The sequence below is a fragment of the Oryza sativa genome, chromosome 10, assembly GCF_034140825.1.
Source record: "Oryza sativa Japonica Group chromosome 10, ASM3414082v1".
NCBI classification, from domain to species: Eukaryota; Viridiplantae; Streptophyta; class Magnoliopsida; order Poales; family Poaceae; genus Oryza; species Oryza sativa.
In genome coordinates, this window is record NC_089044.1 from 7,258,977 (window position 1) to 7,330,137 (window position 71,161).

Consider the following 71,161-nt stretch of genomic DNA (forward strand, 5'->3'; position numbering starts at 1 on the left):
TCGAATCGGGAGACCTAGAAGCCAATGTTGTCGACACAGCCCTTGACCTCTATGCCTGGACAGCAGAGCTTCGACACGGAGGAGGATGTTGGGGCAAGGGACGAGTAAGAGGGCTGTGGCTTAGCTATGGTAAGAAGGCGTTTTGGCTTAGCTACGGTAAGAGGAGGAGAGGAGGTGAGATAGCGATGGACAGAGGATAAGGATGAAATATTTTGAAGTGTTGAGAGGGAAAAAAAGGAGGTAAGTCAGACTTCTAGGTGGATCCTTAAGACGCCCGCCTGTGAAAATATTGTTTTGCATGCGGCCCCTTAAAATAGACTTATTTTTGTGTGCGGGTATGTTGAGAGTTCTGCATGCAAAAATCGATTTTTTGCATGCGGACCCTTTAAGGAGACGTATGAGAAAATGCAGGTCAATTTTTGCAGACACGACCAATTATGGTCCGTCTGCAGCCTAAAGTAGGTATTGTCTAGAAAATCGTTTTTCAGTAGTGAGTTTTTGCAATTTTGCAAGCAGTATACATATATATGTTTAGCTTTCTTTTTCTCTCAAATCGATAGTAGTTGGTTTCTTCTCTAAAATCGACAGCACTCAGTAGAATATATGTTTAGCTTTCTTTTGCCATTTTGTAAACAAATATCCTAGGACAAAATCTATATAAATGTTCAGCTATCACATGCTCTCTGAAAACTGACAGTGCAGCAAATTGACATCACTAAGTTCTGTGAAATCCCTTTTGCCATACTGAATTGGTACAATTACAATCTTCACATTCTCAAATTGACACAGTAATGTAAATTGACAAAGACATATAATCATCAAATTCAGTACTGAGTTACAATCTCAATTCACATCAATTAAAAATCCTGGCTTCTCAACCTGCTGTTGTCGGGCGGAGGTGGTGTTGTATGCACCTTCATCCTGCGGTGGTGTGGACTTTGCCGCAGCGGTCGCTCCCCCTCCTGTGGCGGTGTGGTCGGTGATGGTGACATCGAATCAAGAGACGTGGAAGCCGATGTCCTCGACGCAACCCTTGACCTCTATGCCAGGGCAGCAGAGCTTCCACGTGGAGCAGCATGTTTGGGCAGCGTCGGAGCCGGTGAAGGCAACGAGCGGCGGTCGGCGCTAGAGGCGGTGGCGTTGGGGTTTCTGGAGTGGCTGCTCCCTGTTCCTTCTTGCAAAGTCGCAGCTTTATTTTCCCCTCCGCTTCCTTTGTAAATGGGCCAAACCGAGCAACTGCGTGTTTGGGCCTTACGGTTTGGGCTGAAAGAGACGGATGGAAATGATCTGCCATTGGATGCAAAATAAGTGGCTCCGCCACATCGTTTGTCCCTTTGACAAAATTTTCTCCACATCAGAGGAGCCTCGTCCGTGTATAGACGGGAGTGTGATCTCTGCAGCAAACTCGTAGTAAAAACAATATGCTCCATCTGTTTGAAATTTAGATTTATCCTAAGTAAAACAAATTTAATGTTTAACTATTAATAAATTAAAAGATTTATAATTTTTAAATTCACCATGAGAAATACTTTCATGTGTTGTTAGACAATATGGATTTTTCAAAAAAGAGTGGTCAAAGGTCATCATTTTTACCTTAGAATAATACTAAAATGATAAAGTAATTTGAAACTAAGGGAGTATGTGAAATGGGAAGAAATGCCATCTTAGTTTAATTTCTAGTTCACCAAGTACAGCCTAATTACAGCTCAAACTTAAGTTTCTGTGTTAATTATTTTCTCGATAAAAAGGAAACATAAAATTTATAATTGTTAGAATAGGTATTGAATGTACTTGGATTTGGACTTGGAGTTATAATAGGTGGTGGGCGTGGAATTAGAGTCAGACTACGTAACCCGACAATCCTTTCAAATAGAGACGGGGGACACCATAATGTAATAATGATGACTACAGTGTAGCGTAGACGCGCTCGGAGATGGTGGCGGCGAGGCCATGGGCTCGTAGCGGCTAGGTACTATGTTGGTTGGGGAGGACTGCCATAATATGAGCCTCAGGCATTATGCCTTAGCTGAACCTCGTTAACCAATATTGTGTGTTCCTGTCTCATCATCTGGCATGTCTTGTGTGATCAATAACTAAAACAATCAGGAAGGTTAGTCGTCATTCCGCTATATCGACTAACTTTTATTACAAGTGGTATAAAAACCGAAGGTTTCAACATTGGGTCAAAAAGACATATGAAGGAGGAAACACGAAGTGGGGGTGCGTCGTCGGCAGATGGGACCTAGCTAGGGTTTCGAATTTTGATTTTTTTGGGATTTTTTTGGTTTTTTATTTGTGCGTGAGTATGACTTAAGCACCCGCATGTGAAAATTCAATTTCCTCGTCGAAGTGCGCCACCCGGATGGAAAAATAGCGATTTTCGTAAACACTTTCTGACAGACGGTTGGTTAAATAAGTAGTGTCTCTTAACATTTGGTCATTCCATTTTTTCTAAGCCCATGAATAGACATCCAAACTAGGGCAAACGAATATTTGGGTTAAAACAGCAAAGGTAAAACACACAAACCGTAAAAAAGAAGTGTAAAATCACAACAAGTAGAAATAGGAGAAGAACACAACTGTCCTTTCTTATTTATGTTGGTAGTAAAACAAACAATTATCTCTAGCCTCTACGTTACTTTCAACATATATGTCCCAGAGAAGAGAATGATACTCCTTTTTTTTTACATTAGTCTTGACAAAACTGCATATTGATTAGTACGAAAATTTTGTGCTCCAATCAGGACAGAGATATTGGGTGGTCACCACTCACACTCACCATTAAGGTCCCCAAACGTTGCAACATGTACTAGACTCATCTGGTGAGTGCTGAGAGCTGCATCTACACTCTGCTTGCTGCTGCCATTTCAAGTACAGAAACCTAATCCGTCCTTAGGAAAAAAACTGCTCCACATGGTACCTGTACTTTGGCACTGTTTCACTGCCTACCACACAGCTCAGTACCGCTGTGGGCTCAACCAACAACCCGGCCGACGCATTCTGTCCTGCCCCCGGACAAAGTTTCGGTCATTTAGAATAAGGGCCTATTATTTATCACGAATTATCAACTTAATTATAGAAATAAATAAATATTTTTATAAAATAATAAATATATTTAAACATGTAGTTTAAGTAATATACTAGTAGAATTTATTTATTTTAGAAAATATATTTTTTGAAGCGTGTAAATAATCCACTGAATAAACTGAATAGAATAAGGCCTTAGTTTAGACTTGAAAAGCAATTAAGCACCAACCACGAACAGTTAACAGAGCCCTACAAACTTAGGCTTTAGGCCCTGTTTAGATGGGACTAAAACTTTTAAGTCCCTATCACATCGGATGTTTGAAAATTAATTATAAATATTAAACATAGACTATTAATAAAACCCATCCATAATCTTGGACTAATTTGCGAGACGAATCTAATGAGCCTAATTAATCCATGATTAGCCTATGTGATGCTACAGTAAACATTCTCTAATTATAGATTAATTAGGCTTAAAAAATTTGTCTCGTGAATTAGCTTTTATTTATGTAATTAGTTTTGTAAGTAGTCTATATTTAATACTCTAAATTAGTGTCTAAAAACAGGGACTAAAGTTAAGTCCCTGGATCTAAACACCACCTTAGCTATTGCTTCCAACTGACGAAAGAATCGGCTGACATATGTACGGCGACTAAGCGCCTTGATTAATCCCCATCATGTAACTAATCAGGGTGCTCTTGATTTGTTAGATCAAAAGACTGATGGGATTGGCTTGGTTTATTTCAATCATTTCATGCATATGTGAACTCTAAATAAGTGGAGTATAATGCGTGAGAGCAATAACTGTTCCTTTTAAAAGTCGGTGGCACAAGGTTCAAAAGGCTAATGGATGGAGCAAAAGTATATTTTGTAGAACTGGCAAGAGAACAATCCAAGAAGATTCATTTCAACGAAAAGTACAGGAGGAAGTGTTCTGAAGGTAGGTACCGTAGCTTTTTCGAATGTCCTCATCATTATAAATAAGACATATATGTAATGTCTTTTACATAATTTCAAAACAGGAAATTTTCATGAAAACTTAGTTTGGCCTACTTTTTTTGGGTGATCAATTTTCCAACTTATATATATAATATACCATTCTTTGGAAAGGTTCAGGGAGAGTAGGAAAGCAGGACACAAGAAAGCACAAGTCAAAAGCCGAAAGGGATTAATTTGCTGCTGAGTTTTTAGCTTAGGAAGCAGCCATCGGTTGGACAATTGCTTCACGTGAAAACTACCAAGAGTGTTATCGTTAATTTGTCCCAATCTCATCTGTCAAATGCTGACACCATAACCTCAGGAAATTAGTATTGACGTGGCAATATATATGTGATTCTTTTTTCTAAAGGAAAGCTTAAAGCAGAGTAAAGTAGTATACCAAATTCTAACCTAGTACAGAGCTTTAGTTCTAGGTTCCCCTTTACTAAGATAAAGGATTGCTATCCAAGTGGCAAATTGAAAAATTGCTAACGTACATCTCAGGAGTTTTTTCAATTGAATATACACTAATTTACGCACATAATAACATGCTCCGTAGCTTATATAGACAGTCATAAAAAATCTCCAGAGTTTTGCGGAATACGTTAGAAATGCAAATCTCCACAGCATATATGCAGTGTTAAATCTCTTTTCCTTGTTATACACACAAAACCTGAATTAATGGGTTATTATGCATTTATGCTTTACAATTTCCTGTGAATCAAAGAAAGAAACAACTCGATCCAAAAAACGAAAAAAGAAAAGAAATTAATGATCAAACCACATTACTGTGGCAGCTGACGCTTGGTTTCCACTGCACCTGCCTCGTCTCCATCCAAGCCAAGAACTTGTACACCTTACCAAAAATGCACAGGAACACCAGGCCGGCCACGAGAGCGTACGCCGCGACGCTCGCCGCGGCGCCCTCCGCGAACGCCCACCCGGCGAGGTACACGGCGTCGCCGGCGACGAACACCCAGCTCGCGGCCTCCAGCGCCGACCGCGTCCACGCGCTGACCCGCTCCTCGCCGTAGATCCGGCACACCATCCGGGAGCAGAGCGCGAAGATGATGGCGAGAGCCGTCTTGGACAGGCCCCGGTAGAGCACCGTCCGGCCGCCGACGACGAGCGGGTCCATCCGGCAGAGGCATGTGGCGCACTCGCCGGAGAACCGCGACCACCGGAGCGCGTCGGTGCCGGTGTAGTACGGCAGAACGACGGCGTCGAGGTAGAGGCTGGCGTGAAGGATCCCGGACACGGTGGACGCCTCCAGCACCGCGTACCGGAGGTCGCCGTCGGCCTCGTTCCGGAAAGCCAGCGCCGACGCCTGCAGCGTCAGCAGCAATGCCGGGCCGAGCTGCGCGAGCGGGAACACGGCGTTGATCCGCTGCCCCTTGGCGAGCGCCAGGAGCACCACCGGCAGCAAGAATGGGCCCGACGGCACCATGTACTTCCGCCTATTCCTCCCGCCGCCGCCGCCGGCCCTGCCGATGTCCAGTACGGCGAATGCGGCGGCGGAAACGAGGCAGTACGCGGCGAAGGCGGCGACGAGCGCGCCGACGGCGGGGGAGTAGTCGCCGGGGTAGGCGCTGTCGCAGTAGTAGTGGTAGGGGCATGTGATGAAGTCCGTGGTCTCCTCCAGCTGCCACCTCGTGCACTTGAGGATTTGCCGCGTGATGTTGCTGCTGCCATGGCCCCTCCACACGGCTGCTTCTGCTGTCGACATGGCCGGATTCTAATCACGACACGATGATGACGATGGCTTTCCTCTTCTTCTTCTTCTTCTCCTCTGTTTTCTTGTCTCCCCTGGCCGGCAGCAGCTGATGCTGCTAAGCATGTGCATGCTGCATTTGGTGCCTAATGATGGCTTCTTTCCGTCGGCAGCTGCTCACTGCTCACTCATCATCATCTCTCTCTTAATGATCCATTCCATTCCCTTTGCTCTGTTCTGCTCTCTTCTGTTCTTCTCTGTTTCTTGGATGCTGCTGGTGGTGAATGTGAGCCGAGGTTGCTTAATTGGAGGGAGGAGATGTGGAAGGTTTAACAGACAGGCTCAGGTGGAATGACAGTTTTGCCCATGACAGCGGATAAATTGCGCATGCTTTTAGGTATAGTACGAGGTAATATGCTAGCGTTGGGCGCAGCACAGGTCGAAGGGAACATGGTATTGCAAGGATGTCTCGCACTAGTTTATTTGCTAGAATGCTACAAATATCTATATTTTTTGGATGGACGTATACTTCATGTGAGCTCACAATGCTGAATACACATCTATTGTGACTCACCCAAGGGTCAGCCAGAATGTAGGTGGAAACAAAATCCCCGTTTTCTTGTTTCCGCAAAACCAAGGAAGTCACAAGCCCTTCACGTTTTTCTCAATGAGAATGAAATAACACTTTAACATTAAATATATTTTTTCCATAGATATAAGATGTATCATACCTCTAATATATTTGTGCTAGTATCTGGTAATATCTAGCAGTTAATATTTACATATTGATATTGAGAGATACATAATTTAGAACCAAATATTCTACTCCACCCATAGAAAATTGTATAAGGTATTATATTATGAAAAAAAAAATCAAACTCTATATATTTTGGCCCACAAAATTACTCAAATTACTAATATATTTTGTGTATAAGAGTTAAATGGATGGCTGTGTACATCCGTCTCAGGAAGGAGAGGCCGGCTATCCCATTACCTAAAAAAATAAGAGTTAAACTGATAAATTCATTCTTCAAAAGAGCTTTCTTAACATGTTGGTTCCATATATATTAAGAATATATTGTATGAGGAATCAGGAGGTTTCGTCCTAAAGACTTTTGAAAAATATGATACGCCCTGTATTCTTCTACATAGATTTACTAATTTGCGGCATGTGTCGATGAAGTGTAAGCTATTCTGTTATTAGTGCTTCTCCCAAAAACAATAAAATGGAGTCATTCACCACCCAATTAATTAAGTTCCATTGCATAAAGAATTTTTATGAAAGAATACTATGTTTTCAAACTATGCATCTAATTCTAAAACATTTCACTACTACATATTCAATTTTTCCATGTGGCCAAAATCGATTTGCATGCGGGTGGGTGGCCCGCTTGCACCCAGGTGTCTACGAAATCACAATTTTTGCATGCGGCCAACACAACCACCTTTTCCAACCACAAACAAAAATAATTTCGGTGAAAGAAAGAAAGAAAATTAAAATCCCAAAAACTATGAAACCCTAGCCCGTTGCCGGTTGCCACCACAGCCATTGTCGTGGCCGTCACCACCACCGTCATCGTCATCGTGGTTCTCAACGGAGTTCGCTCCTGAGGGTGGCACCGTCGGATCTGCCGCTCGCCCTCTCTATCACCACCCGCTGTCGCTCTCGAGGGCGGCGGATCTGCCCATCCCGAGGGTGGCTCTGCCGGATCCGCCACCCTCATTGTCGTCACGCGCATGCCACCGTCGCTGCCCTCCATCGTTGTTGCCGTTGTCACCGCCGTCATCGCACGCGCCCGGCCACTCCCGAGCCTAACACCGCCGCTCCCGCCCGCCGTCGCTCACGAGATGAAGGAGATCGAGGAGAGGAGAGGATAAGGAGAGAAAATGAGGGAGGTGTGGAGGTGGAGAGGAGTGGATAAGAACGAGTGGGTAGGTAGATTTTTTAAGGTGGAGGTAGGCCAATTGGTAGATTATCGCAAACATGCCTTTATTTTCACATGCAGTGCAGGTAAGAGGTCCATGCGGTCTTTGAACTGTCAATTAGAGGAGCGATCTTTGCAGGCGAGACCAATTATGGTATGCCTGCAACTTATAGGTGCTATCATAAAAAATAATCAATTATGTACTAGATTTCGCTAATTCATAGAGTTAGACTGTCAATATGTAATTATATTGAGAGGATGCCAGACACAATAGAGGAGGGGTATTTTGGACATTGGGGGAATGTTTTGCTATCATGGTAGTTCAGCTGGGAGAAAGGTAGCATAGCCTTTTGACTTCATTTGCAAGGGATTGGTATAGGTCAGAGAGAATGGGAGAGAGAGAGAGGGGGAGGGAGAGAGAGAGAGAATTGCATTTGTTTAACCGGTTGTTAAAGTTTGTTGAGGGATTTGGTAGCAACGGGGTCATCATGTTGCACTTTTTCTATATCAATATCTGCACATGATCAAACCTGCATGATTTGTAGAAAGTGCTAAATTTTATAGTGAGTATAATAAGTGTTACAAGCGAGCTCTAAAATGTTATATCAATTTTATGCTTAAGTGGAGAGAGAGGAGAGGAGAGAAGGAAAGTGGGCCAGCCGCAGGACGAGTTACAGGATGCAATGTATACATGAGAGAATGGACGATTATTAATGGTGTAGTATATATATTTAATATGTAACTACTTTATGGATATAGTATGGATATACTAGTTCAAATTAATTTTTGGAGCTAAGTAGTTGGTTGCTATTAAACTTGCTCTTACAACGCTATCCCAAGATGTCAACAATTTTTTTTTCATATACTCGAACTATGCATACTACATGCATGCCCCACTGTATTCCTATTCTGAAAAAAGTTTTAGAAAAAAGTTCTGCTATAATGTCCTAAGAAGGTATGCAAATTCTAACTTGATTTGGAGCAGAGGCCAATAACGTTGACTGATATAGGATGTCTTTAGATCTACCTTTCCAAACTTTTAATGTGAGAAAATGAACACTTACGATCATCAATTGCAGAACAGATTATAGAGATATTCGTTGTTTGATAGTAGGGGCACTGATTTGACCTAGGGTTCTTGCATTCACTAAGAAAAGGTGTTCTGGATATGCTGTTCTGAATATGATCTTTTTCTGTACAAAATTCATTTTGTGAGTAAACAGTTATGCTGAAATTCAGATATAGGATTCAGTTATGCTAAGTTTCATCGCAAATAAATCATTCAGATTCTATAGAACAGACTGTTTTCCATTTTAGTTCAAGGTTCAAATCATCAGGATGTGTACGTGGAATCATAACTTAGGACCTGTCCAAAGAGAAGTTATTGGTTGGTGGCACCCTCCTTATAGCTATGTAGTCCAAAGGAGTAGTTGTATCTTAGAAAAATCTGATGTTTGTATTCTCCATGTCTTTCTAATTTAAAGTTTGGTGTATGCTGAGAGTACAAAAAAATGGTTGTTGAAGACCATAAATAAACAAAACAAATCTACCCAGCTTTTGGTGTACTTGTTTTGTAATACTTACATAAACAAATTAACTTCCATAACTGCTCAACAAGATATAGTTGTTGAATGAGGGTGTACATGCAACATGTGGAAGGTATACCTTGTTTTATCGCTGATACTCTATACTGAATTGTTCGTCTGTCTCTATTCATTCAGGTAATTGTTAGTTATTACTCTTCTCAAGTTTTTCCTTTTCGGCGATACTATATCCTTGTTCTTGATTTATTTTTTGGGTACCGGAAGGCATACTGTACTGTAAACTGACATACAGAGACATATAGGTAATAGTGGCCCTTATTGTGATGGTTTGCTTAATCTTTACCTTGAAATACGCTGGTGCTTAAAGCAACTGTTCACTTTTGCGAGCAAGCAGTCATTTTCAGGTACTTAACATGTCTCTCTTCTTGTCTTAGAAGACTGCAACAAATGTATGACAGATTTGCATGGAAGGTACATGGAGATGGACAGATGGAACTCTCTAGGGGAGAAAAAGGAGTTTCTGAATATGACAGCAGACCAAAGAAATCATACAATGTGAAATGAGAAAAAAAATATTAACATTTTGAATATGTATTTTGCCACAACTGCAGCTAATCATACTGCAGCAATATTTTTTGCACTACGTGTCTTTGAAGCTGTAACTGTATTAGGTAGCCATCACAATTCAAAATCTGCTCCTTGATTTTGACCACATCAAGTGTGGAAGCTGTTAATACGTTCTGCTTTGGTGCACACTCTGATGTTTGTCTTGCCAACAACCGTAGGTTGTTGGTACATTTGGTGATTTGTCCCTGTAGCTTTTCAGACACGGGTTGCGTGTGTTGAGACAGTATATATGTAGCAAGTAATAGCATTTATAAGGTGTCTTCCTCTCAAAACTTGTCTCCTTGATGACTACAAATCAAACCCAGATTTATTCAACGCCTTATTTTGTTGTTCTGTGTATATCTGGAGCAAATGGAGGCATGAGCTAATTAAGTGCTGATTGATTCGTCCTGAAGATAATGCGTCAGAAGAACATAAACTGACCATTTCCTCTCGCAAACTCATAGTACTGTCCTACTGTACAGTATACAAGATACTCGAGCGAGTGTTGCGTTGTGTTATTGTGATGCCCATAGCGGGGTAAGGTTCCAAGAAAACGCGACATTATTGGTCAAATTACATCTGTGCAATACGCAATAATTTTCTTATATAAAATGTGTTCACTCCGTGAATTGGACAATTTTTTAACAAATATACATTTTTTCCTCCATGATTTTCTGCGAATATCTTTTTTATTTTTCTAAATTGCAAAACAGTGTCACCAATCGGATGGCTCATGAAGGGCGCTGCATGTATGCACCTCTGCCCTCCTTATCCTAAGCTAGTGTACACCCTCTCAATACACAATGCAGCCTAAAGGCATATTCCCAGGCAAAATCTCACTATGTACACCCTCTCAATACACAATGCAGCCTAAAGGCAGATTCCCAGGCAAAATCTCACTAGGCCCAGATGGGTGGTAGGTGCATAGGAGACCCATCCTATTGTAAAGCATCACTGGTTATATTCAATATGAAAGCTATCTGGTCCCCGAAAAAGAATACTTGTACACTATCGGGAAAAATCACTAATGACCAGAAAAAAAAGAAAAGAATACTTGTACACTATCGGGAAAAATCACTAATGACCAGAAAAAAGCAAGGGCACTTGACATCCATAGGCTACCTAGTCAGCTTTGGCACGACCTCTTCTCTTATGAGCAACTATTAGGGCTAGTGATATTGCCATTCCAATCAAATGCCCAGCGACTGAGCCATAAGTAACAGAGATTGGCCATTCCTACGAAAAATCATGACAGAGCATTAGCAAGTGGCAAAACGGAGGTGCAGGCGACGATAGAAGCAATGTGTAAGGCTCAGCAAGGGAATTATCAGCCTTGTGCACTACATAATCCACTGAAAGCAAGATGCACGACGAGAAATGCAAGACTATTTCAGATAAAAGAGAAGATAATAATGAGTAGTCCCAAAAGCAACAGAAAACAGAAGTGCAGAATATAAGGCAAGCTACAGAAATTCATGTCAGCTCCAAAAAGTTAGTTCATGCTAATGCTGTTTAAGCTGGAACCTTAGGTAGTGAACATGCAGGAAATTTTCAGATACAGCATGCATAAACATTCAAAAATCACTTAAATAGATGCCGACGAGTAATGTGAAATTAATTCAGATAAAGGAGGTGATAATATGGAGTAGTTCTTTTAAATGACCGATATAACTGTAGAACATCAAACAAACTACTATAATCTATGTTAACCCAACTAAATTAGTTAATGAGGTACTGCTTAAGCAGTTATGTACTTATAGCGGCTAGTGAACATGCATGAACATTTCCATTTATAATTCTGACTTCCCAAGCCTAGGCAGATGACAGCAGACAGTTAAGATTCACAGTGGTATTTTTACCTGCCAAGGTCTTTCCCAGTCGAGAGGCATAGGCCAAGCACCAAGCCATGCTCCTATTACAGCTCCATGAGCAGGTGCAGATATCATGTAGTCCACTGCATCAGTTGATCCGCAATAACTGATGCAGAAGCACAAACCAAACCACAATGTCAGGTAGTTGCTGGACAGTACATTTAGAAGGAAGATATTCATTAAATGAACCCCTAGCATTCTATTTTCATTTAACAGTAAGCTATGTACATGGAATGAGAGAGCACAGCCTGCCAATTCACTTTGGATGCTCCAAATACGCATGCTGCAGGAACAATCTGCAAAATCATGGATTTAGCTTCATATGACTTGATATGTAACAATTATATAAATATAAAGGCACAGTACTGGCACAAGAGAGAAAAAAGTAACAGTTGTCCGGTTGCCAATATTGTTAATCTCAGATGTGATATTTTTACATACTTGCTGCTCCAAAAATGGCAGTCCAGATGGCACTCACATTTAGTACCACCTGCCAGTGATACAGCATTTCCAGGAATGCCACCTTTTGGAGTGGTGAAAATCTAGCTGAATCTAACTTGCAGTGACACATAAGTAAATCAGGGGAAATGACACTTACTGTGAACAAGGACATGAGAAGTGACCAATAAGTTGTTGCTGCCCAGTACCTACAGATATGCAACCCCGTGAAAGGACCATTGATATGTATTATCCCATGAAAGAAATATCCCGGTGCATTCTGGTAAAATCAGATAAAAAAAAATATAGGAAGCAGTCTATATGACAGTACTAGACATCTATTTAGCATTGACATAAAGGTTAACAACAACAATTGACGTCCTTGTTGATCTACACTCACTTGATTCCAATGGGTGCACCAAGAACAATTGCTCCAAATGCATTTAGGAACGCACCACCTATCAGAAAACATTGTGTACAATAATAAAAAAAAAGGTAAGCAGGTCCTAAATAATTCAATAGTTCAACTATTATTGTGTCACAAGAATGAACTAAGGCCGTGAGTACTGAACAATATATCCTGTGTCCAGCCATTTTGGTTGTAGTAACGAAGCTAAGTTATTCTCACGAAACTAGAAGCTAATATGAATGTTAAAACACAGAAGAGAGAGAACTAACCAATGGGGAGGCCAAGCAATCCGCGCGCAGCTGCCTTAAGAAACTGAAATTATGGAACCCAATTATCCTATCATTGAACATAACATTGGCATAGAAATCAGAAGAAGCAATTGACCGAACAGGTCACAAGCGCACGCCATACCGAGCGGTGCTTGGGATTTCGCCGGAGCAAACTGAACACTGCGATGACAAGAGGCGCTTCGAAGACCTAGAAAAAGTCTTACTTCGAATCAGAAGACGTGAGAGGATGTTAGAATTTCAATGGTTACTCTCATTGAGAAGAGGATGGCACTTGAGATGAGGCAATTTTCTGGTTTTCTTCATTCACAAAACACAAAGCCATATCCTCCCAAAGAGAATTGGATACATATTTATAGCTGCTTGTAGCAGCCATGCTAGGGCAAGAGGGTGCTGTCCTAGAGCATCCCAACAAACTGTCCTAGAGCATCCCAACAAACTGTCCTAAAGCATCTCAACAAACTGCTGTCCTAGCTGTCCTAGAGCATCCAAATTAAAAGTAGATATGCTGTCCTAGAAAGCTAAAAAGCAAGAAAAAGCACCACAAGACCAAGATCAACCAGCCAAGACTTATTCCTACACTCTCCCCCTAAGTCTTGTGCGCTGTCTTGTGGGAAAGTTGAGCCATCCCGATCCGGGAGCAAAGCTCAACGAACTTGATCCTCCCAAGGGGCTTGGTGAGCAAATCCGCAAGCTGGTCCTTGGTGTTGATGTAGCTCGCCTTGATGCTCCATTCCTACAAGTAGCTTCGGATGAAGTGGTACCTCACCCGGATGTGCTTGCTCCGTTCGTGAAAAACGGGGTTCTTTGCCAGGGCCAGAGCGGACTTGCTATCCACCCTGAGCTCCACCGCTCCAGTATCTCTGCCGAGGAGATCACTAAGCAGTCGAGCAAGCCAGAGCGCCTGGGTCGAAGCGGCGGAGGTCGCCATGTACTCGGCCTCGCAGCTGGACAGGGCCACCACCTGCTGCTTGACTGACTGCCAGCTAACGAGGCACTCGCTGAGGAAGAAGAGAATCCCGCTCGTGCTCTTGCTGTTGTCGATGTCGCCGGCGTGGTCGCTGTCGCTGTACCCGACGAAGTGTACCTTGCCAGGACACCTCGGGTAGTAGAGACCGTGGTCGAGAGTCCCCGCAACGTAGTGGATGATCCTCTTCACAGCCTGCTGGTGCTCCGTTATCGGTCGCTGCATGAACCGACTGACGTAGCCGACGGAGAAGGCCAAGTCCGGCCGTGTGTGGGTGAGGTAGCGAAGGCTCCCCACAAGACGCCGGTACTGTGTAGCATCCACTTCCTCCGTCGTGCTATGGTGGCTCAGCTTCAGTCTCTCCTCCATCGGAGTGAGAGCTGGGTTGCAATCGGTGAGCCCAGCCAGCTCAACGATGCGCTTGGCATAGGCGGTCTGTCGAAGCGTGATCCCAGAGTCGTCCTGGTGCACCTCGATCCCCAGGTAGAAGGAGAGAGGCCCCAGATCACTCATCTGGAAGGTGGCCTTCATCTCCTCCTTGAACGTCACGACCTCCGCATCCTTGGTGCCGGTGATCACTAGGTCGTCGACGTAGACACCCACCAGCAAGGCATTTCCTCCATTGCCCCGCCGGTAGATGGCCGCCTCGTGCGGGCTTTGCTCGAAGCCCATCCCCTTGAGCGTGGAATCAAACTTGTCATTCCATGCCCTCGGTGCCTGCCGCAAGCCGTAGAGGGCCTTGTGCAGGCGTAGCACCTTGCCCTCCTTGCCGGGGATCACAAATCCCGACGGCTGGTGCATGTAGACCTCCTCCTTCAAGTCGCCGTTCAGAAATGCTGACTTGACGTCCATCTGATGGACGCCCCAGCCTTCCTGAGCAGCCAGCGCAAGGAGTCGCACGGACTCCATCCGTGCCACGGGAGCGAAGGCATCGTCGTAGTCGATCCCCTCCTGCTGCACGAAACAACGTGCCACCAAGCGAGCCTTGTGCTTGACGATGGCTCCGGCTTCATCCCTCTTCAGCTTGAACACCCACTTAAGGGTGATCGCGCGGTGACCACGAGGGAGGTCAGCAAGCTCCCAGGTGCGGTTCTCCTGAACCGCGTCCATCTCCGACTGCATCGCGGCACGCCATGCCGCGTGTTTCTCGGCCTCAGCGAAAGACCGATGCTCACCGTCATCGCACGCAAGGTGCAACTGCGCCTCCAAGTCGGGAGGCACCAGTCCCGGCATCGGCTGGTTGCCGAGAAGATCCTCCATCGTACGGTACCGTAGCTGCTCGCCATCATGGTACGCATCGATGCGCTCCTCGTCGTGGGAGAGTGGAGTAGCGAACTCCACTGGGCTGTGCTCAACACGAGCTGGCGTCGCAATAGACGTGCCCGGAGGGGTGGCTGTTGGTGCTGCAGCATGTGGGGTCACCGGCTGGGGTGGTGTCGGCGAAGAGCTCGTTGTAGTCGAAGTCGTGGCCCGAGGGTGTGTTGGTGTTGGAGTCGGTGGAGGCTCGGGGACTGGGGTAGACACGCTTGGTGAGGTAGAACTGCCTACTCCCCCAGCTCCCTCGAAGTGGACGTACTCGACGGTGAAGTCGTCGTACGTCGGAGTCGAACCAGCGTCCACCGCCTTGTCCCATACCCACCCTCGCCCTTCGTCGAACACTACGTCGCGCACTGTGCGCACACGCTGTGTCTCCGGGTCGAGGATGCGGTAGGCCTTCGAGCCCTCCGTGTAGCTTGGGGTGCTCTTGTCGTCGAGCTTGCCGATGTGGCCAAGCTCCTTGGCGAACGCGAGGCAGCCGAAGACCCGCAGGTGGGAGACCGCCGGCTTGCGCCCATGCCAAGCCTCGTACGGTGTCCTGCCATCGAGGGCCTTGGTAGGCGAGCGATTGTGGATGTAGACGGCCGTCACCACCGCCTCCCCCCAGAAGATGGCCGGCATCCCCCTCTACTTGAGGAGAGCCCGAGCCATCCCCACAACCGTCTGGTTGCGCCGCTCGACGACGCCGTTCTGCTGCGGGCTGTACGGGGCGGTGTAGTGGCGCTGAATGCCCTCATCAGCGCAGTACGACACGAATTCAGCCGCTGTGAATTCGCCGCAGTTGTCGGTGCGCAGCACGCGCAGCTTGCGGCCGCATTCCGCCTCTGCAGCAGCCTGCGCGCGCCTAACGGCGTTCGCAGCCTCTCCCTTGCTGCCGAGGACCATCACCCACATGTAGCGGGAGAAGTCGTCGACGAGCAGCAGGAAGTAACATCGTCCTCCTGGTGTGGCTGGTGTCACTAGGCCACACAAGTCCCCGTGCACGAGCTCGAGCCGCTCCTTGGCTCAGAAGCTCGTCTGCTTGGGAAAGGGGAGCCGCCGCTGCTTCGTTACCACGCAGACGTCGCAGAGCTACTCCACGTGGTCAAGGCATGGCATGCCTCGCACCATCTCCTTGGCACTATGCCGCTTCAGGGCCTCGAAGTGGAGGTGCCCGAAGCGCTCGTGCCACTGCCACGCCTCGTCGTCCCAACGAGCGGCGAGGCAAACTGGTTGTGCGACTTGCGCGCTGAGGATGTAGAGTCGATTAGTGCCTCTGATTACCTTGGCAAGAAGGTGATGACGGCGATCCCAAATCCTCATGAGTCCATCCTCGACCAACAAGCGTGAGCCGTTCTCATCTAGCTGTCCCACGCTGAAGATAGAGTTCCTCAATGCGGGGATGTAGTAGACTCCGGTGAGCAGCCTGTGCTCACCGGACTTGGCGGTGAAGGTGACGGAGCCAACGCCCTTGATCTCCACGCCGGAGGCGACCTGTCACGACCGGAATTAACCCAACGGGCGTTCCTAACGTGCGTGCATTAATCCTTGTCCCAGGAGGCAAGGTACACCAAAAGTTGATACAATTCAGAGTTTAACAAGCGGAAGCGTAAATAGTTAACTTATTACATGGGCAGCGAAGGCCCAGCACACACAAAGACAAACGAGAAACAGCGGAAGACTAGGGCGACGACCACAGGCGCTTGACGGCAGGCACGAGCTAGACACCAAAGCCTTCATCTTCAAGGAGCTCCTCTTCTGGGTTTGGGGAAAATTGAGCAAGACTGAGTACAACCACCGTACTCAACAAGACACACCCACAAATGCAGAATAAATGCAAGGGAGTACAAGGGAATTATACTATAAAGGGTTAGGGTTGCAGTAAACAGCATTTAAAGACATTTAGTTGCTCAGAGCTATTTTGTAAACACGATTCTAGAACTATACAATGTTATTTAATCAAGGCCGTGAACCCACACGAACCTGCCTTAACCCAAGGCCTATGATGATTCAGACCGAACTGGCAACCCGACCCTGGGTCCCAGCTCGTCCCAAGCCAACCCAGGCCAACCATTCCACATTTTAGTTGTTAAGCAGGTTTTAAGAATTAAAACACTAACTTGGGTACATTGCTCGGCTTGCCCATAACCGAGGGCGCGGCTATTCGAATAGATTATACTCTGATCAGAGGTGTACATCTTTACCCACAAGACACATCTTCCTCACGTGCAACCACGTGCCACATACCACCACGGTATACAGACGGAAGACGTGACATAGTTTCCAACCCATCCTAGCCATAGACGAGAGTACCGACCCAATCCCGCCTACGGCCGGAACCTCCGGGACAGGCAAGCAGGACTGAGCCCCTAGCAGCAGGACACCGGCCCTGTGCCATGACATCTCGACTACCGGGCCGCAGCTCGTGTAGCCTTCATTTGCCCTGGAGAATGTCCATCGACCCCCGACTTCATCCATCTCCATCCGTGTACTTTTGTTTATAACCAGACTGAGCCACAAACTAAGCCTTACCCACTAGACATGTGGAAGTACGGTAGTGCTTTGCAACAGAGGCCCGAAGACCGGTCCTTATATGGCCGAGGTGCTACTATCAAAACTATGCACCTCGAGCCCAGCCTAAAACCATTTTGGGGATTTTGAATAGAAGGAGCGGTGTGAAGCCAATTCCACAATAATCCAACCATTCCAAAGTATCCAGGTGATATGAATATTCCCAAAGTCTAAAGTTGTAAAACCACCTAATGTTACCTAATTAAATAGCGAAGCATCTACCTAAAATTAAACTAGTGGTGCCTTGAGTAGGGTGTCCACTAGTTGAGATTTTGTTTATTCTAGGGTGAACAAGGTAATAATAACAATAACAATAATAATAAGGTCATAACAAAGGTAAATAGGCATGGCTAAATAAAACAGTGATAACGCGGGAATTTAAATAAAGCGGTAATGCAATAATTTAAATCAACATAATTTTACAAACTGGGATTCAATATGTTCAAAGATGATGTGACTTGCCTTGCTCGCTTTCCCAAACGTCGGCTTGAACTTCCACGAAGAGCGGATCTTCCGAAGCTGCAGCGTCTACACGACCAACGGAAAAGAAAAGGCTTTTACTCTAATAAACTCCATATAACAGCAGAAACAAAGCATAAAAATGGGTTCTTGGCTTCTTAAGGAAAAATTAGAGACTTGAACGGTCCAATTCCGAGTTCAAATGGCCAAGTTATGGCCATTTGAAGTTTATATGCTCTTTAAATGGATATTTGCGAATTTCTTCATTTAAATTTTAATTAAAAATCGGATTTATTGCGTCAGCCGGGAGAGAGGGCGCGCGGACCGGGTCCACGGGAGTGAGGCCCACGCGTCAGCCTCACGGTCCACGGTGGACCGGGCGCACGCGGCTGACGCCGGCCGGCGCCGTGGGTCCCACGCGTCAGCCGCACCCGCGGGCGCGGGTGGCTGACGGCCGGGCCCCACCTGGCAGCCGCGGGGCGCGCCCGAAGGCGGCCTCGCCGGCACGGCCGACGGGAGGCGGCGCGCCCGCGCCCCTATGGTCGCCGGCGGCGGCCATAGGCACGGCGGAGCGGCGGCCGAGAGAGGGGAGGGAAGGGGGAAACGAAATGGCGGTCCTCGGCTCACCCCGGGTCAACGGCGACGACGGGAACGGCGACCGAAGCGGAGAGAGGCGGCGGCGCGGCTCGGGTCGACGAGGACGGCGGTGCTCCGGCGGTCGGCGGGCGAAACGGAGGAGCGGACGAGGTCGACGAGAACGCGGCGAAGCCGAAGGAGGCGATGCCGAAGCGGGAGGAGGTCCGGGGCGACGACGGCGGCGAACCGGAGCTCGGCGGCGACGGCGGAGAGAGAGGACAACGGCGCGAGCTCGAATCCGACGGGGAGAGAGTGCGGCGAGTGGCGGAAACGGAGGAGAGATGCACGGGGAACGTTTAAATAGCGTCGGGAGTGAGAGAGGGCGGCCGGAGGGGAAGGAATCGGCCGCGGAAATCTCGGGCTCCATCAATGGCGCCGGCGAGGTTTGCGGGAGCAAATCCGAACGAATCCGAGGGAGAGAGAGAGGGGAAAGCGGGGGAAAAGAGGGAGGGAATCACGGGGAGTGATTTCCCCCTCTTTATGGCGCGCGGGGACGGCGGGATGCGGCGGATTCGGCGGCGGCGGCGGCGCTAGGGCACGGGCGGGCGGCGGGTGCGGCGCGAGGTAGGGGATGACGGGTGGGCCCCACCCGTCAGCGAGGGTGGCGGGGGGGCCCGCCCGTCAGCGGCGCGCGCGCGGGGGAAGGCCGATGGGCCGCGGGGGAGAGGAGAGAGAGGGAGGGGGCTGGGCCGAGCCGGCCCAAGAGGGGGAAGGCGGGGGGGGAAAAGGACTTCTTTTAGGGTTTTTCTTTTTATAAAACCTTTTTAACTTTGTTTATTTCTTCTCAATTATTATTTGTGCTCTGAAAATTCCACTAAAATTTATTTACGCATTTTAGGCTTCTAGGAAATATACAAAAATCCTCCAAGCCTTATTTGACTTTTAAATTTGCACATTTTAATTGTTGGAGGCTTTCACATGAATTTTAATTATTCTCGGCACAATTTTGAGGATGTATTTTAGAGTCGTTTTGGGACGCGACAAACCTACCCCCCTTAAACGGAATCTCGACCCCGAGATTCGGAAGAACTGGCGAAGAGATCGGGATGGGCTGCCTTCAGCTCGTCTTCACGCTCCCAAGTAGCTTCTTCTTCGGCATGGTTGCTCCACTGGACCTTGCAAAAACGGATTACCCGGTTCCTGGTCCTGCGCTCCATGGTGTCCAGGATTTTCACTGGCCTCTCCACGTAGGTCAAATCTTCGCGAACTTCAATTTGCTCTGAGTCGGCCTGCTCGGATGGCACTCGAAGGCATTTCTTGAGTTGCGACACATGAAACACATCATGCACGTTGCCCAAGGAGGCGGGCAGCTCCAACTGGTAAGCGACTTCTCCGCGCCGAGCAATGATACGGAAAGGACCCACATACCGAGGTGCGAGCTTCCCTTTGGTCTGAAACCTATGTACACCTCGCAATGGCGTGACCCGAAGGTATACAAAATCACCCACTGCGAATTCCAGGTCACGGCGACGGTTATCTGCATAACTTTTTTGCCGGGACTGTGCCACCTTTAGATTATCCCGAATGATTCTGACTTTAGCTTCAGCTTCTCTCAGGATATCAGTCCCGAACACTTGGCTTTCTCCAACTTGATCCCATAATAGTGGTGTCCGGCATTTGCGCCCGTACAACGCTTCATAAGGTGCCATTTGTATGCTGGCTTGATAACTGTTATTGTAGGAGAACTCGGCATAGGGGAGACTCTTATCCCAGGTCTTCCCGAAATCTAGGACACATGCGCGAAGCATATCTTCTAGGATCTGATTTAGACGCTCGGTCTGTCCATCTGTCTGCGGGTGATACGCGGTGCTGAAATTCAATCGAGTACCCAGCTCTTCTTGGAGCTTCTTCCAAAAGTGAGAGGTGAATTGGCTTCCCCTATCAGATACGATTTTCTTGGGAACGCCATGGAGACTCACGATCCTAGCGAAGTAGAGCTCGGCTAGCTTGTTCCCTCCATAGGTGGTCTTCACAGGAATAAATCGAGCTACCTTGGTTAATCGATCCACAACTACCCATATAGAATCATATCCACCTTGGGTTTTTGGAAGTCCGGTGATGAAATCCATCCCAATTTCATCCCATTTCCATTCTGGTACTTGGAGAGGTTGGAGAAGTCCGGCCGGTCGTTGGTGCTCTGCCTTGACACGCTGGCACACATCACATAGGGCCACAAACTCTGCAATTTCCTGCTTCATGCTAACCCACCAGTATTTCTCCTTCAAGTCTAAGTACATCTTTGTACTGCCAGGGTGGATGGAATAAGGGCTCTCGTGAGCTTCCTGAAGTATCAGCTGTTTAAGTTCTCTGTTATCTGGAACGCATACCTGCTTTCCGTTCCATAGGGTTCCGTGTTCATCCTCTGTGAAACCAGCGGCTTTACCCTGTTTCATATTCTTGAGGAGTCCATGCATGTCCGGATCATTCTTCTGAGCCTCGCGGATTTGATCGAGCAAGGTAGGCTTGGCTTCTAACGCAGCCAAGAATCCGCGACTAACTATGCTTAGGTTCAGGGCTTCCATCTGTTGATTAAGTTCGGGTGGAATGCCACGGACGTTAAGAATGTTGCAATGGCTCTTTCGACTTAGAGCGTCGGCAACCACGTTGGCCTTACCAGGATGATAGTGAATTCCCACATCATAATCCTTGATGAGTTCTAACCATCTCCTTTGCCGAAGATTCAGATCCGACTGGGTGAAGATGTATTTCAAACTCTTATGATCCGTATATATTTCACAGCGATTCCCAATGAGATAGTGCCGCCAGATTTTTAGAGCATGAACCACCGCGGCTAACTCCAAGTCATGTGTAGGGTAGTTGCCTTCATGAGGTCGTAGCTGACGTGAGGCATAGGCTACCACATGACCGTCCTGCATGAGCACGCACCCCAATCCTTGGCGCGAAGCGTCACAATACACCATGAAGTCCTTGCGAGTATCCGGCAAGATTAACACCGGCGAGGAAACCAGCTTTTCCTTGAGAGTTTGAAACGCCTTCTCGCATTGCGGGCTCCACACAAATTTCTCTTCTTTCTTCAACAACTGTGTCATGGGTCGAGCGATTTTGGAGAAGTTCTCGATGAATCTCCGGTAGTATCCTGCCAAACCTAAGAAACTGCGGACTTGAGTAACTGTCTTGGGTTGCTTCCAATCGGTGACGGCGGTCACTGTTTCGGGGTCCACAGCAACTCCTTTAGCAGATATCACGTGCCCTAAGAATTTGACTTTGGACAACCAGAACTCACACTTGCTAAGCTTGGCATACAATTGATGTTCCCGCAACTTTCCCAACAACAGACGGAGATGGTGCTGATGGTCTTCCTCTGATTGTGAGTATATCAGAATGTCATCAATGAAAACCACAACAAACTTATCCAAGTATTCCATGAACACTTTGTTCATTAAGTTCATGAAGAAGGCAGGTGCATTGGTTAGACCGAATGACATCACCGTGAATTCATACAGCCCGTATCGCGTGGTGAATGCGGTCTTCGGAATATCTTCTTCACGAATACGTAATTGGTGATACCCGGAACGGAGATCAATCTTGGAGAATACAGTGGCACCTTTAAGCTGATCGAACAGATCATCGATCCGGGGAAGAGGGTACTTGTTTTTGATGGTGACTTCATTGAGAGCTCTGTAGTCGACGCACATCCTCTTCGTCTTGTCTTTCTTCTCTACAAAAATCACAGGAGCACCCCATGGGGAAGTACTCGGACGTATATACCCCTTTTCTTTCAACTCTTCCAACTGTTTCTTTACTTCGGCCAGTTCATTTGCTGCCATACGGTAGGGTCGCTTGTGCAGAGGAGTGGTTCCTGGAGCAAGATCTATCCGGAACTCAATCTCTCGCTTGGGCGGCATACCGGGTAGTTCTTCCGGAAACACATCTCCGAACTCCCTGACGATGGGGATTTCTGACAGTCCTATCTGATGCAGTTCTGAACTTCTGACAGAGGTTGGGGGTGCAAAGAAAACAACCGGTTGTTCCGGCCCTCGGTACAGAGTGACAGTGCGCCTCGCGCAATCCACTACTCCTTGGAATTGAGCCAACCAATTCATCCCAAGAATCACATCCAAATTCTTGGTGTCTAGCAGAATCAGATCCGAGGGAAAAGGAATCCCCTGAATTTCTATAGGGACGGCAGGGCTATAATACTTTGCTGTCATAACCCCTCCAGGGGTGGTGATGAGCAGAGGGTTCCTAAGCCTTTCTACCCCCAACTGATTTCTCCCCACGAATGGCACAGATATAAACGAGTGGGAAGCTCCAGAGTCGAACAAAATGGTAGCAGGGATGGAATGAACGAGGAACGTACCAACGATGACGTCTGGAGTTGTCAGCAAGTCCTCGGCCGTCACGTGATTCACACGACCCCAAATGACATCCTTCCCACCGTTGTTGGAGCGGGGAGGCGCTTGGCCTTGCTGACGCCTTGGCTTCGGGCATTTATCCGCAAAGTGCCCGGGCTCGAAGCAGTTGAAGCACAGACGCTGCTGACCTTGAGCGTCCCTGCGGCCTTGACCAGGCTGCACAGTTGGCGTAGGAGGACGGGGCGCACGAGTCCCTTGCTGACCTTGCTGTTGCTGCGGCTGTGGGACGCGCACCACGAATTGAGGTCGGGGCGCGGAGCGAGGTTGCTGCTGCTGTTGTTGCTGCTGCAAGGAGGATCCCCCTGGGTAGGGATTGGTGTAGCGGACCCTTTGGTTAGCACCCTGTTGATTGCGAAAATTCGCCAAGCGGCGCTTGTGCGACTCCAGTTCCTTGTGCTTGGCTTCCAAGCGGATGCTCTTGTCCACCAGACGTTGAAAATCCGGATAGTCCCCAGAGACTAGACGGACGGACAGCTCGGGGTCCATTCCTGCCAAGAACTTCTCTTGCTTCTCCTCATCTTCCCGCACATCCTCCGGGGCGTAACGGGCCAGGTTGTTGAACTCATGCAAATACTCCATCACGGAGCGGTTGCCTTGCTTTAACTCTCGGAATTCCCTTTTCTTAAGGGCCACGACTCCGGCGGGCACATGGGTTCTCCGGAAAGCGGCGGTGAAGCGGGCCCAAGTAATAGGCTGTCCCTCTGGCTGCGTAGCCTGGAAATGGTCCCACCAGAGAGATGCGGGCCCCTGCAGCTGGTGGGCGGCGAAGATGACTTTCTCCTCATCGCTGTACTGCACCGTGTCTAGCTTTTTCCCCACGGCATGCAACCAATCCAACGCATCCACGGGGTTGTTGGAGCTAGAGAAGGTAGGTGGACGGATGCGGAGGAACTCAGCGAGTTTAGAGTGTTGTGGGGGTGGTGGTGGAGCATTCTGTTGTGGCGGATTTTGGAGGTGGTGGAGGAAAGCAGTCATCATGTTGGCCTGCTGGGCGAGGATTTGGGTGAGAATGGCGTTGGTGTCTGGTGGTGGTGGTGGAGGCGGAGGAGGAGGTGGAGGTGGGTTGCCCTGGTGGTTGTGGTTACTGCCTTCGGGTTGGTTGCCATCACCGGTATTAGCATTTCTCCTGGTCGTCACCATCTGAAAACCCCACACAGAACCAGCAAGCAGAGAAAGAGCTAACAATTAACGCTAACCACGACTACCATAATTCTTGAATTTATTACTGCTATTAAATTGGTTCCTTAATGTTCAAGTTGCTTAAGCAAATAAAATAAGACAGGCTCCGACACAGTTATGCCACACACCGGCATAACCATGCCCCACACGACCCAACAAGAAGACAAACGAGGAAGAACACACGCGCAAGCCTACTAACTGCTCGTCTACCGCTGCGACGGGCCAGGGCGGAAGGTGAGCAACAGCGCATCCTCCGTGCTACCAACGCCGGAGGCTTCCCCCTCCTGGGGAACCACGGGCGCGGGCTCGGCACGAGGGGTCTCGACGAAGCAAGTCCACGCCAGGGACTGACGAACAAGCTCGGGCCTGGAGGTGCTCTTGCGGGCGGTGATCTTCTGGCTGCGGCAGACGCGGCGACGCTTGGGGCGGTAGACCTCTCCCTGGGCGATCTTGAGCTGATGCAGCTGCGCCTCCACCGCGTCTAGGTCCTTCTTGAGCTGCAGGTTCTCCTGACGCAGCTCCAGGATCTTCATGTTGTTCTCGACCATCCCGCGACGCACCATCTGGTGGAAGTCGATACGAGCCGCGTCGTACGCCTCCACCATGCGCGCCAGGTGCACGATGGTAGCGTCATCCTCCGAGCTAGCATCCCGGAAGGTGGCGTAGTCGCGGGCTCCTCCGCGACGAGGGTGGTAGCGGTAGGGCGAGTGCTGCAACTCGTCCGGGTAGCGCTGGTGAAGAGTGCCGATGGCGAGAAGAGCGGCGTTCTGGCAAGCGGCGGGGAAGGAATCTCCACCCGCGGTGACTGCCAGCGAAGTCCGCTCGGGAGAGCCAGAGAGGATCACTGCAGTGACCTCCCAACCAGCGTGGGGCTCTGCGTCGTCACCCTCCTGCTCCGGGAGCGGCCTGGCCTGGTAGTCCACTCCATGTGGATACCCCAGGACAACGCACATGCCCCGCAGCTCCAAGACGAAGCCAGTCATGTTCAAACCACGACGGGTGACGCTGCCGGCCATCTACAAAAAAAAAAACAAAAAGAAAAACAACATTTTAAAGGTCAGATTTTGACGGTAAATGAAGCAGCAAGACAGAGAGAGACTAGAGGGTTTTCACAAATAACAAAGGATTTTTATTTCGAAAATACTGCTAAGGCTTGGGATCTACGGCTCGTCCTAGGGTCAAGGGTGGCTCTGATACCAACTTGTCACGACCGGAATTAACCCAACGGGCGTTCCTTACGTGCGTGCATTAATCCTTGTCCCAGGAGGCAAGGTACACCAAAAGTTGATACAATTCAGAGTTTAACAAGCGGAAGCGTAAATAGTTAACTTATTACATGGGCAGCGAAGGCCCAGCACACACAAAGACAAACGAGAAACAGCGGAAGACTAGGGCGACGACCACAGGCGCTTGACGGCAGGCACGAGCTAGACACCAAAGCCTTCATCTTCAAGGAGCTCCTCTTCTGGGTTTGGGGAAAATTGAGCAAGACTGAGTACAACCACCGTACTCAACAAGACACACCCACAAATGCAGAATAAATGCAAGGGAGTACAAGGGAATTATACTATAAAGGGTTAGGGTTGCAGTAAACAGCATTTAAAGACATTTAGTTGCTCAGAGCTATTTTGTAAACACGATTCTAGAACTATACAATGTTATTTAATCAAGGCCGTGAACCCACACGAACCTGCCTTAACCCAAGGCCTATGATGATTCAGACCGAACTGGCAACCCGACCCTGGGTCCCAGCTCGTCCCAAGCCAACCCAGGCCAACCATTCCACATTTTAGTTGTTAAGCAGGTTTTAAGAATTAAAACACTAACTTGGGTACATTGCTCGGCTTGCCCATAACCGAGGGCGCGGCTATTCGAATAAATTATACTCTGATCAGAGGTGTACATCTTTACCCACAAGACACATCTTCCTCACGTGCAACCACGTGCCACATACCACCACGGTATACAGACGGAAGACGTGACATAGTTTCCAACCCATCCTAGCCATAGACGAGAGTACCGACCCAATCCCGCCTACGGCCGGAACCTCCGGGACAGGCAAGCAGGACTGAGCCCCTAGCAGCAGGACACCGGCCCTGTGCCATGACATCTCGACTACCGGGCCGCAGCTCGTGTAGCCTTCATTTGCCCTGGAGAATGTCCATCGACCCCCGACTTCATCCATCTCCATCCGTGTACTTTTGTTTATAACCAGACTGAGCCACAAACTAAGCCTTACCCACTAGACATGTGGAAGTACGGTAGTGCTTTGCAACAGAGGCCCGAAGACCGGTCCTTATATGGCCGAGGTGCTACTATCAAAACTATGCACCTCGAGCCCAGCCTAAAACCATTTTGGGGATTTTGAATAGAAGGAGCGGTGTGAAGCCAATTCCACAATAATCCAACCATTCCAAAGTATCCAGGTGATATGAATATTCCCAAAGTCTAAAGTTGTAAAACCACCTAATGTTACCTAATTAAATAGCGAAGCATCTACCTAAAATTAAACTAGTGGTGCCTTGAGTAGGGTGTCCACTAGTTGAGGTTTTGTTTATTCTAGGGTGAACAAGGTAATAATAACAATAACAATAATAATAAGGTCATAACAAAGGTAAATAGGCATGGCTAAATAAAACAGTGATAACGCGGGAATTTAAATAAAGCGGTAATGCAATAATTTAAATCAACATAATTTTACTAACTGGGATTCAATATGTTCAAAAATGATGTGACTTGCCTTGCTCGCTTTCCCAAACGTCGGCTTCAACTTCCACGAAGAGCGGATCTTCCGAAGCTGCAGCGTCTACACGACCAACGGAAAAGAAAAGGCTTTTACTCTAATAAACTCCATATAACAGCAGAAACAAAGCATAAAAATGGGTTCTTGGCTTCTTAAGGAAAAATTAGAGACTTGAACGGTCCAATTCCGAGTTCAAATGGCCAAGTTATGGCCATTTGAAGTTTATATGCTCTTTAAATGGATATTTGCGAATTTCTTCATTTAAATTTTAATTAAAAATCGGATTTATTGCGTCAGCCGGGAGAGAGGGCGCGCGGACCGGGTCCACGGGAGTGGGGCCCACGCGTCAGCCTCACGGTCCACGGTGGACCGGGCGCACGCGGCTGACGCCGGCCGGCGCCGTGGGTCCCACACGTCAGCCGCACCCGCGGGCGCGGGCGGCTGACGGCCGGGCCCCACCTGGCAGCCGCGGGGCGCGCCCGAAGGCGGCCTCGCCGGCACGGCCGACGGGAGGCGGCGCGCCCGCGCCCCTATGGTCGCCGGCGGCGGCCATAGGCACGGCGGAGCGGCGGCCGAGAGAGGGGAGGGAAGGGGGAAACGAAATGGCGGTCCTCGGCTCACCCCGGGTCAACGGCGACGACGGGAACGGCGACCGAAGCGGAGAGAGGCGGCGGCGCGGCTCGGGTCGACGAGGACGGCGGTGCTCCGGCGGTCGGCGGGCGAAACGGAGGAGCGGACGAGGTCGACGAGAACGCGGCGAAGCCGAAGGAGGCGATGCCGAAGCGGGAGGAGGTCCGGGGCGACGACGGCGGCGAACCGGAGCTCGGCGGCGACGGCGGAGAGAGAGGACAACGGCGCGAGCTCGAATCCGACGGGGAGAGAGTACGGCGAGTGGCGGAAACGGAGGAGAGATGCACGGGGAACGTTTAAATAGCGTCGGGAGTGAGAGAGGGCGGCCGGAGGGGAAGGAATCGGCCGCGGAAATCTCGGGCTCCATCAATGGCGCCGGCGAGGTTTGCGGGAGCAAATCCGAACGAATCCGAGGGAGAGAGAGAGGGGAAAGCGGGGGAAAAGAGGGAGGGAATCACGGGGAGTGATTTCCCCCTCTTTATGGCGCGCGGGGACGGCGGGATGCGGCGGATTCGGCGGCGGCGGCGGCGCTAGGGCACGGGCGGGCGGCGGGTGCGGCGCGAGGTAGGGGATGACGGGTGGGCCCCACCCGTCAGCGAGGGTGGCGGGCGGGCCCGCCCGTCAGCGGCGCGCGCGCGGGGGAAGGCCGATGGGCCGCGGGGGAGAGGAGAGAGAGGGAGGGGGCTGGGCCGAGCCGGCCCAAGGGGGGGAAGGCGGGGGGGGAAAAGGACTTCTTTTAGGGTTTTTCTTTTTATAAAACCTTTTTAACTTTGTTTATTTCTTCTCAATTATTATTTGTGCTCTGAAAATTCCACTAAAATTTATTTACGCATTTTAGGCTTCTAGGAAATATACAAAAATCCTCCAAGCCTTATTTGACTTTTAAATTTGCACATTTTAATTGTTGGAGGCTTTCACATGAATTTTAATTATTCTCGGCACAATTTTGAGGATGTATTTTAGAGTCGTTTTGGGACGCGACACGACCCCAAACTTAATGGAGCCTCGGACGCTGGAGTCAAACTCGGTGAAGAACTCCCATCGGCCGGTCATGTGATGGGTGGCGCCGGTGTCGAGGTACCACCCATCAGCCTTGTCATTGCTGGAGCCGATGTAGAGGGAGAGACAAGTACTTTCGGCTCATCAAGGTGGAGGCAAGCCGCTACGGCTGGTGCCGCTGGAGGAAGCTCGATGCTTGCGTGAGCCAGGAGTAGGGCTGGCTCTTCCTCCTCCACCCGTGCGACGTGGGCCTGGCCGCGTCGTGGCTGTCGACAGTCTTTGGCCCAATGGCCAAGCTTGCCAAAGTTGCGGCAGGCGTCGTCTCGTGCCGGCTTGTGGTTGCCGGTGGCGCCACCCTGGGCGCCTCTGCGGGCGCCACCCTTCGCACGTCTTCGCGCCCATCATAGCTGGACACCTCCCCGCGCCTTGCGCGACTTACGGCCGCTTGTCGGGGAAGATGACTCCCCCTTCCTCCTGTCACCCTGAGAGGCCTCCCACTGCTCCCGAGTGAGATGGAGCTTCCCGCCAATGGTGATAGGCCTCGAGAGAGGCTATGGCTCATCACCATCGACGACCTTAAGGCGACCTAACGCCTCCTCGATCGACATCGTGGAGAGGTCCAGCAGAGACTCAATCGAGCGAGCGATCTGCCTTTACTTCTCTGGGACGCAGCGAAAGAGCTTCTCGACAGCTCTCTCCATGTCGTAGGTGTCGTCGCCGTACTGCACCATTTTCTGCAAGAGAGTGTTGAGACGGAGGGCAAAGTCATCAACATCCTCACCTGGTTTGAAGGCCAGGTTCTCCTACTCCTTGCGGAGTGCCTGCGGTGTGGACTTGCGGACGCGGTCGCTGCCGATGCATGCCGCAGCGATGGCGTCCCAGGCCTCCTTGGCAGTCGGATTCTGGGAAAGCGAGAACTTCATCTCGGGCGGGACTGCAGCGATGAGGGCATCCAGTGCCCGCCGATCGTCACCATAGTCGACGTCGCCATACCGAACTGCCTCCCACATGTGCCGCACCTGGAGCCTCACCCTCATCACCGCGGCCCACTCGATGTAGCTGGTTTTGGTGAGGGTAGGCCACCCACCGCCGGGACCAAAGTCCCTGACCACCGTCTGGACGCTGTGGTGACCATGGCGTCGGTCAGGGGAGGGAGAGCCGCGCTGCCTGCGAGGGCCGCGCGCGGGCTCCGGGCTGCCGCCGGCACGCCCGCGCCCATCTGGGTTCCCGTCGGCGGGTGCGCGGTCCCTTGGGCCGCCGCCACCGCCGTGGAGGTGGGCTGCTGCCCACCGCTCTGCTCGCTCTCGTGCCCTTCCTCTTGCCAGCTCCTCAAGCTCATTGTCGGTGGTGATGTCGCCGGCGATGGAGCCGTTGATGCTGCTGCGCAAGGTCTCAATCTCTACCTCCGCTGCACGTGCCTCATCTTCCACCGCCTCCGCCTCCGCCCTGGCTGCTGCCAACTCCGCTGCCGCCAGTCTGGCCGCCCTCGCTACTGCTGCAGCGGTATGAGCCGTTGCTCGCCTGCGCTCTTCTGCTGCGGCGAGCTTGGCATCCTGCTGACGCCGAGTGCTCGAGGCGACCGAACGCCGAGACCGAACGTCGGACATGGCGCGCCTTCGGGGGGCTGCTGTGTGGAGAGGGGTAAGGGAAAGGGGAAGGAGGAGCAGCTGGTGCTGCTGCTGCGGCTGGCTGAGAGCTCAACCGAGCTTGGGAAGGGGTGGAACAAGAGATGTTTAGCCTACAGGAAAGTGTGGTTCTGATACCAGATGTTAGAATTTCAATGGTTACTCTCATTGAGAAGAGGATGGCACTCGAGATGGGGCAATTTTCTGGTTTTCTTCATTCACAAAACACAAAGCCATATCCTCCCAAAGAGGATTGGATACATATTTATAGCTGCTTGTAGCAGCCATTCTAGGGCAAGAGGGTGTTGTCCTAGAGCATCCCAACAAACTGTCCAAGAGCATCTCAACCAACAAACTGTTGTCCTAGCTGTCCTAGAGCATCCAAACTAAAAGTAGAGATGTTGTCCTAGAAAGCTAAAAAGTAAGAAAAAGCACCACAAGACCAAGACCAACTAGCTAAGACTTATTCGTACAGAGAATAGGGGAGCACAAGATACGTCGGACAAGGTGACGAGGTGAGGGGATGGAAGCATACCACGAGGAGGCGGAGGGGGTGGGCAGGATTGGAGACGAGCGCACCGCGGCCAGACAAATGATGGGCTGCCATGATCCCGGTGAAGCACAGAGCATGGACCGCTACCGCGCGTGAGGCGCTGACCTGCGTGGCCTCGTCGCCCATGACAAGGCCACCGTGGGGGAGTCAATAGGTGGCGGTGGAGCCAACACCTGCCAAGTCGGTAGGTCAATTCCCAGGGTGCGGTTCATCGATCCCTCGCAGTGGCATAATCCTATTTCGGAAGTTCACATTACATACTAATTTTTTAGGATATTTGCTATACTTGTGTCATCTTTTTAACTAATTTGTAGTTGTATATGGAATTTGCGGTGTTCAAAAATTTTACTAAGTAGTACATTACATACTAAAATTTTTGAACACCACAAATTCCATATACAACTACAAATTAGTTAAAAAGATGATACAAATATAGCAAATATCTTATAAAATTCAATAACAACTAATTTAACAAGCAAGTTTAGAATGTACAGAAAATCTTATGTCACGTCCTGATAAATTCATCCCGAATTAAAAATCATTCGCTAAAAGGAATAATAGAATTAATTAAAATTCGAAAAGAAATTGGCAAACACTAAAATACGTACAAGAAAAATTCAAATGTGGCTCGGAGAATTTTTGTTAAATTCTCCTTGGTCTAAAAGGAGCCCTCAAATTTTACTTGAATTTTCAGAGCGCCGGAAATATTTATTAAGCAACAAAAACAATTATCAAAGTTTATTAAAAAGAAAAACCTAAAAAAATAAATCCTCTTCCTCCTTTGGGCCAAGCCCAGCCCAAAGTCTCCCTCTCCTCCCTCTCTTTCTCTCCCTCTCCTTCTCTTCCTCCTTCTCTTGGGCCTTCCCTCCCCCTCCCGGCCCCAGCTCCCTCCTCCTCCTTCCTCCCGGCCTGCCTTGGCCCAGCAGCCCGGCCCAAGCCAGGCCGAGCCGAGCCAGTCGCGTGCACGCGCGCCGCGCGTGCGCTGACTGCGCGCGCTGACCGCGTGGGACCCACGCGCCGGTCGTCTTCCTCCTCCCGCACGGCCTCCTCTCTCTCCCGTGAAAACCCTAGTTCGTTCCTCCCTCGAATCCGCGCGATTTAAGCGTTGGATTCCAAAATTAATTGGGGGGAATTAATCCCCTTTCCTTCCTCTCCCTTTTCCCCCTAATCTCCCCTTTAATCGTGCACTATTTTGACCGGAACGGCTGCGCCATTCATGGCCGCCTTCCATGGCCGCCGGGCGCCTTTTCCGCCACCGTTCCCCGCTCCTCCCGTGGCCGGCTCCCTCCCCACGCCTATAAAATGGAATCCCCATCCTTCGTTCTATCGTTTTAGCCCCTTCCCGAGCCTCCCCGTGGTCGTATCACCTCTCCCCGCCTTCTCCTTCTCTCTCTCCGACGCCGGCCGGCCTCCAGCCGCCTCTCCCTCCTCGCCCGAGCGCCGTCCGGTCGCGCCATCGCCGCCCTCGGCCTCGCAGCCGCCTCCTCTCCCCCGGTCAGCCCTCCGTTTCGCGGGGAAATCACCGGAGACGTGTCCTCGCCGGCAAAACAGTGGCGTTGCCGCCACTGTACTGCCTCCAGCCGCCCCTGCCGCGCCGCTCAGGTGCGGGCCGGCTGCGCCGTCTCCTCTCTCGGCGTCGCCGCGTCGACCTCCACCCCGGCCTGCTCTCGGTTTCACCGGAACGCCGTCGTCCGCGTCGGTCTCGCCCTCCGCCTCGCCGGAGTTCCTCCGGCAGCCCCGTCTGCCGTGCCTGTGCGCCGGCCGACGTCGCCATCTCCACCCCCGGCATTGCAGCGGCAAGGTCGCCCTCGCCCTCGCCCTCGCCCTCGCCTCCCCTCCACCCGAACGCCGCCGGTGTCCGTCATCGTCTTCACCGTTCATCCTCGCCGGCTCGTCGTCTCGCGGCACCGCCTCCGTCGTCGGCATCGCAGCGGCGTGTTCCTCGCCATCCTCGCCTCCGTGCAGCCGCTGCCGGCTGCCCTCGTCGTCTCCTCGCCGGCCCCGGTCGTCGTCGTCGTCGTCCTCCCGTCGTTCCCGGTCGTCGTGGCGTTCGTCCCTCCGTCAAGCCGTTCTCGTCCGTCGTCCGCGTTCGTCAAGTGTGCCGCTGCAGCCCCGTCGTCGTCTTCGTCCTCGGCTCCGCGTCGTCAAGCCTCGTGCCGGCCGCGTCTCGCCTTCATCCAAGGATCGCCGCCGAAGTCGTCCCCTCGCCGTTCGTCCCCGTAGTTCCCGGCCGCCTCCGCCGCGCCCGTTCGTCGTTGTCGTTCCCACGCCTCGTCGCGTGGTGGTAAGGATCCCTCTCCCTCGCTGCCCCGTCCTCGTCCTTTCGGTGTCGCCCGTGCCTGTTATGCGGTTGTCGACCCCGGTACCCGTGTACCGGTGTCGGTAGTCGTTCGCTTGCGCGTGTGGTGACCGTGTTAGTGTGCCCGCTCGGTAGCCGCGTGGTTTCCACGTGTGCAGCCCGCGTGGTGTCTAGTGGAGTCCGTTTGTCGGCCACTCGCCTCGGTTGACACACGGGGTCCGCTTCCGTCGACCCGTGGACCGTCTCTGTGTACTCGGTCTACCGCGGTCCTTTTTGTTGACATGTGGGGTCCGCATGTCAACGGCGCAGCCTTCCTGTCTTTTCCAGGCTAGCGCTTACACCTGTTTTATAGTTGCAAAGCTTAATTATAATAATCCGCAAATCTCCATATAACAGCATTAAACTTCGGATGATCATATCTTGGTCATACGAGCTCTGAATCGACCCGTTCAAGTCTCCTAATGTTTGTTATAACCTAAAGAACCGTGTGCTTTCTTTTTATGTATTGTTATTGCTTCTTTATAGGCTTGTAGCTTTGCTTGTGTGCTTCGCGTAGCTTCTGTCGTTCCGGAGGTTCCCGAAGCGTGGTTCGCGGTCGTCGCCGAAGGTTCGGAAGGCCGTTATCTCTGAGCAAGGCAAGTCACATCATCCTTGAACATATTGAATCCCAGTTTATAAAATTATTTTGATTTAAATTATTGCATTGTCGCTTTATTTAAATTCCCGCGTTATCACTGTTTTATTTAGCCATGCCTATTTACCTTTGTTATGACCTTATTATTATTGTTATTGTTATTATTACCTTGTTCACCCTAGATTAAACAAAACCCCAACTAGTGGATACTCTACTCATGGTACCACTAGTATGATTTTAGGTAGATGCTTCGCTGTTTAATTAGGTAACATTAGGTGGTTTTACAACTCTAGACTTTGGGATATTCTCATCACCTGGACACTATGGAATGGTTTGGTTATTGTGGATTTGGCTTCACACATCCCCCTCTGTTCAAAATCCCCAAAATGGTTTTAGGCTGGGCTCGGGGTGCATGGTTTTGATAGTAGCACCTCGGCCATATAAGGACCAGTCTTCGGGCCTCTGTTGCAAAGCACTACCGTACTTCCACATGTCTAGTGGGTAAGGCTTAGTTTGTGGCTCAGTCTGGTTATAAACAAAAGTACACGGATGGAGATGGACGAAGTCGGGGGTCGATGGACATCTCTAGGACAAATGAAGGCTACACGAGCTGCGGCCCGGTAGTCAAGATGTCATGGCACAGGGCTGGTGTCCTGCTGCTAGGGGCTCAATCCTGCCTGCTGTCCCGGAGGTTCCGGCCGTAGGTGGGGTTGGGTCGGTACTCTTGTCTATGGCTAGGATGGGTTGGGAACTATGTCACGTCTTCCGTCCGTATACCGTGGTGGTATGTGGCACGTGGTTACACGTGAGGAAGATGTGTCTTGTGGGTAAAGATGTACACCTCTGATCAGAGTATAATCTATTCGAATAGCCGCGCCCTCGGTTATGGGCAAGCCGAGCAATGTACCCAAGTTAGTGTTTTAATTCTTAAAATTTGCTTAACTACTAAAATGTGGAATGGTTGGCCTGGGTTGGCTTGGGACAAGCTGGGACCCAGGGTCGGGTTGCCAGTTCGGTCTGAATCATCGTAGGCCTTGGGTTAAGGCAGGTTCGTGAGGGTTCACGGCCTTAATTAATAGCACTGTGTAGCTCTAGGATCGTCTTTATAAAATGGCTTTGGGCAACTAAGTGACTTTTAAATGCTGTTTACTGCAAAACTTAACCCCGATATTATTATCCCCTTGTACCCCCTTGCATTAATTATGCATCTCCGGTGTGACTTGCTGAGTACTGTGGTTGTACTCATTCTTGCTCAATCTTTCCCCTCTTCAGTAAGAGAAGCTTTGGAGAAGAAGTCTTAGGTGGAGTCCTGGCTTATACCCCAGTTGAGCGCCTGTGAAGATGGAGCCGTAGGCCCGCTAGTCCGCTGCTGTTTATTTTTGATTGTCAGGCCTTAAGTGCCTTTGTAATAATGTATATACTATCGATATAATAAAGATGTGTCTTTTATATCATGTTTGTGTGGTGTACCCCGGCTTTTCCTGGGACGGGGATTAATACACTAGCGTTCGGGAAAAGGCAATTTTCTCGGTCGCGACAAGCTGGTATCAGAGCCATCTCGACTGTAGGATAAGCCAAGTGGATAAAACCTAAGGACATATTTTATAAATAAAACTATTTGCGAAAGTTCCATTTTTCTCCTTCCCCTAATGCTATTTGCAAAAGGTTTACTCCCTTCTTCCTTCTTCGGATTTCAACTAGTACTAGATGGTTAGTTTTGCAAAGAAGAAGATGTCGTCAATTGTCTGCCGAAGCTCCAGAAGGCTGCAGGATCCGCTAGTGAAGTGAAGGAAGCAGTGAAGCCAGCTGTGAAGCAGGAGTGAAGATCTTGGAGAACCCGTCGCAGAACCTAAGCCACCCTCTAGTGTTTCGTTTGTCGTGTGTTTCCTTGCTTGTGTGTGTAGCGCGTGGTTTGCATCGGTGGGTTGTGATGTAACCATGCTAGGTTGTTTGCTTAATCAACTTGCAGAATAAGCCTAACATACATCATAACAGCAAAAGACTTAGATCTGTTAAGGTCCTATCCTTAGTTTCTAACCTGTCTCTCCCCTTTGTTTTCCCTCTCTCCCTCTCCAAACCTTTGCAACAGATGGCTGACAATGAGAAAGGCAATAAGGTCAGAAGTCAGGACATTGGTACCTCAAGCTCCCGAGTGAATGAAGCACCAGACACCAGTTGTGTGACACTGGTCCAACACCTGATTAACCAGAACCGATTGCTTATAGAGATACTACAGCAGCATCAGACGCCAATTCTGAACCTGAGTCAAATACAACCTCAAGTGCAGTTGGAGGCAGTCCAAGCACTCACACCACAAGTCAGCATGCCGCCAGCATCCCGAAGGACCCATGGTGACGTGCCACATGTTGACTCAAAAGAAGCAAGTATCATTTGTTTTATGTGTGATGAGCAAGGGCACTATGCAAGGGAGTGTCCTCAGCAGAAAAGAAAAACACCAATGCGAACCGAAGATGAAGTCCGTAAGATGATCATTACCAGCACTGAATAGCCTCCACCAGGAATGACAAAACGTCAGAGAAGAAATACCTTCCGAGGTGCACCACAGTTGACAGAGCATCTTTTAGCTAATGGAGGTAGAGTGTCTGATAGTGAAGATTCAGATCAAGTCTCCTCAGATGATGAAGATGAGAAGTCTCCCCAAGGTTTCAACCAGAATAAAATGGAACGTAAGGCATGCTCTCGTTGTGGAGAAATCGGTCATGTTGCCAGCTCGTGTGCCACTACATGCGTTCATTGTGAGGAAGACCATCCACCCGACAGGTGTCCAACGAGCAGGATCACTTGTTTCTTTTGTGAAGGAACTGATCATGTACCAAAAGATTGTCAATTCAGTTTTCTGCTGACGAAGAAGATGGCCAACCAACCCGCCAGTTCCAATGGAGAGAAGCATCAAGGCAACACAAATCCTCGCCAAGATTACAGTTTCAGCCTAACTCCAGTGCCAGGACAGAGGAATCAAAATGAGAAAAGAAAATGCCGAGTCCGGGAAGATATCTGTTGCTTCAATTGTCAAGGAATGGGTCATTTCGCCGACAAGTGCCCAAAACCGAGAAACATAGCTGCCAGCACGTCAGTCCACGCAACTCCCTGCAATCAGAAGCTTGCTCCTCAGCGAATTGTCATCCAGGCATCCCGAAGCAGTCCTATAGCCCGTGTTGCAACAGCTCCAACTCCAGCGAGTGCATTACCACAAGGTGTCAATGCTCAATTTCAGCCCCAGCCATCAGTTGACAAGACAGAGGCCAGTATCGGCATTGTACCTTTGGATGTTCCAGCACAGCAGCCAAGAAATCAAGTACAAGATGAAGAACCCGAGCGTAAGAAAGTTATTGTCTGTTACAACTGTAGTACCTGTTAAGGAAGCAGACATGCCAATCGCCAAGTGGTCACTGGAGCAAATGCAGTACCTGTTAAGCCTAGCGCTAGTCAGAAGCAACCATAATACTCTTATATCGGTGTTCAAATACTTTTGTTTTATAGTTGTTCCCCGTCAATCATGTAATAACAGAGAAACATGAGATAATGAATGAGTTTGATAAGTTTATTAAGGATCCATGTTAAGATTGCAAGTGCTGTGAGTGGTGTACATTTTGTTGTTGATTAGGGAGACCTAGGGTCTCATTTCCGTAAGCATAATCTGTTATGAATCAAATAACCTAGCGATTGATGGCGAAGAAAATCAAGTGATCAACCAAAGAGACATTTGTTTGGACTAAGAGTTTCAGATGCGTCTTCTTCGGATCAAAGGCAACAATCGTCAGTCTAGCTTTTGACGAACTACTTCAAGGTTTCTCTGAAAGACAGCACGCCCAAGGACCTCATTGCCCCAGAAGCATCCTCAACACCCGGAGCGAAGAGTACCTGGTTGAGAAAGGTCGAAAGGTGATTAATGGAAGAGATCGGAAAAGATGTTTGGTTACTGGGAAAAGAAGAAGGTCGAAAGGTGATTGATAAAGGATAACAAGAACCATGATTTGTGTCACTCGAGGAAGACTCCCGATAGCAATCAACCCTACAACAGTTGCCCTGTCGTTAAAGTAGGTGAATTCACGAGTAAGAGAGATGACCACAGGTAGAAGTACTTCTATGGGGACAAGGATGGAAACTTTTGTGACATGACCAAGAAGTCAAGAAGTAAAACCTGAACAGTGGAATCTAAAGCTCGGTTCAACCTTGGGCTTTGTATCAGATGCTACTAGGATAAAAGCACTTGCACTAGTATCGTTCAACGCACTTTCCTAGCAATCGATCCATCGAGAAAGAACACATCAAGGCTGAAGGTGCAAATGAATACGTGAATGCTAAATGATGACAACATGAAGAGAATAGTGGAAAGTAAACTGAACATAAAGAAAGTGAATCCGAGTAGTTTGTTCGTGAGAGCTATTCCCAGTTATGAATCAAGTGATATGTTCGAAGATAATCTACAGAGGTCAGATTAAAATCGCATCTAACAACGAAGCCTCAGATTTGGCAGGATAATGATTAGACAATAACAAATCCAGCAGTAAAGCCATTTGGGAAGACGTCAAAGTATATCAAGTGGGATAAGTTGGTTCTCTTGGGAAGCATAATTCAAAGGCAAAGTTATCGACCCTTGCATCAAATAGCAGAAGTAGCTATCACCCGGAGACCAGGAAAGCTAATATGAGGCAGTTGGTGGCAAGTTAGAAGTAAATGACAAGCATGATATTCTCATGATGACAAGCATGGTATCCTAGTAATGACGAGCTGATCTCGACGCATAACGTGAAATGGGTAACTTCTATGAGGTTGACGCCAAAAATATGAACTATGCGAAGTTCTGGAACTGAAGCACCATCTTCAAGTGCCGCAACCCAGTCGAAGTCAGCTAAAGGTTCAACCAGGGACAAGTCGGGTGAAGAGAAGATTCCATCTGCAATAGGAGATCGAGCCAAGCAGTCCAGAGTGGAGAAGTTTTGTTAGGCAAGTTTGTTATAGAAGACGGAGCGGAAGAAGTCAGACAAGAAGAGAAGACCGCCCAACCTATCTTCATGCTAGCCTCCTCGAATCTCGGGGACGAGATTCTTGTAAGGGGGGTGGATTTGTCACGTCCTGATAAATTCATCCCGAATTAAAAATCATTCGCTAAAAGGAATAATAGAATTAATTAAAATTCGAAAAGAAATTGGCAAACACTAAAATACGTACAAGAAAAATTCAAATGTGGCCCGGAGAATTTTTGTTAAATTCTCCTTGGTCTAAAAGGAGCCCTCAAATTTTACTTGAATTTTCAGAGCGCCGGAAATATTTATTAAGCAACAAAAACAATTATCAAAGTTTATTAAAAAGAAAAACCTAAAAAAATAAATCCTCTTCCTCCTTTGGGCCAAGCCCAGCCCAAAGTCTCCCTCTCCTCCCTCTCTTTCTCTCCCTCTCTTTCTCTCCCTCTCCTTCTCTTCCTCCTTCTCTTGGGCCTTCCCTCCCCCTCCCGGCCCAGCTCCCTCCTCCTCCTTCCTCCCGGCCTGCCTCGGCCCAGCAGCCCGGCCCAAGCCAGGCCGAGCCGAGCCAGTCGCGTGCACGCGCGCCGCGCGTGCGCTGACTGCGCGCGCTGACCGCGTGGGACCCACGCGCCGGTCGTCTTCCTCCTCCCGCACGGCCTCCTCTCTCTCCCGTGAAAACCCAGTTCGTTCCTCCCTCGAATCCGCGCGATTTAAGCGTTGGATTCCAAAATTAATTGGGGGGAATTAATCCCCTTTCCTTCCTCTCCCTTTTCCCCCTAATCTCCCCTTTAATCGTGCACTATTTTGACCGGAACGGCTGCGCCATTCATGGCCGCCTTCCATGGCCGCCGGGCGCCTTTTCCGCCGCCGTTCCCCGCTCCTCCCGTGGCCGGCTCCCTCCCCACGCCTATAAAATGGAATCCCCATCCTTCGTTCTATCGTTTTAGCCCCTTCCCGAGCCTCCCCGTGGTCGTATCACCTCTCCCCGCCTTCTCCTTCTCTCTCTCCGACGCCGGCCGGCCTCCAGCCGCCTCTCTCTCCTCGCCCGAGCGCCGTCCGGTCGCGCCATCGCCGCCCTCGGCCTCGCAGCCGCCTCCTCTCCCCCGGTCAGCCCTCCGTTTCGCGGGGAAATCACCGGAGACGTGTCCTCGCCGGCAAAACAGTGGCGTTGCCGCCACTGTAGTGCCTCCAGCCGCCCCTGCCGCGCCGCTCAGGTGCGGGCCGGCTGCGCCGTCTCCTCCCTCGGCGTCGCCGCGTCGACCTCCACCCCGGCCTGCCCTCGGTTTCACCGGAACGCCGTCGTCCGCGTCGGTCTCGCCCTCCGCCTCGCCGGAGTTCCTCCGGCAGCCCCGTCCGCCGTGCCTGTGCGCCGGCCGACGTCGCCATCTCCACCCCCGGCATTGCAGCGGCAAGGTCGCCCTCGCCCTCACCCTCGCCCTCGCCTCCCCTCCACCCGAACGCCGCCGGTGTCCGTCGTCGTCTTCACCGTTCATCCTCGCCGGCTCGTCGTCTCGCGGCGCCGCCTCCGTCGTCGGCATCGCAGCGGCGTGTTCCTCGCCATCCTCGCCTCCGTGCAGCCGCTGCCGGCTGCCCTCGTCGTCTCCTCGCCGGCCCCGGTCGTCGTCGTCGTCGTCCTCCCGTCGTTCCCGGTCGTCGTGGCGTTCGTCCCTCCGTCAAGCCGTTCTCGTCCGTCGTCCGCGTTCGTCAAGTGTGCCGCTGCAGCCCCGTCGTCGTCTTCGTCCTCGGCTCCGCGTCGTCAAGCCTCGTGCCGGCCGCGTCTCGCCTTCATCCAAGGATCGCCGCCGAAGTCGTCCCCTCGCCGTTCGTCCCCGTAGTTCCCGGCCGCCTCCGCCGCGCCCGTTCGTCGTTGTCGTTCCCACGCCTCGTCGCGTGGTGGTAAGGATCCCTCTCCCTCGCTGCCCCGTCCTCGTCCTTTCGGTGTCGCCCGTGCCTGTTATGCGGTTGTCGACCCCGGTACCCGTGTACCGGTGTCGGTAGTCATTCGCTTGCGCGTGTGGTGACCGTGTTAGTGTGCCCGCTCGGTAGCCGCATGGTTTCCACGTGTGCAGCCCGCGTGGTGTCTAGTGGAGTCCGTTTGTCGGCCACTCGCCTCGGTTGACACACGGGGTCCGCTTCTGTCGACCCGTGGACCGTCTCTGTGTACTCGGTCTACCGCGGTCCTTTTTGTTGACATGTGGGGTCCGCATGTCAACGGCGCAGCCTTCCTGTCTTTTCCAGGCTAGCGCTTACACCTGTTTTATAGTTGCAAAGCTTAATTATAATAATCCGCAAATCTCCATATAACAGCATTAAACTTCGGATGATCATATCTTGGTCATACGAGCTCTGAATCGACCCGTTCAAGTCTCCTAATGTTTGTTATAACCTAAAGAACCGTGTGCTTTCTTTTTATGTATTGTTATTGCTTCTTTATAGGCTTGTAGCTTTGCTTGTGTGCTTCGCGTAGCTTTTGTCGTTCCGGAGGTTCCCGAAGCGTGGTTCGCGGTCGTCGCCGAAGGTTCGGAAGGCCGTTCTCTCTGAGCAAGGCAAGTCACATCATCCTTGAACATATTGAATCCCAGTTTATAAAATTATTTTGATTTAAATTATTGCATTGTCGCTTTATTTAAATTCCCGCGTTATCACTGTTTTATTTAGCCATGCCTATTTACCTTTGTTATGACCTTATTATTATTGTTATTGTTATTATTACCTTGTTCACCCTAGATTAAACAAAACCCCAACTAGTGGATACTCTACTCATGGTACCACTAGTATGATTTTAGGTAGATACTTCGCTGTTTAATTAGGTAACATTAGGTGGTTTTACAACTCTAGACTTTGGGATATTCTCATCACCTGGACACTATGGAATGGTTTGGTTATTGTGGATTTGGCTTCACACATCCCCCTCTGTTCAAAATCTCCAAAATGGTTTTAGGCTGGGCTCGGGGTGCATGGTTTTGATAGTAGCACCTCGGCCATATAAGGACCGGTCTTCGGGCCTCTGTTGCAAAGCACTACCGTACTTCCACATGTCTAGTGGGTAAGGCTTAGTTTGTGGCTCAGTCTGGTTATAAACAAAAGTACACGGATGGAGATGGACGAAGTCGGGGGTCGATGGACATCTCTAGGACAAATGAAGGCTACACGAGCTGCGCCCCGGTAGTCGAGATGTCATGGCACAGGGCTGGTGTCCTGCTGCTAGGGGCTCAATCCTGCCTGCCTGTCCTGGAGGTTCCGGCCGTAGGTGGGGTTGGGTCGGTACTCTTGTCTATGGCTAGGATGGGTTGGGAACTATGTCACGTCTTCCGTCCGTATACGTGGTGGTATGTGGCACGTGGTTACACATGAGGAAGATGTGTCTTGTGGGTAAAGATGTACACCTCTGATCAGAGTATAATCTATTCGAATAGCCGCGCCCTCGGTTATGGGCAAGCCGAGCAATGTACCCAAGTTAGTGTTTTAATTCTTAAAATTTGCTTAACTACTAAAATGTGGAATGGTTGGCCTGGGTTGGCTTGGGACGAGCTGGGACCCAGGGTCGGGTTGCCAGTTCGGTCTGAATCATCGTAGGCCTTGGGTTAAGGCAGGTTCGTGAGGGTTCACGGCCTTGATTAATAGCACTGTGTAGCTCTAGGATCGTCTTTATAAAATGGCTTTGGGCAACTAAGTGACTTTTAAATGCTGTTTACTGCAAAACTTAACCCCGATATTATTATCCCCTTGTACCCCCTTGCATTAATTATGCATCTCCGGTGTGACTTGCTGAGTACTGTGGTTGTACTCATTCTTGCTCAATCTTTCCCCTCTTCAGTAAGAGAAGCTTTGGAGAAGAAGTCTTAGGTGGAGTCCTGGCTTATACCCCAGTTGAGCGCCTGTGAAGATGGAGCCGTAGGCCCGCTAGTCCGCTGCTGTTTATTTTTGATTGTCAGGCCTTAAGTGCCTTTGTAATAATGTATATACTATCGATATAATAAAGATGTGTCTTTTATATCATGTTTGTGTGGTGTACCCCGGCTTTTCCTGGGACGGGGATTAATACACTAGCGTTCGGGAAAAGGCAATTTTCTCGGTCACGACATCTTACATATAAATAGAATATTACAATGGTACTACCTTGCTATAAGCTTGCTCTTAGCCATGAAAGTATTTATTACTCCCTTTGTAACTAATACCAATCCTAAGATAGCAACAACAATATTTATTCACATCCAGTCATTCACAAATCACAAATTGGCTGCCTACCAGTGGCGGATCTAACATGGGACATGGGGGTTCAGTTGAAACCCCAAACTTTTTGGGAACAAACAAACTGTTATTAGTATGATGGTTAAGGCAAATTTCTAGAACAGAAGCTAGGGTTAACACGAATTCGATAAAAAGTGCGTGGGTAGAGAGAGATGGGAAAGAGGATACGCGTAATGGACGCGGCGGAAGCAGCAGGACGATCGACGGCAACCCTGCTCTCTCGCGGGATGAATGGGGATCAACGATGAAGGCGGAGAGGGCAAACTAACGAGGAGGGGTCAGGATACGTAATTAGTAATTTCTCCTATCACTCAATCCACTCGGATTGCACATTCCATCCCCACCATACCCAAACAGCTTGGTGGAAATCGGAAATAACATCCATTAGTTCTAATTCCATTTTTCAACGGAGCCTCTCAGACTGGACATTTGAAACGGTGGTTTTTTTTAATCTACCCTACAATTCACCAACACCATATACTCATTCATCATTCATCATTGGACAAATCTAATGGGTCTTAGCGTTAGCACGGGCAAATTACTAGTATATCAATATGCAAGTACTTCGCCTAGTTACCTTGCTGACGGTTTCCTTGCCTTTGGTGGCATGCGCCAGCGACAGGTTCGCACTTCGCAGAGGTGTCGTAGATCCTCTCATCGTCCCTTTCGCCCGGCCCCCAAACCGAAGTACTTACCCAAAATCAAGTCTACACCCACAATCGCAAATCGAGCACGCGCGGTACCGGATCCACACAGATCGGATGCACCCCATAGGGAATCGATCGGGAGGAAGCAAAAGGATCGGATGGGGATGGGCGAGGGGGAAACTCACCCCGCAATTCCTGTCACATCCTGAAAATTCAAAATATATAAATTGTTGTTTAAATGGAATTTTTAGAATTTATTTTAAAAAGTCTTGAAAGGAAGATCTAGTTTTAATTAATAAATTCCAATATAAAATGGGGCCAGATAAAATTTCATTAAATACTTTGCTTAATTCTATAATTCCTAGATTTTTCTGGGATTTATTTGAGCTAAGAAAGTATTTTTAATAAATGGAATTGCATTTAAGAAATAATTTAAATTGAAAAAGGTTTTAAAAGTCTTCTTTTGGCTTTGGGCCGAAAGTCGGCCCAAAACCTTTCTCTCTCTCCTCGGCCCAGCCGGCCCAGTCCGCCGCCCGCGCGCGCGCGCGTTCGGTCGCTGACAGGTGGGTCCCACCTGTCGTACCCTTCGTCTTCCTCCGGCTGCCGCCGCTCGAAACCCTAGTTTCGCGCCGCCGCCGTCACCTTCCAAATCCGGCCGTTCCTTTCCTTCTCCGGCCAAATTGAAAGAGGGGAAATGATCTCCGGGATCTCCTCTACCTTTTCTTCTTTGGAAGCTTCGGCTAAAACGTTTTGGAAGTTCGTGGAATCGAGTTCGATTCGGATCGGCCTCTTTCCTTCAAGCCGCCAGCTTTCCTTCGCCGTTGCCGCCGCCGTGGGCCTTCGCCGCCGCCTCCGAGCCCCTTTAAAAGGACCCCCGGTGTCTCCTCTACCCGCCGCCACCCTCGCCTTCGCCTCTCGTCGTCGGAAGAACCCTAGCGCCGTGTGCCCTAGCGCCGCCGTCGTCGCCGCCGCTCCAGCCGTGCGCCGCCGTCGTTTCAGCCGTCGCCGTCGCTCGGGAAGACCGCCGTTGTGCTCGCCAAGTCGTCGCCGTTCTCGTCCGCCGCTTCGCCACCGCCGAAGACCGCCGGAGCATCGCCGTCACCGTAGACCCGAAGGTTGCCGCCGCTTCCTCCTCGTCGCCGTCGTCGTCCGTTGTTCTTCCACCGCCGTTTTGGTCACCAGTGAGTTCGCCGTGTCGTCCTCTACGTGCTGGTGCCCTCCGTTTGTGCCGAAGTGCCGCCGTTCGCCGGCGAGCGTGCGCCGCCCGAGCCGTCCGCTCCGCCGAGCCGCCGCCGCTGTCGGTGACGTCATTGCCGACGTCATCGGGGTCGTCCGCCGTGAGCCGGTCGTGGACCGTTCGATCTCGGCCGTCCGTTTTGGATTGGATCGATCTCGGCCGTCCGTTCGCGTGAACCGCCGCCCGTGCGCCCGGTCCACCGAAACCCTAGCCGCTGACGCAATAAACCTCCTTTTCCTTTTCAAAAATAATTCATTATTGCGTCATAATTCAATTTTAACCGATATAAGTGTTTTAATCCGATTTAATCTTTAAAAATTCATAACTAATTCATCTTAGCTCCGATTTAGTTGGTTCAAGTCTCTAAATTTTTCTAAAATTGAGATCTACACATTAAAAATATCCACATGTACTGTTCATGCTTGTTTATGTGCTGTTTTGGTGATTTTGCTCTTTTCTGCTTAGATTCCGTCGTTTCCGGAGAGTCCGTTTTCGCCGGAGAAGAGTTTGCAGAGTTCCAAGGCCAGCAAGGCAAGTCACACAGATCCTAAACAACCCTTTGAGCATGTTGATCCTATTTAAAGCTATTGTTTCTTTTCAACTATTGCATTTATTTTCGAATGTCATTGGGTGGAATTAACCTATTGCTTGCTATAGCCCTTTTGTTCTTGATTACCTTGTTCCTTGATACCTTGGGTTATTATAATTTGACTAGTTGAGCTTTATTTATATTGGTTCAACTAGATATTAGATATAATTGCTTAGCCCTGCTTAGAAACATTAGTACACTTATGGGATAACTAATGATTCACTATTATTTCATGATGGCTTAATGATAGTTCACGATGGACAATCGTGCTTGGTTAATTAATTAATGTGCCAACTAAAACCTGATAATGGTGGGTTGTGAGCACATGGTTTTGATGGTCGTGCTCATGACAATTAAGGACCGGTTCACGAGTTTCGGTTGTGAAACATTAACCGTGCCAACCACAAGCCAGCATGGGCAACGGCTTTATCTTTTGTATAGCATGGTTCATTGCGGGGCACCAGACTGAGAAGTGGCGGAGATAAGCCCACGGGGGTCGCTGGGGAGTCCATGCCTTGTTTATAAGGGGGTGATTATGATCCAGGAAGGTGCGCTGCAGTGGATTGTGTTATGCGAGGGGTATTGTCACAACTCCTTTCCGAGGTACCGTGGTGGTATTGAGGCACATGGTGACATGATGTGGGGTTGTGTCTTGTGGGTACAGTGGTACACCTTTGATCAGAGTAAAACTATTCGAATAGCCGTGCCCGCGGTTATGGGCGGGTCTAACAATGTCTTTCGTGATTAGTCTCACCCTTCTCACCATAATAAAAGGTGCTATAATTGGTAATAATTTGATTAGCTCCTGGTTTGGAATGGTACATTCTTGGTTTGGAGATAGAACTGTGCAGCCGGGATGGTTGTTCAGAATGGTTGGGCCTATACAATAGGGTATGTTGTGTAGCGTTGGATTAATATTGTTTAATACTTAACTGTTTTATTAAATTCTCAAATGTTTGCTTAATGCTGCTTTTGCAAATGCAACCCTACTATGCCATCCTTTGTTATCCTGTGCACTTGCATATTTGCTGCGTGGCTTGCTGAGTATGTCATATACTCACCTTGCAATCATTCATCAGAGGAAGAGTTCTTCAATGAGGCTGATGGTGTGGAGGATTAGGTGTAGCCTTGGTCAAGCTGCCTGTGGAGTGGAGCCGTCTGCGCCGTTTATTTTATTTTCCGCTGCTTAGATATTTATTGATTGAGAGGAACTATCTACCTCTGTAATGACATTTTATTCGTTTATTAATTAGAGTAATAATTGTACTCTATTATCAATTTGTTATTGTGTGCCTCGGCTGATTCCTGGACGAGGGTTCACACACATGTAAGCGTTTGGAATTTTGGATAGAAATTCCGGGCGTGACAAGTTGGTATCAGAGCCCCTTGACCCTAGGTTATGCCAAATGGTTACCCATAGAAGCCTTCTAAAAATATTGGAAAAGTAGAACTGTTCTCCTCCCTTTCTCTTTTAATTGAACCAAACTAATGGCACATGCACTTCATAATCTCTTTAAATGGTTCTCATTCAAAATTTATTCCAGTGTTGTTAGTACTGTACATCTATTACTGTACTAATGGCTCATTTTACCAGCAAAAGTTTTACAATGTTGTTTTATTTAATCCTGCTGCAATAAAATAAATTGAGCATGATGATTTTATAACTTGATTTTATTTCTTTTGGAACCTGTTATTTAAAAGTACAAAACTTGTGACCTTGTTTTCAACTATTTCAAGTTATCTTGCAAGCTTGGTTTATTTTATTTACTTACCTTTTACTTTGATTTACTAAACTTTATCAAATTAATCCAAAAACTTGTGCTATTAATTGGATAAGTGTCGCGTCCCAAATCGACTCTAAAATACATCCTCGAAAATTGTGCAAAGAATAATTAAAATTCATGTGAAAGCCTCCAACAATTAAAATGTGCAAATGTAAAAGTCAAATAAGGCTTGGAGGATTTTTGTATATTTCCTAAAAGCCTAAAATGCGTAAATAAATTTTAGTGGAATTTTCAGAGCACAAATAATAATTGAAAAGAAATAAACAAAGTTGGAATGGTTTATAAAAAAAGAAAAAGCCTAAAAGTCTTTTTCCCCCCCCTTTTTCCTTCTTGGGCCGGCTCGGCCCAGTCCCTCCCTCTCTCTCTCTTCCCCCGCGGCCCATCGGCTCCTCCCCGCGCGCGCGCCGCTGACAGGCGGGCCCGCCCGCCGCCCTCGCTGACGGGTGGGTCCCACCTGTCATCGCCTTCCTCCCGCCGCTCCCGCCGCTCGCCCGTGCCCTAGCGCCGCCGCCGCCGCGGATTCCGCCGCATCCCGCCGTCCCCGCGCGCCATAATGAGGGGGGAATCATTCCCCGCGATTCCCTCTCCCGTTTCCCCCTCTTTTCCCTCTCTCTCTCCCTCGGATTCGTCCGATTTGAATCCCGCCATCGTCGCCGGCGCAATCAATGGAGCCGAGATCTCCGCGGCCGTTTCCTCCCTCTCCGGCCGCGTTCTCCCCCTCCCGTTGCTATATAATCGTTCCCCGAGCTCCGCTCTTCCGTTTCCGCCGCTCGCCGCTCGCTCTCGCCGTCGGACTCGTGCTCGCGCCGTGCACCTCTCTCTCCGCCGTCGCCGTCGACCTTCGGTTCGCCGCCGTCGTCGCTCCGGACTTCCTCCCGACTCGGCGCCACCTCCGTCAGCTTCGCCGCGTCGTCGTCGACCTCGTCCGCGCCTCCGTTTCGCCCGCCGACCGTCGGAGCGCCGTCGTCCTCGTCGTCCCGAACCGCGCCGCCACCTTCCTCCGCTCCGGCCGCCGTTCCCGTCGTCACCGTCGACCGGGGTGAGCCGAAGACCGCCCCTCTCACTTCCCTCTCCTCTCCGCTCTCTCGGGCGCCGCTCCGCCGCGCCGGTGGTCGCCGGCGGTGACCATCGGGGCGCGGGCGCGTCCTCTCCCGTCGGCCGTGCCGGCGAGGCCGCCTTCGGGCGCGCTCTCGCGACTGCCAGGTGGGCCCGGCCGTCAGCCGCCCGCGCCCGCGGGTGCGGCTGACGCGTGGGACCCACGGCGCCGGCCGCCGCCAGCCGCGTGCTCCCGGTCCACCGTGGACCGAGAGGCTGACGCGTGGGCCCCACTCCCGTGGACCCGGTCCGCGCGCCCTCTCTCTCGGCTGACGCAATAAATGAGTTTTTTAATTAAAATTTAAATGAAGAAATTCGTAAATATCCATTTAAAGAGCATATAAACTTCAAATGGCCATAACTTGGCCATTTGAACTCGGAATTGGACCGTTCAAGTCTCTAATTTTTCCTTAAGAAGTCAAGAACCCATTTTTGTGCTTTGTTTCTGCTGTTATGTGGAGTTATTTAGTGTTTAAGCCTTTTCTTTTCCGTTGGTCGTGTAGACGCTGCAGCTTCGGAAGATCCGCTCTTCGTGGAAGTCGAAGCCGTCGATTGGGAAAGCGAGCAAGGCAAGACACATCATCTTGATCATATTGAATCCCAGTTTATAAAATTATGTTGATTTAAAGTATTGCATTATCGCTTTATTTAAATTCCCGCGTTATCACTGTTTTATTTAGCCATGCCTATTTACCTTTGTTATGACCATATTATTATTGTTATTGTTATTATTATTACCTTGTTCACCCTAGATTAAACAAAACCCCAACTAGTGGACACTCTACTCATAGTACCACTAGTATAACTCTAGATAGATGCTTTGCATTTTAATTAGGTAACATTAGGTGGTTTTATAACTTTAGACTGGGGAAATATTCATATCACCTGGACACTTTGGAATTGTTGGTTTATTGTGGAATTGGATTCACACCGCTCCCTCTATTCAAAAGTCCCCAAAATGGTTTTAGGCTGGGCTCGGGGTGCATGGTTTTGATGGTAGCACCTCGGCCGTTTAAGGACCGGTCTTCGGGCCTCTGTTGCAAAGCACTACCGTACTTCCACATGTCTAGTGGGTAAGGCTTAGTTTGTGGCTCAGTCTAGTCATAAACAAAAGTACACGGATTGGAGATGGATGAAGTCGGGGGTCGATGGACATTCTCCAGGGCAAATGAAGGCTACACGAGCTGCGGCCCGGTAGTCGAGATGTCATGGCAGAGGGTTGGTGCCCTGCTGCTAGGGGCTCAGTCCTGCCTGCCTGTCCCGGGGGTTCCGGCCGTAGGCGGGATTGGGTCGGTACTCTTGTCTATGGCTAGGAGGGGTTGGAAATTATGTCACGTCTTTCGTCTGTATACCGTGGTGGTATGTGGCACGTGGTTGCACGTGAGAAAGATGTGTCTTGTGGGTAAAGATGTACACCTCTGATCAGAGTATAATCTATTCGAATAGCCGAGCCCTCGGTTATGGGCAAGCCGAGCAATGTACCCAAGTTAGTGTTTTAATTCTTAAAACCTGCTTAACAACTAAAATGTGGAATGGTTGGCCTGGGTTGGCTTAGGACGAGCTGGGACCCAGGGTCGGGTCGCCAGTTCGGTCTGAATCATCATAGGCCTTGGGTTAAGGCAGGTTCGTGTGGGTTCACGGCCTTGATTAATAACATTGTTTAGTTTTAGGATCGCGTTTACAAAATAGCCCTGAGCAACTAAATGTCTTTAAATGCTGTTTACTGCAACCCTAACCCCTTTATATTATAATTCCCTTGTACTCCCTTGCATTTATTCTGCATTTGTGGGTGTGTCTTGTTAAGTACGGTGGTTGTACTCAGTCTTGCTCAATTTTTCCCAAGTCCAGAAGAGGAGTTCCTTGAAGATGAAGGCTTTGGTGTCTAGCTCGTGCCTGCCGTCAAGCGCCTGTGGTCGTCGCCCTAGTCTTCCGCTGTTTCTCGTTTGTCTTTGTGTGTGTTGGGCCTTCGCTGCCCATGTAATAAGTTATCTATTTACGCTTCCGCTTGTTAAACTCTGATTTGTATCAACTTTTGGTGTACCTTGCCTCCTGGGACAAGGATTAATGCACGCACGTCAGGAACGCCCGTTGGGTTATTTCCGGTCGTGACAAGTTGGTATCAGAGCCACCCTTGACCCTAGGACGAGCCGTAGATCCCAAGCCTTAGCAATATTTTCAAAAATAAAAATCCTTTGCTATTTGTGAAAATTGTCTAGTCTCTCTCTGTCTTGCTGCTTCATTTATCGTCAAAATCTGATCTTTAAAATGTTGTTTTCTTTGTTGTTTTTGTTTGTAGATGGCCGGCAGCGTCACCCGTCGTGGTTTGCACATGACTGGCTTCGTCTTGCAGCTGCGGGGCATGTGCGTGGTCTTGGGGTATCCACATGGAGTGGATTACCAGGCCAGGCCGCTTCCGGATCAGGAGGGAGATGACGCGGAGCCCCACGCTGGCTGGGAGGTCACTGCAGTGATCCTCTCTGGCTCTCCCGAGCGGACTTCGCTGGCAGTCACCGCGGGTGGAGATTCCTTCCCCGCCGCTTGCCAGAACGCCGCCCTCCTCGCCATCGGCACTCTTCACCAGCGCTACCCGGACGAGTTGCAGCACTCGCCCTACCGCTACCACCCCCGTCGGGGAGGAGCCAGCGACCACGCCACCTTCCGAGATGCTAGCTCGGAGGATGACGCTATCATCGTGCACCTGGCGCGCATGGTGGAGGCGTACGACGCGGCTCGTATCGACTTCCATCAGATGGTGCGCCGCGGGATGGTCGAGAACAACATGAAGATCCTGGAGCTGCGTCAGGAGAATCTGCAGCTCAAGAAGGACCTCGACGCAGTGGAGGCGCAGCTGCATCAGCTCAAGATCGCCCAGGGAGAGGTCTGCCGCCCCAAGCGTCGCCGCGTCTGCCGCAGCCAGAAGATCACCGCCCGCAAGAGCACCTCCAGGCCCGAGCTTGTTCGTCAGTCCCTGGCGTGGACCTGCTTCGTCGAGACCCCTCGTGCCGAGCCTGCGCCCGTGGTTTCTCAGGAGGGGGAAGCCTCCGGCGTTGGTAGCACGGAGGGTGCGCTGTTGCTCACCTTCCGTCCTGGCCCGTCGCAGCGGTAGACGAGCAGTTAGTAGGCTTGCGCGTGTGTTTTTCCTCGTTTGTCTTCTTGAGTCGTGTGGGGCATGGTTATGCCGGTGTGTGGCATAACTGTGTCGGAGCCTGTCTTATTTTATTTGCCTAAGCAACTTGAACTTTAATAAACCAATTTAATAGCAGTAATAAATTCAAGAATTATAGTAGTCGTGGGTGGTTAGTTTTAATCGTCAGCTCTCTCTCTCTGTTTGCTGGTTCTGTGTGGGGTTTTCAGATGGTGACGACCAGGAGAAATGCTGCCACCAGTGATGGCAATCAACCTGAAGGCAGCAACCACAACCACCAAGGCAACCCACCTCCACCCCCTCCTCCTCCTCCACCACCACCACCAGACACCAACGCCATTCTCACCCAAATCCTCGCCCAACAAGCCAATATGATGAATGCTTTCCTCCACCACCTCCAAAATCCGCCACAACAGAATGCTCCACCACCACCTCCCCAACACTCTAAACTCGCCGAGTTCCTCCGCATCCGCCCACCTACCTTCTCTAGCTCCAACAACCCCGTGGATGCGTTGGATTGGTTGCATGCCGTAGGGAAGAAGCTGGACACGGTGCAGTGCAGCGATGAGGAGAAAGTCATCTTCGCCGCCCACCAACTGCAGGGGCCCGCATCTCTATGGTGGGACCACTTCCAGGCTACGCAGCCAGAGGGACAGCCTATTACTTGGGCCCGCTTCACCGCCGCTTTCCGGAGAACCCATGTGCCCGCCGGAGTCGTGGCTCTTAAGAAGAGGGAGTTCCGAGAGTTGAAGCAAGGCAACCGCTCCGTGATGGAGTATTTGCATGAGTTCAACAATCTGGCCCGGTACGCTCCGGAGGATGTGCGGGAAGATGAGGAGAAGCAGGAGAAGTTCTTGGCAGGAATGGACCCCGAGCTGTCCGTCCGTCTAGTCTCTGGGGACTATCCGGATTTTCAACGACTGGTGGACAAGAGCATCCGCTTGGAAGCCAAGCACAAGGAGCTGGAGTCGCACAAGCGCCGCTTGGCGAACTTCCGCAATCAACAGGGTGCTAACCAGAGGGTCCGCTACACCAATCCCTACCCAGGGGGATCCTCCTCGCAGCAGCAACAACAGCAGCAGCAATCTCGCTCCGCGCCTCGACCTCAATTCGTGGTGCGCGTCCCACAGCCGCAGCAGCAGCAGAATCAACAAGGGACTCGTGCGCCCCGTCCTCCCACGCCAGCTGTGCAGCCCGTTCAAGGCCGCAGGGACGCTCAAGGTCAGCAGCGTCTGTGCTTCAACTGCTTCGAGCCCGGGCACTTTGCGGATAAATGCCCGAAGCCAAGGCGTCAGCAAGGCCAAGCGCCTCCCCGCTCCAACAACGGCGGGAAGGATGTCATTCGGGGCCGTGTGAATCACGTGACGGCCGAGGACGAGCTGACAACTCCAGACGTCATCGTTGGTACGTTCCTCGTTCATTCCATCCCTGCTACTATTTTGTTCGACTCTGGAGCTTCCCACTCGTTTATATCTGTGCCATTCGTGGGGAAAAATCAGTTGGGGGTAGAAAGGCTTAGAAACCCTCTGCTCATCACCACCCCTGGCGGGGTTATGACAGCAAAGTACTATAGCCCTGCCGTCCCTATAGAAATTCAGGGGATTCCTTTTCCCTCGGATCTGATTCTGCTAGACACCAAGAACTTGGATGTGATTCTTGGGATGAATTGGTTGGCTCAATTTCAAGGAGTAGTGGATTGCGCGAGACGCACCGTCACTCTGTACCGAGGACCGGAACAACCGGTTGTTTTCTTTGCACCCCCAACCTCTGTCAGAAGTTCAGAACTGCATCAGATAGGACTGTCAGAAATCCCCATCGTCAGGGAGTTCGGAGATGTGTTTCCGGAAGAACTACCCGGTATGCCGCCCAAGAGAGAGATTGAGTTCCGAATAGATCTTGCTCCAGGAACCACTCCTCTGCACAAGCGACCCTACCGTATGGCAGCAAATGAATTGGCCGAAGTAAAGAAACAGTTGGAAGAGTTGAAAGAAAAGGGGTATATACGTCCGAGTACTTCCCCATGGGGTGCTCCTGTGATTTTTGTAGAGAAGAAAGACAAGACAAAAAGGATGTGCGTCGACTACAGAGCTCTCAATGAAGTTACCATAAAAAACAAGTACCCTCTTCCCCGGATCGATGATCTGTTCGATCAGCTTAAAGGTGCCACTGTATTCTCCAAGATTGATCTTCGTTCCGGATATCACCAATTACGTATTCGTGAAGAAGATATTCCGAAGACCGCATTCACCACGCGATACGGGCTGTATGAATTCACGGTGATGTCATTCGGTCTAACCAATGCACCTGCCTTCTTCATGAACTTAATGAACAAAGTGTTCATGGAATACTTGGATAAGTTTGTAGTGGTTTTCATTGATGACATTCTGATATACTCACAATCAGAGGAAGACCATCAACACCATCTCCGTCTGGTGTTGGGAAAGTTGCGGGAACATCAACTGTATGCCAAACTTAGCAAGTGTGAGTTCTGGTTGTCCGAAGTCAAATTCTTGGGGCACGTGATATCTGCCAAAGGAGTTGCTGTGGATCCCGAAACAGTGACCGCCGTCACCGATTGGAAGCAACCCAAGACAGTTACTCAAGTCCGCAGTTTCTTAGGTCTGGCAGGATACTACCGGAGATTCATCGAGAACTTCTCCAAAATCGCTCGACCCATGACACAGTTGTTGAAGAAAGAAGAGAAATTTGTGTGGAGCCCGCAATGCGAGAATGCGTTTCAAACTCTCAAGGAAAAGCTGGTTTCCTCGCCAGTGTTAATCTTGCCGGATACTCGCAAGGACTTCATGGTGTATTGTGACGCTTCGCGTCAAGGATTGGGGTGCGTGCTCATGCAGGACGGTCATGTGGTAGCCTATGCCTCACGTCAGCTACGACCTCATGAAGGCAACTACCCTACCCATGATTTGGAGTTAGCAGCGGTGGTTCATGCTCTAAAAATCTGGCGGCATTATCTCATTGGGAATCGCTGTGAAATATATACTGATCATAAGAGTTTGAAATACATCTTCACTCAGTCGGACCTGAATCTTCGGCAAAGGAGATGGTTAGAACTCATCAAGGACTATGATGTGGGAATTCACTATCATCCTGGTAAGGCCAACGTGGTTGCCGACGCTCTAAGTCGAAAGAGCCATTGCAACGCTCTTAACGTCCGTGGCATTCCACCCGAACTTAGTCAACAGATGGAAGCCCTGAACCTAAGCATAGTGGGTCGCGGATTCTTGGCCGCGTTGGAAGCCAAGCCTATCTTGCTCGATCAAATCCGCGAGGCTCAGAAGAATGATCCGGACATGCATGGACTCCTCAAGAATATGAAACAGGGTAAAGCCGCTGGTTTCACGGAGGATGAACACGGAACCCTATGGAACGGAAAGCGGGTATGCGTTCCAGATAACAGAGAACTTAAACAGCTGATACTTCAGGAAGCTCACGAAAGTCCTTATTCCATTCACCCGGGCAGTACAAAGATGTACTTAGACTTGAAGGAGAAATACTGGTGGGTTAGCATGAAGCGGGAAATTGCAGAGTTTGTGGCCCTATGCGATGTGTGTCAGCGTGTCAAGGCAGAGCACCAACGACCGGCCGGACTTCTCCAACCTCTCCAAGTGCCAGAATGGAAATGGGATGAAATTGGGATGGATTTCATCACCGGACTTCCAAAAACCCAAGGCGGATATGATTCTATATGGGTAGTTGTGGATCGGTTAACCAAGGTAGCTCGATTTATTCCTGTGAAGACCACCTATGGAGGGAACAAACTAGCGGAGCTCTACTTCGCTAGGATCGTGAGTCTCCATGGTATTCCCAAGAAAATCGTATCTGATAGGGGAAGCCAATTCACCTCTCACTTTTGGAAGAAGCTCCAAGAAGAGCTGGGTACTCGATTGAATTTCAGCACCGCCTATCACCCGCAGACAGATGGACAGACCGAGCGTCTAAATCAGATCCTAGAAGATATGCTTCGCGCATGTGTCCTAGATTTCGGGAAGACCTGGGATAAGAGTCTCCCCTATGCCGAGTTCTCCTACAATAACAGCTATCAAGCCAGCATACAAATGGCACCTTATGAAGCGTTGTACGGGCGCAAATGCCGGACACCGCTATTGTGGGACCAAGTTGGAGAAAGCCAAGTGTTCGGGACTGATATCCTGAGAGAAGCTGAAGCTAAAGTCAGAATCATTCGGGATAATCTAAAGGTGGCACAGTCTCGGCAGAAAAGTTATGCAGATAACCGTCGCCGTGACCTGGAATTCGCAGTGGGTGATTTTGTATACCTTCGGGTCACGCCATTGCGAGGTGTACACAGGTTTCAGACGAAAGGGAAGCTTGCACCTCGGTATGTGGGTCCTTACCGTATCCTTGCTCGGCGCGGAGAAGTCGCTTACCAGTTGGAGCTGCCCGCCTCCTTGGGCAACGTGCATGATGTGTTCCATGTGTCGCAACTCAAGAAATGTCTTCGAGTGCCATCCGAGCAGACCGACTCAGAGCAGATTGAAGTTCGCGAAGATTTGACCTACGTGGAGAGGCCAGTGAAAATCCTGGACACCATGGAGCGCAGGACCAGGAACCGGGTAATCCGTTTTTGCAAGGTCCAGTGGAGCAACCATGCCGAGGAAGAAGCTACTTGGGAGCGTGAAGACGAGCTGAAGGCAGCCCATCCCGATCTCTTCGCCAGTTCTTCCGAATCTCGGGGTCGAGATTCCGTTTAAGGGGGGTAGGTTTGTCGCGTCCCAAATCGACTCTAAAATACATCCTCGAAAATTGTGCAAAGAATAATTAAAATTCATGTGAAAGCCTCCAACAATTAAAATGTGCAAATGTAAAAGTCAAATAAGGCTTGGAGGATTTTTGTATATTTCCTAAAAGCCTAAAATGCGTAAATAAATTTTAGTGGAATTTTCAGAGCACAAATAATAATTGAAAAGAAATAAACAAAGTTGGAATGGTTTATAAAAAAAGAAAAAGCCTAAAAGTCTTTTTCCCCCCCTTTTTCCTTCTTGGGCCGGCTCGGCCCAGTCCCTCCCTCTCTCTCTCTTCCCCCGCGGCCCATCGGCTCCTCCCCGCGCGCGCGCCGCTGACAGGCGGGCCCGCCCGCCGCCCTCGCTGACGGGTGGGTCCCACCTGTCATCGCCTTCCTCCCGCCGCTCCCGCCGCTCGCCCGTGCCCTAGCGCCGCCGCCGCCGCGGATTCCGCCGCATCCCGCCGTCCCCGCGCGCCATAATGAGGGGGGAATCATTCCCCGCGATTCCCTCTCCCGTTTCCCCCTCTTTTCCCTCTCTCTCTCCCTCGGATTCGTCCGATTTGAATCCCGCCATCGTCGCCGGCGCAATCAATGGAGCCGAGATCTCCGCGGCCGTTTCCTCCCTCTCCGGCCGCGTTCTCCCCCTCCCGTTGCTATATAATCGTTCCCCGAGCTCCGCTCTTCCGTTTCCGCCGCTCGCCGCTCGCTCTCGCCGTCGGACTCGTGCTCGCGCCGTGCACCTCTCTCTCCGCCATCGCCGTCGACCTTCGGTTCGCCGCCGTCGTCGCTCCGGACTTCCTCCCGACTCGGCGCCACCTCCGTCAGCTTCGCCGCGTCGTCGTCGACCTCGTCCGCGCCTCCGTTTCGCCCGCCGACCGTCGGAGCGCCGTCATCCTCGTCGTCCCGAACCGCGCCGCCACCTTCCTCCGCTCCGGCCGCCGTTCCCGTCGTCGCCGTCGACCGGGGTGAGCCGAAGACCGCCTGTCGCGACCGGGAAAATTGCCTTTTCCCGAACGCTAGTGTATTAATCCCCGTCCCAGGAAAAGCCGGGGTACACCACACAAACATGATATAAAAGACACATCTTTATTATATCGATAATATTTACATTATTACAAAGGCACTTCAGGCCTGACAAACAAAAATAAACAGCAGCGGACTAGCGGGCCTACGGCTCCATCTTCACAGGCGCTCAACTGGGGTATAAGCCAGGACTCCACCTAAGACTTCTTCTCCAAAGCTTCTCTTACTGAAGGGGGGGAAAAGATTGAGCAAGAATGAGTACAACCACAGTACTCAGCAGGCCACACCGGAGATGCACAATTAATGCAAAGGAGTACAAGGGGATAATAATATTTAAGTTTTGCAGTAAACCGCATTTAAAAGTCACTTAGTTGCCCAAAGCCATTTATAAAGACGATCCTAGAGCTACACAGTATTATTAATCAAGGCCGTGAACCCACACGAACCTGCCTTAACCCAAGGCCTACGATGATTCAGACCGAACTGGCAACCCGACCTTGGGTCCCAGCTCGTCCCAAGCCAACCCAGGCCAACCATTCCACATTTTAGTTGTTGAGCAAATTTTAAGAATTGAAACACTGACTTGGGTACATTGCTCGGCTTGCCCATAACCGAGGGCGCGGCTATTCGAATAGGTTATACTCTGATCAGAGGTGTACATCTTTACCCACAAGTCACATCTTCCTCACGTGTAACCACGTGCCACATACCACCACGGTATACAGACGGAAGACGTGACATAGTTTCCAACCCATCCTAGCCATAGACAAGAGTACCGACCCAATCCCGCCTACGGCCGGAACCCCCGGGACAGGCAGGCAGGACTGAGCCCCTAGCAGCAGGGCACCAACCCTCTGCCATATGACATCTCGACTACCGGGCCGCAGCTCGTGTAGCCTTCATTTGCCCTGGAGAATGTCCATCGACCCCCGACTTCATCCATCTCCAATCCGTGTACTTTTGTTTATAACCAGACTGAGCCACAAACTAAGCCTTACCCACTAGACATGTGGAAGTACGGTAGTGCTTTGCAACAGAGGCCCGAGCTTAATCCTTATAGTGGCCGGGGTGCTACTTCCCACAACTGGCATGCACCCAAACCCCACCGAAAACAGGTTTTAGGGGTTTTGAAAGAGGAAGAGAGGTGTATGTCCAATTCCACCATAAACCAACAATTCCATAGTGTCCAAAATGATATGAGAATTCCCAAAGTCTAAAGTTATAAAACCACCTAATGTTGCCTAATTAATCAGCGAAGCATCTACCTAAATTCATACTAGTGGAACCACGAATAGAGTACCCACTAGTTGGGGTTTTATTTATTCTAGGGTGAACAAGGTAATAATAACAATAGCAATAATAATGTCTTAACAAAGGTAAATAGGCATGGCTAAATAAAACAGTGATAACGCGGGAATTTAAATAAAGCGATAATGCATTAATTTAAATCAAAATAATTTTATAAACTGGGATTCAATATGTTCAAGGATGATGTGACTTGCCTTGCTCAGAGAGAACGGCCTTCCGAACCTTCGGCGACGACCACGAACCACGCTTCGGGAACCTCCGGAACGACAGAAGCTACGCGAAGCACACAAGCAAAGCTACAAGCCTATAAAGAAGCAATAACAACACATAAAAAGAAAGCACAGGGTTCTTTAGGTTATAACAAACATTAAGAGACTTGAACGGGTCGATTCGGAGCTCGTATGACCAGGATATGATCATCCGAAGTTTAATGCTGTTACATGGAGATTTACGGATTATTATAATTAAGCTTTGCAACTATAAAACATGTGTAAGCGCTAGCCTGGAAAAGACAGGAAGGCTGCGCCGTTGACATGCGGACCCCACATGTCAACCTAAAGGACCACGGTAGACCGGGTAGACAGAGACGGTCCACGGGTCGACGGAAGCGGACCCCGTGTGTCAACCGAGGCGAGTGGCCGACAAACGGACTCCACTAGACACCACACGGCCTGCACACGTGGAAACCACGCGGCTACCGAGCGGGCACGCTAACACGGTCACCACACGCACAAGCGAACGACTACCGACACCGGTACACGGGTACCGGGGCCGACAACCGCACAACGAGCACGGGCGACACCGAAAGGACGAGGACGGGGCAGCGGGAGAGGGATCCTTACCACCACGCGACGAGGCGTGGGAATGACAACGACGAACGGGCGCGGCGGAGGCGGCCGGGAACCACGGAGACGAACGGCGAGGAGACGACTTCGGCGGCGATCCTAGGACGAAGGCGAGACGCGGCCGGCACGAGGCTTGACGACGCGGAGGCGAGGACGAAGACGATGATGGGGCTGCTGCACTTGACGAAGCGAGGACGACGAACGAGAACGGCTTGACGGAGGGACGAACGCCACGACGATCGGAACCGGGAACGACGAGAGGACGACGACGACCGGAGCCGGCGAGGAGGCGACGAGGGCAGCCGGCAGCGGCTGCACGGCGGCGAGGATGGCGTGGAACACGCCGCTGCGATGCCGACGACGGAGGCGGCGCCGCGAGACGACAAGCCGGGCGACCGACGGGACGTCGACGACGAGAACGATCGGAGACGACGATGATGGACCGCGGAGGGGTTTGGATGGAGGGGAAACGATGCCGAGGACGACCTTGCCGCTGCGATGCCGGAGGTGGTGGAGGTGTGGTCGACCGGTGCACGGCGAGGAGGGACAGGCGGCCGAACAACTCCGGCGAGGCGGATGGAGAGGTTCGCGGCGATGGCGTTCCGGCGAAACCGAGGAGTGGACGAGGTGGAGGGCTACGCCACCACGCCAGGGGAGGGATGGCAGCGCCGGCTGATGCACGGGCGCGGCGGAAGGGGGCTGCCGGAGGAGATGTCGACGAGGAGGAAGGTGAGGCCGGCGCGGGCGACGGTGTTCCGGCGATGTTCGGGCGAGGAGGAGGTGATGCCGGGGATGAGAGCGGCGTCGTGGAGCCGAGGGAGGTGGTGGCGACGTCGACCGGCGTGCAGGCAGGGAGATGGAGGCGACTGGAGGCGGCCGGCGCGGAGGAAATGGATGGGCGACGGCGGAAACGCAGCTCCGGGGGTCACCTCGTGAAACGGAGGGCAGGCCGGCGTGGAGGAGGTGGCGGCGACGCTGGAGGAGGCGATGGCGCGGCCGGCCGGCGCACGGGCGAGGCGGCACCGGCGGCTGGAGGCGGCCGGCAACGTGGGAGAGAGAGGGCGACGGTGGGGAGGTGGCTAGAGACCACGGGAGAGCTTGGGAGGAGACCAAAACGGTAGAACGCAAAGAGGGGGTTCTATTTTATAGGAGAGGAGAGGGAACCGGCCACGGGGGAGGTCGGAACGGCGGCGATAAAGGCGGCCGGCGGCCATGGTTGGTGACCGGAGAAAATGCGGGCGTTCTCGGCGATTGGGGACACGATTCAAGGGGGAAATTGGGGGGAATTGAAGAGGATTCAATGGGGATTAATTCCCCCCAATCAATTTGGAAAGAAGGGCATTGATTCGCGTGGATTTAGGGGAGGAACGGCGCTAGGTTTTCGGGAGAGGGAGAGAGGACGGCCGGGCGGGAGGAAGGGGACGACGCCCGGCCTGGCGCGTGGGACCCACCGGTCAGGCGGCGGCGTCAGCGCGCGCACGCGCGCTGCACGGGCGGGGGCGCGGCTAGGGTTGGGCCGGGCGGCCGGCCCAGGAGGAGAGGAGGGGAAGGCGGCCTGGGCCGAGCAGGCCGGGAGGGAAGAGGGGGGGGGAAAAGGCAGCCCGGGAGAGAAGGAGGAGGGAGCTGGGCCGAGAGGGGGAGAGGCCCAAGAGGAGGAGGGAGAGAAGGAGAGGGAGAGAAAGAGAGGGAGGACTTTGGGCCAAATTTGGCCCAAAAGAAAGAAGAGGATTATTTTTAGATTTTTCTTTTTATTAAACTTTGATAAATGTTGTTGTTGTTTAATAAATATTTCCGGTGCTCTGAAAATTCAAGTAAAATTTGAGGGCTCATTTTAGACCAAGGAGAATTTAACAAAAATTCTCCGGGCCACATTTGAATTTTTCTTGTACGTATTTTAATGTTTGCCAAATTCTTTTCGAATTTTTAATTAATTCTATTATTCCTTTTAGCGAATGATTTTTAATTCGGGATGAATTTATCAGGACGTGACAAATCCACCCCCCTTACAAGAATCTCGTCCCCGAGATTCGAGGAGGCTAGCATGAAGTTAGGTTGGGCGGTCTTCTTCTATGATCTGACTTCTTCCGTTGCATCTTCTTGAACGTACTTGCCCAGCAAAACTTCTCCACTCTGGACCGCTTGGCTCGATCTCCTATTGCAGATGGAATCTTCTCTTCACCTGACTTGTCCCTGGTTGAACCTTTAGCTGACTTCGACTGGGTCGTGGCACTTGATGATGGGGCTTCAGATCCAGAACTTCTCATAGTTCATATCTTTGGTGTCAACCTCATACAACTTACCCACTTCATGTTATGCGTCAACACTAGCTTTTCATTACTAGGATACCATGCTTGCCATCATAAGAATATCATGCTTGTCATTCACTTCTAACTTGCCACAAACTGCCTCGTATTAACTTTCCTGCTCTCCGGGTGCTAGCTACTTCTGCTATTCGATGCAAGGGTCGATAACTTTGCCTTTGATCCGAAAAAGACACATCTGAAACTCTTAGTCCAAACAAATGTCTCTTTGGTTGATCGCTTGATTTTCTTTTCCATCATCAGGTTGGTTATTAACTCGAGGTTAGAACATAATTCCTCTGAAATGAGGCCCTAGGTCTCCTTTGACAGTAAACAATTATACACATAATCCCATATCAGCATCTTCTGAAAGAGTCCTCATAGAACTTGTTTTTATTACACATTTCTCCCACATTACATGAATACAAGGCACTGCCATAAACAAAAAGGGAAGATGCTTAACATCGGTACATGGTTTCTACTATGGGTTATGATTAACACAAGGCCTCACAGGTATGGCGTTTGCTCCAGTGACCACAAGGCGAGTGACTTGTCTTCTTCTTGCATAATGGCCGGAGTGATGACGCAGGTTACGCTTCGGCTGTGGACAATCTCTGGAGAAATGACCTGGTTCTTTGCAGTTGTAACAAATCAATGCCCTTTTTACTGAGTTGTCCGTCTGAGAACGATCATTCTGACCTGGAGTTGGAATTGGTGGTTGGAAATCCTTGCTAACATTGGCATCAGTGGTACCATAGTTGCTATCACCATTGGAGTCTTTCTCAAAGTCAAAATTGCTAGGGTTGTCATTCTGGGTGCCTTCATTGATACTATCGTCGATATCTTGGTGAATGATGTTGACATTGCACGCTTGATCTAAGTGGTCATGAATGGGGCAAGAACCATGGTTGTTGGTGGTATCATCAGCATTAGTATTGCTAATGTTGTTGTCTGCATTGTGTCCATCTTCTTGGGGTAGGAACTCTTGATGCGCAACAGAAGATCCGGTGATCTGAAGTGGCTCAGTGCGCTGTCTTTGGTTACCCCATGGAAATACTGGGATGTTGACAATCCTTCTCTTGCAGTTCGTCATCCGATTATGCTCACTTTCGAGTTGCATGGCTTTGTCCACAAGTTTCTCAGAATCTTCATAATCCTCTAGGAGTAGTTGCACTGCCAGCTCATCTTTTAACCCCTGGAGAAACTTCTCTTGTTTGTCTTCATCCGTTTCCACATCTTCTGGTGCATAGTGAGCCAAACGATAGAACTCGTGCAGGTACTCTGTGACGGTCAAATCTCCTTGCTTCAGGTAGCGGAACTCTCGTTTTCTTAGTGTGATCATTCCCGCGGGAACATGTGATCTCCTGAATACAGATGAAAACTCGTTCCAGGTGATGGTATGTCCTTCTGGCTGTGATGCTTCGTAGTTATCCCACCACTCTGAAGCTGGTCCAACCAGCTGATGAGTTGCAAAGCCAACCCGCTCCTGGTCGGTGCACTGAATTAACCCTAGCTTCTTCTCGATTGTGCGCAACCAATCACTGGCTTCCATAGGATCGACGGCAATGGCAAAGGTTGGAGGCTCAGTTTTGAGAAATTCTGATAACTTGCACTGTTGCTGGACTGTAGGCACTTGAACGTTGGTTGCCCCTGCTGGGTTGTTCCAATTCTGTAATAGTTGAAAGGCTGTTGCCAACATGTTGGTTTGGTTAACCACAACTTGGATTAGCTCTGGTGAGGTTTCGTTGATGCTTTTCTCATTCCCATTGGCTTATGTTCTCGAGTCATCGGATCCATCATTCCCATAGCCTTTGTTACCAGTATTATCCATCTGTCACAAGGTAGAGGTTGAGAGGGGAAGCATACAAGGAAAGAATAGACCAGAACTAGGGACAAGACCTTAAAGGAACTAACTCTTTTCAATGATGTGTTGTTTGTTTCACTTATTCTGCAAGTTGATTAAGCAAACAACCTAGCATGGTTACATCACAACCCACCGATGCAAACCACGCGCTACACACACAAGCAAGGAACACACGACTAACGACTCTACCCTAGAGGGTGGCTTAGGTTCTGTGACGGGTTCTCCAAGATCTTCACTCCTGCTTCACAGCTGGCTTCACTGCTTCCTTCGCTTCGCTAGCGGATCCTGCAGTCTTCCGGAGCTTCGGCAAACAACTGTCGACATCTTCTTCTTCGCAAAGCTGACCATCTAGTACTTAGTTGAAATTTGAAGGAAGGAAAGAGTAAACCTTTTGCAAATAGCATTAGGGGAAGGAGAAAAAGAGGAACTTTCGCAAATAATTTTATTTATAAAATATGTCCTTAGGTTTTATCCATTTGGCTTATCGTACAGTCGAGATGGCTCTGATACCAGCTTGTCGCGACCGGGAAAATTGCCTTTTCCCGAACGCTAGTGTATTAATCCCCGTCCCAGGAAAAGCCGGGGTACACCACACAAACATGATATAAAAGACACATCTTTATTATATCGATAATATTTACATTATTACAAAGGCACTTCAGGCCTGACAAACAAAAATAAACAGCAGCGGACTAGCGGGCCTACGGCTCCATCTTCACAGGCGCTCAACTGGGGTATAAGCCAGGACTCCACCTAAGACTTCTTCTCCAAAGCTTCTCTTACTGAAGGGGGGGAAAAGATTGAGCAAGAATGAGTACAACCACAGTACTCAGCAGGCCACACCGGAGATGCACAATTAATGCAAAGGAGTACAAGGGGATAATAATATTTAAGTTTTGCAGTAAACCGCATTTAAAAGTCACTTAGTTGCCCAAAGCCATTTATAAAGACGATCCTAGAGCTACACAGTATTATTAATCAAGGCCGTGAACCCACACGAACCTGCCTTAACCCAAGGCCTACGATGATTCAGACCGAACTGGCAACCCGACCTTGGGTCCCAGCTCGTCCCAAGCCAACCCAGGCCAACCATTCCACATTTTAGTTGTTGAGCAAATTTTAAGAATTGAAACACTGACTTGGGTACATTGCTCGGCTTGCCCATAACCGAGGGCGCGGCTATTCGAATAGGTTATACTCTGATCAGAGGTGTACATCTTTACCCACAAGACACATCTTCCTCACGTGTAACCACGTGCCACATACCACCACGGTATACAGACGGAAGACGTGACATAGTTTCCAACCCATCCTAGCCATAGACAAGAGTACCGACCCAATCCCGCCTACGGCCGGAACCCCCGGGACAGGCAGGCAGGACTGAGCCCCTAGCAGCAGGGCACCAACCCTCTGCCATATGACATCTCGACTACCGGGCCGCAGCTCGTGTAGCCTTCATTTGCCCTGGAGAATGTCCATCGACCCCCGACTTCATCCATCTCCAATCCGTGTACTTTTGTTTATAACCAGACTGAGCCACAAACTAAGCCTTACCCACTAGACATGTGGAAGAACGGTAGTGCTTTGCAACAGAGGCCCGAGCTTAATCCTTATAGTGGCCGGGGTGCTACTTCCCACAACTGGCATGCACCCAAACCCCACCGAAAACAGGTTTTAGGGGTTTTGAAAGAGGAAGAGAGGTGTATGTCCAATTCCACCATAAACCAACAATTCCATAGTGTCCAAAATGATATGAGAATTCCCAAAGTCTAAAGTTATAAAACCACCTAATGTTGCCTAATTAATCAGCGAAGCATCTACCTAAATTCATACTAGTGGAACCACGAATAGAGTACCCACTAGTTGGGGTTTTATTTATTCTAGGGTGAACAAGGTAATAATAACAATAGCAATAATAATGTCTTAACAAAGGTAAATAGGCATGGCTAAATAAAACAGTGATAACGCGGGAATTTAAATAAAGCGATAATGCATTAATTTAAATCAAAATAATTTTATAAACTGGGATTCAATATGTTCAAGGATGATGTGACTTGCCTTGCTCAGAGAGAACGGCCTTCCGAACCTTCGGCGACGACCACGAACCACGCTTCGGGAACCTCCGGAACGACAGAAGCTACGCGAAGCACACAAGCAAAGCTACAAGCCTATAAAGAAGCAATAACAACACATAAAAAGAAAGCACAGGGTTCTTTAGGTTATAACAAACATTAAGAGACTTGAACGGGTCGATTCGGAGCTCGTATGACCAGGATATGATCATCCGAAGTTTAATGCTGTTACATGGAGATTTACGGATTATTATAATTAAGCTTTGCAACTATAAAACATGTGTAAGCGCTAGCCTGGAAAAGACAGGAAGGCTGCGCCGTTGACATGCGGACCCCACATGTCAACCTAAAGGACCACGGTAGACCGGGTAGACAGAGACGGTCCACGGGTCGACGGAAGCGGACCCCGTGTGTCAACCGAGGCGAGTGGCCGACAAACGGACTCCACTAGACACCACACGGCCTGCACACGTGGAAACCACGCGGCTACCGAGCGGGCACGCTAACACGGTCACCACACGCACAAGCGAACGACTACCGACACCGGTACACGGGTACCGGGGCCGACAACCGCACAACGAGCACGGGCGACACCGAAAGGACGAGGACGGGGCAGCGGGAGAGGGATCCTTACCACCACGCGACGAGGCGTGGGAACGACAACGACGAACGGGCGCGGCGGAGGCGGCCGGGAACCACGGAGACGAACGGCGAGGAGACGACTTCGGCGGCGATCCTAGGACGAAGGCGAGACGCGGCCGGCACGAGGCTTGACGACGCGGAGGCGAGGACGAAGACGATGATGGGGCTGCTGCACTTGACGAAGCGAGGACGACGAACGAGAACGGCTTGACGGAGGGACGAACGCCACGACGATCGGAACCGGGAACGACGAGAGGACGACGACGACGACGACCGGAGCCGGCGAGGAGGCGACGAGGGCAGCCGGCAGCGGCTGCACGGCGGCGAGGATGGCGTGGAACACGCCGCTGCGATGCCGACGACGGAGGCGGCGCCGCGAGACGACGAGCCGGGCGACCGACGGGACGTCGACGACGAGAACGATCGGAGACGACGATGATGGACCGCGGAGGGGTTTGGATGGAGGGGAAACGATGCCGAGGACGACCTTGCCGCTGCGATGCCGGAGGTGGTGGAGGTGTGGTCGACCGGTGCACGGCGAGGAGGGACAGGCGGCCGAACAACTCCGGCGAGGCGGATGGAGAGGTTCGCGGCGATGGCGTTCCGGCGAAACCGAGGAGTGGACGAGGTGGAGGGCTACGCCACCACGCCAGGGGAGGGATGGCAGCGCCGGCTGATGCACGGGCGCGGCGGAAGGGGGCTGCCGGAGGAGATGTCGACGAGGAGGAAGGTGAGGCCGGCGCGGGCGACGGTGTTCCGGCGATGTTCGGGCGAGGAGGAGGTGATGCCGGGGATGAGAGCGGCGTCGTGGAGCCGAGGGAGGTGGTGGCGACGTCGACCGGCGTGCAGGCAGGGAGATGGAGGCGACTGGAGGCGGCCGGCGCGGAGGAAATGGATGGGCGACGGCGGAAACGCAGCTCCGGGGGTCACCTCGTGAAACGGAGGGCAGGCCGGCGTGGAGGAGGTGGCGGCGACGCTGGAGGAGGCGATGGCGCGGCCGGCCGGCGCACGGGCGAGGCGGCACCGGCGGCTGGAGGCGGCCGGCAACGTGGGAGAGAGAGGGCGACGGTGGGGAGGTGGCTAGAGACCACGGGAGAGCTTGGGAGGAGACCAAAACGGTAGAACGCAAAGAGGGGGTTCTATTTTATAGGAGAGGAGAGGGAACCGGCCACGGGGGAGGTCGGAACGGCGGCGATAAAGGCGGCCGGCGGCCATGGTTGGTGACCGGAGAAAATGCGGGCGTTCTCGGCGATTGGGGACACGATTCAAGGGGGAAATTGGGGGGAATTGAAGAGGATTCAATGGGGATTAATTCCCCCCAATCAATTTGGAAAGAAGGGCATTGATTCGCGTGGATTTAGGGGAGGAACGGCGCTAGGTTTTCGGGAGAGGGAGAGAGGACGGCCGGGCGGGAGGAAGGGGACGACGCCCGGCCTGGCGCGTGGGACCCACCGGTCAGGCGGCGGCGTCAGCGCGCGCACGCGCGCTGCACGGGCGGGGGCGCGGCTAGGGTTGGGCCGGGCGGCCGGCCCAGGAGGAGAGGAGGGGAAGGCGGCCTGGGCCGAGCAGGCCGGGAGGGAAGAGGGGGGGGAAAAGGCAGCCCGGGAGAGAAGGAGGAGGGAGCTGGGCCGAGAGGGGGAGAGGCCCAAGAGGAGGAGGGAGAGAAGGAGAGGGAGAGAAAGAGAGGGAGGACTTTGGGCCAAATTTGGCCCAAAAGAAAGAAGAGGATTATTTTTAGATTTTTCTTTTTATTAAACTTTGATAAATGTTGTTGTTGTTTAATAAATATTTCCGGTGCTCTGAAAATTCAAGTAAAATTTGAGGGCTCATTTTAGACCAAGGAGAATTTAACAAAAATTCTCCGGGCCACATTTGAATTTTTCTTGTACGTATTTTAATGTTTGCCAAATTCTTTTCGAATTTTTAATTAATTCTATTATTCCTTTTAGCGAATGATTTTTAATTCGGGATGAATTTATCAGGACGTGACACCGCCCCTCTCGCTTCCCTCTCCTCTCCGCTCTCTCGGGCGCCGCTCCGCCGCGCCGGTGGTCGCCGGCGGTGACCATCGGGGCGCGGGCGCGTCCTCTCCCGTCGGCCGTGCCGGCGAGGCCGCCTTCGGGCGCGCTCTCGCGACTGCCAGGTGGGCCCGGCCGTCAGCCGCCCGCGCCCGCGGGTGCGGCTGACGCGTGGGACCCACGGCGCCGGCCGCCGCCAGCCGCGTGCTCCCGGTCCACCGTGGACCGAGAGGCTGACGCGTGGGCCCCACTCCCGTGGACCCGGTCCGCGCGCCCTCTCTCTCGGCTGACGCAATAAATGAGTTTTTTAATTAAAATTTAAATGAAGAAATTCGTAAATATCCATTTAAAGAGCATATAAACTTCAAATGGCCATAACTTGGCCATTTGAACTCGGAATTGGACCGTTCAAGTCTCTAATTTTTCCTTAAGAAGTCAAGAACCCATTTTTGTGCTTTGTTTCTGCTGTTATGTGGAGTTATTTAGTGTTTAAGCCTTTTCTTTTCCGTTGGTCGTGTAGACGCTGCAGCTTCGGAAGATCCGCTCTTCGTGGAAGTCGAAGCCGTCGATTGGGAAAGCGAGCAAGGCAAGACACATCATCTTGATCATATTGAATCCCAGTTTATAAAATTATGTTGATTTAAAGTATTGCATTATCGCTTTATTTAAATTCCCGCGTTATCACTGTTTTATTTAGCCATGCCTATTTACCTTTGTTATGACCATATTATTATTGTTATTGTTATTATTATTACCTTGTTCACCCTAGATTAAACAAAACCCCAACTAGTGGACACTCTACTCATAGTACCACTAGTATAACTCTAGGTAGATGCTTCGCATTTTAATTAGGTAACATTAGGTGGTTTTATAACTTTAGACTGGGGAAATATTCATATCACCTGGACACTTTGGAATTGTTGGTTTATTGTGGAATTGGATTCACACCGCTCCCTCTATTCAAAAGTCCCCAAAATGGTTTTAGGCTGGGCTCGGGGTGCATGGTTTTGATGGTAGCACCTCGGCCGTTTAAGGACCGGTCTTCGGGCCTCTGTTGCAAAGCACTACCGTACTTCCACATGTCTAGTGGGTAAGGCTTAGTTTGTGGCTCAGTCTAGTCATAAACAAAAGTACACGGATTGGAGATGGATGAAGTCGGGGGTCGATGGACATTCTCCAGGGCAAATGAAGGCTACACGAGCTGCGGCCCGGTAGTCGAGATGTCATGGCAGAGGGTTGGTGCCCTGCTGCTAGGGGCTCAGTCCTGCCTGCCTGTCCCGGGGGTTCCGGCCGTAGGCGGGATTGGGTCGGTACTCTTGTCTATGGCTAGGAGGGGTTGGAAACTATGTCACGTCTTTCGTCTGTATACCGTGGTGGTATGTGGCACGTGGTTGCACGTGAGAAAGATGTGTCTTGTGGGTAAAGATGTACACCTCTGATCAGAGTATAATCTATTCGAATAGCCGAGCCCTCGGTTATGGGCAAGCCGAGCAATGTACCCAAGTTAGTGTTTTAATTCTTAAAACCTGCTTAACAACTAAAATGTGGAATGGTTGGCCTGGGTTGGCTTAGGACGAGCTGGGACCCAGGGTCGGGTCGCCAGTTCGGTCTGAATCATCATAGGCCTTGGGTTAAGGCAGGTTCGTGTGGGTTCACGGCCTTGATTAATAACATTGTTTAGTTTTAGGATCGCGTTTACAAAATAGCCCTGAGCAACTAAATGTCTTTAAATGCTGTTTACTGCAACCCTAACCCCTTTATATTATAATTCCCTTGTACTCCCTTGCATTTATTCTGCATTTGTGGGTGTGTCTTGTTGAGTACGGTGGTTGTACTCAGTCTTGCTCAATTTTTCCCAAGTCCAGAAGAGGAGTTCCTTGAAGATGAAGGCTTTGGTGTCTAGCTCGTGCCTGCCGTCAAGCGCCTGTGGTCGTCGCCCTAGTCTTCCGCTGTTTCTCGTTTGTCTTTGTGTGTGTTGGGCCTTCGCTGCCCATGTAATAAGTTATCTATTTACGCTTCCGCTTGTTAAACTCTGATTTGTATCAACTTTTGGTATACCTTGCCTCCTGGGACAAGGATTAATGCACGCACGTCAGGAACGCCCGTTGGGTTATTTCCGGTCGTGACAATAAGTGTCTTAACTCCCTCCTTTCACTTGTCTTTAGATGCCGCGCTACAAGCCTGAGTACATGTTTGGTGTTGAGGGTTTTGTCCAGGAGTTGCGTACGATGTCCTTTGCCATAGGATTTGGGACTGCCCCTTTTTATGCCCAGATTCCTCATGATCGTCATGAAGAGAAGTGCCGAGTCAAAGTCACTTTGAACAGCAATAGTGAAGAGGTCCCCTCAGTGATGTTCGAAGCTGGAGGAAGAAACTACATCCATGCATGTCAGGAGGTGGCAAGGATCGCCATAGGAGAGCTCCGCGATCATTATAGTGATCAATTGGCCGACACTGAGTATCGCTACCATCCTCGCCAACCACAGGGAAGTGACCGTGGCAGTTACCTTGAGACTGAAGGAATTGAGAATGATGCTACCACGAGGCATTTGGTTGAGATGCTGTGGGCTATGGATGAAAGTCGTGCAGAGACTGTGTTAGCGGCTCAAGATCGTGAAGACCGGAATCGTGGTAAGATTTGCAAGTTAGAAGACAAGGTGGATCGTTTGGAGAAGGAATTAGCTGCGTTGAAGGGAGAAGCACCACCGCAGAAGGCCAGGATTCGTCTCACCGCAAGGAAGAGAGCTCTATTTGTCCCTCGCTATCAATTGGCGCCAAAGGTCCGTGTGGTGGAAAAAGAAGTTGCCCTAGCAGATCCTCCGGTCATC

At 50.4% G+C, this 71,161-nt stretch overlaps 3 protein-coding genes across 3 annotated transcripts; 2 read left to right on the forward strand and 1 right to left on the reverse strand.

The window, feature by feature from the left end:
* Window positions 1-4,638: 4,638 nt before the first annotated feature.
* On the reverse strand, window positions 4,639-6,086 carry LOC4348259 (uncharacterized). Its single transcript, XM_015757949.3, has one exon. The coding sequence runs from the start codon at window positions 5,729-5,731 to the stop codon at window positions 4,781-4,783; it is 951 nt and encodes a 316-aa protein (XP_015613435.1). The 5' UTR covers window positions 5,732-6,086; the 3' UTR covers window positions 4,639-4,780.
* A 25,823-nt stretch (window positions 6,087-31,909) lies between these two features.
* On the forward strand, window positions 31,910-33,762 carry LOC136353734 (proline-rich receptor-like protein kinase PERK2). The gene is made up of 2 exons (XM_066304946.1): window positions 31,910-33,117; window positions 33,658-33,762. Exons 1-2 carry the CDS (start codon window positions 32,050-32,052, stop codon window positions 33,760-33,762), a joined length of 1,173 nt encoding a protein of 390 aa, XP_066161043.1. The 5' UTR covers window positions 31,910-32,049.
* A 5,688-nt stretch (window positions 33,763-39,450) lies between these two features.
* On the forward strand, window positions 39,451-41,382 carry LOC136353620 (proline-rich receptor-like protein kinase PERK2). The gene is made up of 2 exons (XM_066304662.1): window positions 39,451-40,647; window positions 41,188-41,382. The coding sequence occupies exons 1-2, from the start codon at window positions 39,580-39,582 to the stop codon at window positions 41,290-41,292; spliced, it is 1,173 nt and encodes a 390-aa protein (XP_066160759.1). The 5' UTR covers window positions 39,451-39,579; the 3' UTR covers window positions 41,293-41,382.
* Window positions 41,383-71,161: the final 29,779 nt, after the last annotated feature.

Coding starts and splice junctions, on each gene's coding strand:
- LOC4348259 (XM_015757949.3), bottom strand. CDS start 5,731: ATGTCGACAGCAGAAGCAGCCGTGTGGAGGGGCCATGGCAGCAGCAAC.
- LOC136353734 (XM_066304946.1), top strand. CDS start 32,050: ATGGCCGCCTTCCATGGCCGCCGGGCGCCTTTTCCGCCACCGTTCCCC. Junction 33,118..33,657: donor CCACGCCTCGTCGCGTGGTG/GTAAGGATCCCT, acceptor GCTTCTTTATAG/GCTTGTAGCTTTGCTTGTGT.
- LOC136353620 (XM_066304662.1), top strand. CDS start 39,580: ATGGCCGCCTTCCATGGCCGCCGGGCGCCTTTTCCGCCGCCGTTCCCC. Junction 40,648..41,187: donor CCACGCCTCGTCGCGTGGTG/GTAAGGATCCCT, acceptor GCTTCTTTATAG/GCTTGTAGCTTTGCTTGTGT.